General features: G+C 39.0%; 3 protein-coding genes across 9 annotated transcripts; 2 read left to right on the plus strand and 1 right to left on the minus strand.

Moving 5' to 3' along the window:
• Positions 1-3,436: 3,436 nt before the first annotated feature.
• hmgn3 (high mobility group nucleosomal binding domain 3) lies at positions 3,437-40,174 on the minus strand. 6 transcript variants are annotated; one of them, XM_016678929.1, is made up of 7 exons: positions 40,051-40,152; positions 11,581-11,631; positions 11,317-11,346; positions 8,866-8,916; positions 7,883-7,975; positions 7,587-7,686; positions 3,437-4,269 (listed from the first exon to the last, which is right to left on the minus strand). In XM_016678929.1, the coding sequence occupies exons 1-7, from the start codon at positions 40,120-40,122 to the stop codon at positions 4,262-4,264; spliced, it is 405 nt and encodes a 134-aa protein (XP_016534415.1). In that variant the 5' UTR covers positions 40,123-40,152; the 3' UTR covers positions 3,437-4,261. The 6 variants fall into 6 exon arrangements, with proteins under 6 accessions (XP_016534415.1, XP_007566680.1, XP_016534417.1 ...); XM_007566618.2 differs by lacking the exon at positions 40,051-40,152 and adding an exon at positions 15,661-15,908; XM_016678931.1 differs by lacking the exon at positions 40,051-40,152 and adding an exon at positions 15,529-15,631.
• On the plus strand, positions 20,137-30,385 carry enpp5 (ectonucleotide pyrophosphatase/phosphodiesterase 5). The gene is made up of 4 exons (XM_007566617.2): positions 20,137-20,431; positions 22,992-23,894; positions 25,399-25,575; positions 26,852-30,385. The coding sequence occupies exons 2-4, from the start codon at positions 23,015-23,017 to the stop codon at positions 27,268-27,270; spliced, it is 1,476 nt and encodes a 491-aa protein (XP_007566679.1). The 5' UTR covers positions 20,137-20,431; positions 22,992-23,014; the 3' UTR covers positions 27,271-30,385.
• On the plus strand, positions 31,640-46,656 carry LOC103148023 (chloride intracellular channel protein 5-like). Of its 2 annotated transcripts, none has more exons than XM_007566615.2 (6): positions 31,640-32,354; positions 42,188-42,297; positions 42,380-42,505; positions 43,079-43,185; positions 43,439-43,620; positions 45,152-46,656. In XM_007566615.2, exons 1-6 carry the CDS (start codon positions 31,713-31,715, stop codon positions 45,314-45,316), a joined length of 1,332 nt encoding a protein of 443 aa, XP_007566677.1. In that variant the 5' UTR covers positions 31,640-31,712; the 3' UTR covers positions 45,317-46,656. The 2 variants fall into 2 exon arrangements, with proteins under 2 accessions (XP_007566677.1, XP_007566678.1); XM_007566616.2 differs by lacking the exon at positions 31,640-32,354 and adding an exon at positions 37,618-37,986.
• Positions 46,657-50,838: the final 4,182 nt, after the last annotated feature.

Genomic DNA, 50,838 nt, shown 5'->3' on the forward strand with positions numbered 1-50,838 from the left:
ACTTTGGTGAGGAGCTCCAAGTCTCTGAGGTTGGAATGCCGACTTTCCATCACCCTAATCTTTATTTCTCTTCACAGATTCTCTATCAAGGTAGAACTCTATCATATGACTTCAAATCAGAAGAAACGTGTTGTTGAAATAAATAACTATTTTACTGCCGTAGCATTTTATCAACTTTGAAAAATAGAAGGGGGGGGGGAATAATCTGCCATTAATTCAAATACATTTAATCAATAGAGGAAAAAAAAAAACTCTGTTAATAAATAATTGCATTGTACAAAGTCACAAATGGTACTTTTTCTTGAAGCCTTATGAATCCCTTTCACATACATGCCGCTGAAGCATTTTTAATCCATTTCTAACTTAATTTGTCATTTCTAATTAGTAATCTTTACCACCTAACTGAAAATGTCTTCTTAATATCTCTATTAGCAGGACAGTTTTCCAAAACTCTTATTCAAACAAAGTTATATTTGAAATAAAGCATGAAATTATGTTTTTGCAATAAATTATTACTTTATTAGATTTTTGATTTTTTACAACATTAGCAGATGTGCTCGCAATTTTGTCTGTATTATGTCTTGCTGGGTTTTTTGGGGGTTCTTTTTGGTTTGTTTTTTTCTTTTATTTGGAGGGGGGAGCATTGGGCTGCAAATGATGTGCATTTTAAAATCAAAATTATTGTTTCTTTTCTCTCCATAAATACAGAACATTCCATTCAGGTCAATTACTTAATTTTCTCTCATCTAAAGAGGAATCAAATACAATTTGTAAACATGTAACCACACAGCAAAGCAGTTTTACACAGATTAGTAGAACTAAAAAGTTGTCTCATTGAGATTTTTCAAATCTAGATACATTTTATTTAACAAGAGCGAGCTAAAATAAGAAAAAAAAGTAAGAAAGAAAAGAATACCAGTTAAGTTGCTGACCTATGGAGTGACACGGCCACAAGGAGGCAACCTCACCCTGATCCACCCAGCATGTCACAGAGGAATCCGAGGGTATTATTTATTTTACAAACAGGCAGACATCTTAGGAGCAAATAGAAACTGAATGCGCTGTTGTTACCGTATATCGAAAGACCTTGTTAAGACACTAAAACTGCTGTATTTGTTTCTAATGTTCATTGTTTTAGCAATTCTGTAGTTTCCACAGTTTTTACTACAGCTTACTAGAGTGAACAAAATGCTGCAGGGGGTTTAAATCCCATCAGTTTGTCCCTTTGTGATGAGGATTCATAAACACAACACAAATAAAAATGTTTGTATTCTGTCTTCATGTAGATGCTACAATGGAAAACCTTGAATTTGGTCGATCACTACAGGTGTTTGATGTAGATGGAGACTTGTTATTTTTAATTGGAACAAAATGATCACAGACAAAGTGAAATCTTCTTACAGTAGAAAACATCGGCTTCAACACAAAGTACTCGTCTTTGAGTAGCCACTTTCTTGCGAGGACCGGTGACTTCTACCCAAAAGCAAACTTTGCTGCACCGAAAATCTAATTTTAACTGATTTAACAAACTCGGCTGAATACGGCATGCATATTCAAAGAAAAAGAGTCCTGATTTTTACTGACCAGAATTGACTAAATTGCACTTTTTCAAACTGATACACAGAAAATGTCTAAAATTACTTTCAATTAGGCACATCTTTCAAGTTGTGGACGTCCATTTCTAGCAACAACTCTTACTACTTTATTTAACTAAGGTGTTGGATGGCTAGTTGGTAACAGAAAATGTTTTTTTTGGCTCTCAACTCCTTTTGACTTGACGATTTTGACCCATGCGAGGAAATGTTTGGACCCTCCTGGTTTATGGTTTAGAACGACGGGTCAAATGAATAGGCCGTACGGTTTCACTGGTCCCACCACTCCAACAAATGCTGACCTTTCACTTCCTGACACAGCAGTTGTATTTAACACTGCCACGTGCCCGTGGCGACCTCCCACACACACACACACACACACACACACGCAAAGGTGTAAAGATGGACACACACACACATGCAGCGCTTTAAAAAGTACTTCTAAACCTGGACGCATTAAAGCGGCGCTCCGGAATGCTAACCGTTTGTCAAAATAAAGCCAAAAATAAGAAGCTGCAGTTTACTAAGGGAGACTTGTAACAGAAGGTGTTCTGTTTAAGGTGACACCAAAAAAATGGAACTTTTTTGGGGGGTAAAATGTAAAAAAGCCACATTGGAAAACTGCAGCACATTTCCCTAAACCACTGGTCTGCAACCCTAAGAGCCATTTCTGCCCAACAAAACTTATTTTAGAGTCACAAAAGCAACATGACTCTTCAAAACAAGATAGCTTGACTTTGTAATACCTACAATATGAGATGTGTTTGTATCTTTAAATTATAGAACAAAAAATATATATTTTGTTTCAGAGTTAATACATTTCTTTCAAATTTTATAGAAAAAATGCAGTTTGCAACAGACTGATAAAAGAAGAGTGTTTTTTCTTTACACTTAGTGTCGTTCTCTGTGTAAACGTTATGCGTAGATTGGTTACTGACGCCTAGGCCTGCCATATACATCACAATAGCGAAACATGGTGGTAGTAGCATCATGCTGTGGGGAGGGTTTCTTCGGCTTAAATGGAGAAGCTAGTAGTATTGAAGAAGGCTTGAGAAAAAGGTTAGAAAGTTCACTGTCTTTTAGGAAGAGCTATGATGCAATAGTTTAGGTCAGGGGTGTCCAAAGTTTTAGTCATGTGGGTCAAAAGTTAAAATTATTCCAAGAACTCCCCCCCCCAAAAAAGAAAAACATTAAGCAAATAAAAGTATTTCAACTTTTTTGCATAAAACGGATGTTATTCATTACAGATCTGAAACTTGAAAGGGATTCTGAGCGTTTGCTGGATTCAAAGTTTTCAATTTTTGGGGGGCTCAATTGAAACTAATTATTCTAAACTACTTGCCATGTTTAGCCAAGTTTAGTAAATTCAGTGAAAGCCGACTTAGGTGCAGCAAAGTCGACATTTCAGTGAAAGTGTCGGATATAAAAGGCTTAGTTATAAAAACACGAATAATTTGCATTCGACTTTACATTTTCCACTGATGTCGGTAATAATTTTACCCCGATTACAAAGAAAAATCTGTCTATGGACAGATGCCACCAGGATGTCCATAGTTTAGCCTAACACACCAAATACATTGGTGTGTTAGGACGGACCAGTCAAAGTCCACACCTAAATAAACTGTGAACGTATATTGACCTTGTGCGTGCCATGTTTCCTCAGATTTTTTGGGGTTATAAAAACTTTAGAAACCAAAGAATCTTTTCAACATCACAATCATGCTTCGTTTCATTTTGTCACGTAAAACCCCAAATATAACCACGTTGAACTTTGACCCAGAAAACCCCACATTTGTTCTATTTACACTAAAAGAAAGAAAGACGGGGGGAGGGAGGCAAGTATGTGTGATGGACTTTTTCTTTTATTTCAAAATATTCTCTCCTAACAGGATGAAACTCCGCCAAAGCCCAGAGGGTCCGACGCCGACAGAGCCGCCCAGAACAGGAGCACCACTCGTTTATTGCTATGTCACTCTCTGCTTCAGGACAAGGTGTTCAAAAAAAAAGAAAGAAAGAAAGAAAAAATACCCACAAACACTTCCACTCCAACACACACATACAAAAGGAGCTATGTGAAACGGCGTCATGGATTCTAAAAACTAGAAATTTTTTTTTCCCTTTTTTTAAAGCTGCAGATGTTCCTCATGTTGTCTGATCTCCCACTGCTCGGCATTTTTAACCTTTCACCTTACCCCAAAGAGGCTGGGGGACGGCGAGGGAGAGGGGTAGGGATCAGGGCATCTCCTCATGACAGGGCGATAATGGTGACCTTCTTCGCAGAGGAATAACTACAAATAAAAGGCCAAGCTGGTTTAGAGATCATAACAGTCACATTTATGCCCCCAAATCCCCTGGTGTGTTTTTTTTCCCCAGACATCACAAATAACATCTGCAGCTGTCTGATAAAACCACTTCAATGTGCCTTTGAACATCTAAGATGGACGCCGTATTCTAAAGCAACACGGGATGCGAGAGGGAGCGGGAGGATGAGAGTTCTGCTGGTTGTCCATCGCTATCGCTAATCAAAGAGAGAGAGAGAAAAAAAAGATGGCATGGTACAAAAAATCATCGGTAAAAAAAGATGCTTTGCTGCCATGGAGTTGGAGCGGACGAGTCAGTGGACGAGTTGGAATCCTTATGCCTTCTCGTCGGTCGCCTCTTCTGCTGCTTCAGAGACCTGCCGGGAAGAAGGCGGCGAGTTTTAGTCGATACAGTTAAGGTGGATTTCAGAGGAAACTATCCAAACGCCAGGATGTTTTTATTGGCGTATTCTGGTTTGCTCAGACTCAAATGTATGTGTGGGAGGTTTACTGGTATCACATAATGTTGAGGTTTAAATCAGATAATGTGTCAGAGCGATGCTTGTCATGATAGAGCTCGCTGGATGATAATTAATGCGCAACACACAATAGAATGGGAACACATTTGACGTAGCAAACTTTCCCATCCACTGGTGGCTCTGTGTCTTACAAGAGGCGCAAAACTCTGAAAAATTAAACATTTCAAATTCCAATCATCCAGCACTGGGATGGGAGTGGTGGATCCACTGGTGGTGGTGGAAGTCCAAACCTCCGGCTCGGAGAGGAGAACTCTCCATTTTTCTGAAATGTGTGATCAGGGCTGGTTTGCAACCCCTACATTTATGATAACTCTTTGAAGAATTTGGATTAATATGAGTTACAACAACATTTAATTTCTCTGTGGGATCAGTAAAGTATTCTTGAATTTTAATTTGAATTTTATTTACTACAGCCATGAGTACGTCAACATTTAATGAAGATATGCTTTGCGTCGTCTGATTGATTCGCTCCAAACCAGTACATGTAAACACACCTAACTTGCTGGGGTTTTTTGTACAAGATTTAAAAAAAATGCTTAAAATTAAATTTTAGAACTCAATTGGGTTGAAACATAGATGGTAATTGGAGATTTTTCTGCCTGCATGCAGCATAGTTACTGCATTCTGCTGGCAATACCTCATCTAAAGTGTCATGGAAACACTGAGCTGCACAAGACGCCCCCTGGGTAACATGTGGGGTGTTTCTGAATTCATCAAAAAACAAACAAAAAAAAAACCTCTACAACCAAGACTAACCTCTGTAACTGCTACAGGACTTACAGTTAAAGCTAAATGTTTACATACAGCGCATAAAAAGACAAAACTACTCCTTTTCTCACTGTTAAGACTTTAAACCAGAATAATTAGTTCCTTTTGGGAATAATATGGCTACACTACATGATGATGATGTCACTGCTGTTGGAAGCTCTCCGATTACGTTAATTTACAACATCTGAGTTAAATAGAGGAACGCCTGTAGATGTTTTTTTTTGTTTTGTTTTGTTGTTTTTTTGTTACAGGACACAAACACACTGCTTCATTGTGCACCATCATGGAAAATCTGGACCATCCTTCCATACAAATGCCTGGGGATGCGTTCAAAGTTCAAACAATAATTCTGTAGCGTAAACGAGGTGGGAACGTCCCGCCATGCCACCGTTCAGGTCCTGTGTCGCAGGGACGAACGCAACACACACTGGTGTGAAATGTGTGACAGTTTGGTGAAACTGGTAAGAGAATGTGATGATCCACAGTGTAGCGTGTCTTGTACCAACATGGCCAGAAAGGCAATTCAGCGAGGACAAAGCCGTTAGTCCAAAGAGCAACACAGAAAGCTGGGTTATAGATTGCAAACGCATGGACAGAAAGCTTAATTTTGTAGACGTATCTGTGGTCTGACGAAACTAAAATCGAAGTGTTTGCAACACTTTTTTTTTCTTTCATTTGGAGGAAAAAAGAGAGAAATCTTGCAGACTGTAGAGTTTTAATAAAGTTTGCGCATTTGTTTTAATCAATGAAAATATGAGTTAGCTGGTTCTTCCTTCATTTATTAAAAGAATCATAAATCAAAGGAGTAACTTTAGTGAAGTCTCAAACAGCTTTAAAAGTGCCTTATAAATAAATTTGACATTGAGGTCACAAGTGCTCAAATCAAATATAATGAAAAGTAGGTTAGTCTATAGCGGGACATAGTTGTTTTCCTGTCCTAAATAGATACAGGCTGATGCATTACATACAAACCAAAAGATGACATATTTGGTTTCTGTCCTCGACAAACGTGGTAAGTGAATATGTCTTGTGCTTATCACAAGTAGGGACGTTTTGTGTTCCCTAAATATTGGACTGTGTTGTGTGATACCAGTAGTATCACTCTTCACTGTACCATACCATTGCCTTAAGGACGTACAATTAAAGGCGGCCCTTGAAAGGTGCAATACGGGTTTGGTTGTATGATTTGCTTTTACAATGGAAACAGACAAATGAGCAAATCGACCTGTGCAGTAGTTTTCAGTGGAATCGAGACATAAGGCACATTGCTAATAACAGGATACTTCCTTGAAATCGCGTGGAATTAGTATTTGTTGAAGAAAATGGAAACTTGTTTGCAACATGATGTCCTGTTCTGTCCTTTGTGTGGGAAAGTTGTTTTTGTTGTGTGTTTTTTGGTGCTGAATTCTGATACACTGACGGAGCTGTTGTCAGTCGGTTGCTTTGGCGACGGGTCTCCGGGTGGCCGACGCACGGAGCAAGAAAAAAGAAGAATTTGAGTGGTTTTTAGCTGTTCTTCAGCGTTTTTTTCTGCGTTATTCCTTTATTTGCTGTGGCGCACCATACTGTGTTAATAATATCTACATCTCTAGGTTTCATTTTGCTAACAAAATTGTTCTACTATGGCAGCGCAGCTATGCATGGCAGGTAAAAGGATCATCTTTTTGCCTTACAACATTGTGCGCATACGCAAAATTTCCATATGTAAACAATAGCATGCAATGTTTCTATAGTAAGTATGAACCAGATACTTCTACAGAGGTAATACAATGTGCTGAAGTGACCATAATTTTCCCAGCTGTCAGCTGCCTGGCCACCTGCCACATTTCTAATCAAAAGGCAAATGTCAGATCAAACATATATAATTTAAAACCTCAAATTTGCCACCTTCCTGCTGAGCAAGTAATAAATTTTGATCCGGAAAAGTGTGTATCGATTGAACAATCTGTAATATATTTAAAGCTTCTCCCGGCTATGTGATTTACTCCTCCTCATTGTTTTCTAACCAGCACTAAAATATCTCCGGCAGTCAGCCTTAACTTGAAAAGGGGGATCCAATGTGTCTGCTTCCTCTGAGTGACTACTGGAGGGAACGGCTGCCTAAGAACGCAGTGACCCAATCACATTTCACTTCACAGCTTTGTGCAGCAGCAGTAAAAACTCTGTCCTTGGCTCACTTCACTGCAGAACAAGCAACACGTCCTCCCCGTCCGACCCCACCCCCGCCGGCTGAAGTCACATTTCCAAACAAACCAACAAACACAGCACTCCATGGCACACTGGCTAAACGTTAGCTACGTAGAAATGATAAAGTGGTTAGTGACAAAAAAAAAACAAAAAAAAAACAAAATCACACAGAGAGGTGAATTAGGATCACTGCAGCATACCCTTAACTCTGACTGTCTCGCTCTGTCCTTTCACTGACATCAAGGAGGGAGCCATGCTTCTGATGGAGGACACACTCACAGATGGACGAGACACATAGATCTATGTTTGTGTTCATGTGTGTGTGTAAGGAGGAGATACATAATATGATCGTGGTGTGAGTTACTGAGGAAAACACATGTTAAGTAATTCATTGAAAGGATGATGTTTGCATACATTGCCAACATAAAAATCTGTGTTTGGTTTTTCTTTCTATCCCTCAGGGAATAAAGTCTGCTTTATTTTCCTCCCTTCATACCTCGTTGGCCTTGGTCTCCCCGTTCTGGGCCGGACCATCTTCCTTCTTCCCCTTAGCGCCACCCTTCTTGGCCTTTGCTCCTTTTTCATCCTTCTGCCAAGAGACAAAAGACAAGATCTCCAGGTTTAAGGAGCTAATGAGGGGCTAATTCCAGTTTCACGGAAGCGGCAAGGTTTCATTTTAAAGGCCCCCTGGCATCTCAAATAGTTATCATAGACTCTACGAAGACTCCAAATTCATTTGTTAGAGAAGCAAGCCCGCAGCATCACAGGTTCTTTACCTACTTTGTATTGTTAGCAACAGACAAGAGGCACTTTTCCACCATTTGTTTCACACCAAACGCACTTGGAGTGTTTGTTGTTAGAAAGCTTAACTTTGGTCTCATATGACCCAAATAACTAAATCTGGCATGCCTTGTAAATAGCTTGTTGGCATGGAGACAGCATTTAATGCTTGATATGGAGACTTTTAAACCTTTCATTGACATGGACATGATTAGAAGCTTATTATTTATAGCCATTTCCAGACTTTCAAGACCAGAACCTGTTTGTCTTACCTTTGAAGTGGGATTCTGTGTATCTCATCGTACTTACATCCCAGGGAAATAGAAAACCATGGATTACTAATTAAAAGTTATTCAACTCTCTGATCATCTTAAAGTCAAAACAACATAAACTAGGAAAATGTTTCAGTTAATTTTTTACTGGGATTTCTGTTTTTATTGGAAATGTAGCGCCTGTGATTTTGTTAAACGACTCCCCCCCCCCAGTCTCCAACTGAGTCAATATGCCTAAAATAAAAGTTGGATTACTCTCAAATTTTCCAGTTAGTTTATGCACCAGCAATAAAAGAAGAATGTATTTTAATGCCTCTACACATTTTTTACCAGGGATGCCAGTAAATGTGGAGGGAGCATCCAGCAGGGTCGCTGAGGGAACCAAGTACTTCAGGCTTTTTAAAGCGCGGCTGAGTGGGCTCCTCACCTTGACAACGGTCTTCTTGGGCTTCACCTCAGCTTTGGGCGGAGCAGGTTTCTAAAAACAACAGCAACAAAAGTGAGAATTGACTATTTTCACATTTTGTAAGAATGATTTGATTCAGTCTCTTCAATCTAAACCATTTTATGATAGTTATAGTACCCTTAATATAGCAGATGGTAATGAAACTCATGTCTGACGAGAATCTTGATTAAAAGCTAATATACTTGGATTTTGCTATGTTACAAATTTGTGACATTCCTCTGCATCTTCACCTCAAATGACAGATCAGTGACACGATCGCACTGGAAAACGAGCAAATTTATAGCAGATTTTCCTACAGTACCGAGTGTGGACTAGTGCACCCCGAAGCCATGAGCTTTGGTAACACTGCAGTCAAAAAAAGTTAAATCATGTGATTTTTTTCTCCTAAGAATATCCTTCCAGGACAGAAGATGAGCCTTGTAGAGCTTCAACAATGGTTCACTGTGAGGTTAACTCTTTTAAGAGTTGAAATGAAGATACCACCAAGTCGGGAATTGGGCAAAAAACAATGAATGGCGCCGTTTTCGTATTGTGTTTTCTATAATAGCATCAAATTTAACGTGGGAAATATATTTTCTGCAGTATAGATTTCTATAATTTTTCAAAAGGTATATACATATATACTAGTCAAAATATGTAGGTAGTAAATGTGTGAATCAATTAATCTACTACCGTCCAAATTTGACCCTGATAAATGTTTCAATAAATGAAATCCTATTCAAATGTTGTTGATGTTAACAAAAAAAATGTCCTTGTAACAGAAAAGTCTGGACTAGGAATGTAGCTAGCTGGTGAGCTTCTATTTGCCAAAAAAACAACACCAAACTTATCAAACAGAGTTGATGTTGATGCAAAAATGCTTCATAAACAACCTACAGTTGAAAACTGACGTCTACATACACCTTGAATACGCTCTGCTATATACTGTTGAAACTGAATACATTTATTACACAAATTTTTATGTGAAATATTTTGTTTACTTTGTAAAATGTCGCTTATGCCAGACACAACCTGGCAAAATTACAAAGATGTTCACCTGTTAACTGTGACAATTCTAATGATTATGATTGTATTTAAAAAATAAAATAAAATAAAAAAATCATGGTATATTATTACCATCCCATCCTGTTTTGTGTCAAAAAGCAGCTTTGGAAAAGCATACATATTTCTTTTTGTGTGTATACTTTTTAACTTTCAACTGTGACAAGCAAAAACAATGTTTTTAAAGTCATGTTGAAAGTGACTTTGCGGCGGTGATCCTTTTCTATAAACTCTTGGTGAAAAAGAGAAAATCTAGTTATCCCAAAAATATTCAAGTATTATTCATTTAAAGGATCAATATTATCTCTTTTCTAGGAACATAGTAACATTTTATAGCACAGTCAAGTAACTATGTTAACTTCAGTTGTAAAAAAAAATATGCTACATTTACTTTGCAATTTAACGTCTTGAAATTTGGCCACTGTCGCTTTAAGAAACTCCTGTTCTTTCTGAAACTCCACCTTGAAAATGTCGTCACAATCTCCTCTATTGACCTTTTAACAACATTTTTACCAATGTTTCACTGAGAAGTAGCTTCTATTATGATCTCAGCAGATGTGCAGTTACACCAGGTGTTTGCTAATTGCTGCTGGCTAGTCTGAAGGAGCTGAGTGGGGAAGTGACTATGGGAGGGAGAAACTCAGTAGCTTGGAAACTGAAGCTTCAAGAAGGAGCTGCATCTCTAAGGTGGAGCTAAATCTCCACCTTAGAGACGGCTTAATGGTTGCCATGGAAATTAAATGATTTCTCAAACATGCATGAAAGAATCAAAGCACCACTCTAGGCATGTTTTTGATGAGAGAATAACATTGTAACATGATGTAAAGCTTAAAAGAAGTCAATTTTACATAACACTGCCCCTTTAAAGTAATCATGCAAACATGCAAAAACATGCAAAGACTCAACGGATGGATAAAACATGCAAAGTACAAAACACAGAGAGAGAAGTCATTTGTAGGGCACAGCTGAATGACCAGAGTCACTGGCGTAATGTAGAATATCATCATTTGTCAGATCGTTTTGATTTGATTATCAATGTCTAATGTAACCTCGAGCACTCTGATTATTCATCTAAATGAAACTGGTTTTAGTAATTTGGCCTGATTAAAACCAGCCATGCAGCAGACCCGGACCACAGCGGACAGAAACAACAGAAAAAAACAACACATGCATACCAAGCCAGAACTCGGCCCTGAGGGGGGTGGGAGGAGAACGATCATGAAATTTATAAACACCGACTCCGTCGATCAAAGCTGCAAACTGGATTTGGGACTTTAACAACAGCAGTGCTGTATCGAGGGGAGTTTCGAAGAGAGTGGAGATAGGACAGCTACAGAGGTGAAGACAGGCAGGGGGAGAGGGGAAACTTACCGCCGACAATCTCTCTGACCTTCTGGTGGGCTTGAAGGAGCAAGGGATGAGAAAAGAGCAAGAGAGAGAGAGACAGAGAGAAAGAAAAAGAGAGAGAGACATATCAAATACACTCTGTGGGCAGCTACAAATGCCCTAATTATTAACCTGCCCTGTTTTCACATACATATAGATACACCGTCAGTACAGTCAATACAAACTCACGGCATGTCGTAACAAACACAGCACAAAAAAAACAAATTAACCTCCATGTCAAATATTTACCTCTTGCTTTGTGACTTTAGAGGCTTCCTTACCCTCAGCACCCTCTGGGGACTGAAAGAAAAGAAAATAAGAGGGTTAAAAACTAAAGATTTGAGTGATTTACATTGATTGCCTTGAATGATTAAGATGATTCGGTTCAAAAATGTTTATTTTTTTTCCACAAATAAACAATAAAAGAAAGGGTTAAGTGCTCTTTATTTTTGCGATGCTCCTTTGGACTTGGATACTCCTAATAGAGATGTTGTTATTCTTAATTTTATAAAACTGAAGTCAAAAATTAAAACATCCTTTTAATTCCGATTTTTGTATTTTAATAAATTTAAAATGCGCCATTTTTAGGGGTTACTTCGCCCCTAGGAATTCTTACATTACTAGGAAACTATAACCAGTGAAAACAGTTGTAGGATTTATAATCTTTTGCTTATTGTTGAGTTAAAATAAATTACAGGCCTTCTTTGTCGACCCCTGGGGGAAATAACTTCAACTCTAAAGGTTTGCAAAACTAATTAGGATTTATCAATCTGTAATTTTTGCATATCTAATAGAGCCTGGTGTTTGGTAAAGTTCCACCTGAGTGATTTAATTACCACATTTCTCTTCTTTTTATGGGTTGAAAACTGCTTAGAGATGCACTACAGGTTCATGTTGTGCAAATGAGATGCGCCGTGATGATGCTGGAAGCTCTCCGGTGATTTCCATTTTAATAAAAGAGGCCTCTGGCCGACAACAGAGTTCCTTCGTGGAGTAATGGGCTGTAAATAGTGCCGGCCCAAGGCATAAGTGAAACATTCAGCTGCTGAATGCGCACCCCTCCCACCCCCCAAGATCACTTAAGATCACATGGGACCGGCTGACAAGTGTAATATTTGCAAGAGTATATTCAAATTTATGGCAGGACTAGATTATAATTTTGAATCGAGTTAATTGCAGGGTCTTTAATTAATTAATCCCAATTAAATGGATCGTAATCTAAAATTACAAATCTGCAAAATAAGCGGATATGTAATTTCCGCTTATTTCCGATTCAAATAATCAATGACAATGCTGAATTATTGGATAAATTGACATATGTGCTCAACAACAATGATCCATATTGTTTTTAATCTGTTATTTAGGTAATTCAACCATAAGAATGGATTAAAGTGATGTTATACACAATTGGCTTTCAAATGTTTCATTAATGTAATGTGTTTTTTTTTTTTAAATACTTCTTGAAATGTGAGCTGCTGAGATGCTGACATTTATCTGTGCGGTTGCATGGTTAGCATTGAGATGCTACTTATGCTAACTTCTTTTAGCACAAGTGGAACACAACAATAATCTTCTCCAGTGTCCAATCAGATTGTCTTTTAAAGGTTAAATTAAACCCACAGTGGACCCAAAAAGCGCTACTGTCATCTGCTGCTGTTGCTTGAGCGTCAGATTTACGAGCGTACCAGAAACGCACAAATACAAAGGTTCCAGTCAGAACCTTTGTATCCCTGTTCATACAGGTACATCTGGATAAACCACAAATTTTCAAATGTTAATTGGTTAGTTATTCACTTAAAATGGACGAATATCACAAACGACAAAATAAAAGACATGTGACAGCTTACATAATCATAGTTAAGACTGCTGAAGTGACAGCTTTTCATATTCATCAAAAGTTCAGTGGAAGGAAAACATGTAAAAAAAAAAAAAGGGGGGGGGGACAAGTTTGAGGGATAACCAAAGCATTGACAGGATTGTGAAGCTTAAAAAATGGAGGAGTTTATGATAAATTTATAAGACATGAACTGCAGATGAAGTCAGTGGTTCACGTGCCACCAAGCACAAACACATCCAAGCAAGACATGGCCTACAACTGTCACATTTCTTGTACCAGTTCATCTGGAACTGGAAGAAAAAAAACTGGACTTTAGATAAAAGTAAAATTTGTGTTTCATTTTTAAATCAAGATTCCAGTCTGGAGGAAGAGTTGGAGATGAACATAAAGGAATACTATCAAGAGAACGATACAGCAGACCCAACAAGGAAGATTCAAGGATTCCTCAAACATGCATGAAGGAATCAAAGCAATGCACCAGATATAATAGGGCTGCACCAACTGCAGTTTTCTGGTCGATCACTGATTACAGAGCTTTTAAAAAGAATAACTTAACAATTTCAATTTTAGCCGATACCATTTTGTTTGTCTGAAATGTTGCTCAAATATCAAGAAAATTGCTGAATTAGTAAGAATGGGGTGACTGTTGTTAACTGTAAATGTGCAGACATGACCTGGTCGGCCGGTTTGTCAGCCAAACGTCTCTCCAGGGAGAAAAGAAAAGCACAGTGGTTGATTGTCAGACCTTTGCCGAGGTTGATAACATCGGTGGATAAGCTCGGCTTCACAGGTAAAAGTCGGCCAATCTCCCAAAATTAAGGAAATTGGCACAGATAAATCGGCTGACTGATAAATTGGTGCACCCCTGGTATATAATAAACATTACACTGGTAAAATCAGTTGAGATGAATCCATGTTTTCCTCCTTCTTACAGAATATTAGTCAGGAGTTCCAGCCATCCAGTCATTTTGCAATGTTGTGCAAACTGATACTGAAACAAAACATTTGCAATTTCTTGTGTCGCCATAACTGACTAGAAAGAAAGAAAAACCTAATTTTTTAAAGGAATTTTATCCTTAGCTTATTAAACACAGTAAAACAAGTTATAGGCTTTGTGGATATATCGCATAGAGGGAAACTTCTTAGCCCCCTTACATATTCTCCTGTTTTGCATTTTGTCGCAATAAATATTTCCAATCAAAAAAACTAACTTGAATATCAACCAAAGATAACCTGAGCATATAAGAAACAAGTAGAAAATTAGAATGATGATTTAATTAATTACAAAAAAAAAACAACAATCCAACAAAACAGGAAAGAGTGTTGGCCCACTCCTCTTTGCAGAATTTGTTTTCGTTCTATTAAGGTCATGCAAAAACGTCCAGACTTTGTCTAGGCCGCTCCAAAAACCTTTATGTTGGTTTTCTGAGTCACTTGTCGGTAAACTTCTGACGATTATTCTGTTGCCGTTGCTAATCTTTATCTTTTTGAAATTCAAATTGATGACCTGAGACATTTAAGTGTGACAAAAAACAAACAAACAAAACAATTTCACTAGGATGTGCATTGAACAGCACAGGTCTACACCTTTTGGATGCAGGTGTAGGTACACAGCACGGGAGGGTGTGTGGGGGGGGAGGGCAGTTTTACATGCAGTTTGACAATCGCATATTTGCATGTGGGCGACCCCTCCGCCCCTAAATACCCCCCATCGCTCTCCCTCTCCACCCCATTCTCTGTCCTCAGAGGAGATTCTGCGCAGACAATAGTAGATTTCAGGTGATGCAAACGCCAAATTCCACGTACGCACTAACACAATCCAATGGCACTCGACGCGTGCTGCTGTTTAGACAGTAAAGAGGCAACAGCAATTCCCTAATTCTTCCTTCCTTGTCTTTTTTTGCCTGCTCTCTTCCTGAATATGGGATTGCTCATTCGGGTTGGCGCCTACCATTTCTCCAAACTAAATTTAGACCAAGGGGGGTGCGATATGTTTTTTTTCTCTTTCCTTTTGCTTCTGAAAAATATTCTGAAATGAAAAGTCTTCAGCATTTATAGTTAGATTCACGCGCCCATCTATCCATCCATCCATCCATCCATCTTGCGAATCCGTCTGACATTCTCGCCAGTCCGCACCGTCTCGGACAGGGAAGTGGCAAAAATAAAATGACCAACATACAAACGCTGACGTGAGGACAGAAATATGTATGATGCGAAAATAAAAATAAAATAAAATAAAAATAGAAAAAGAAAACACGTCGTAAAAAATACACAACACTAAAAACAAGAAGCGTAGTGGCAAGACGGTTTTTCTGAAACTTTGCCATCACCTCGCCTCGCCTCGCCTCGCCTCGCCTCACCTGCCTGCCTCGACGTCGCCACATTAATCGCGCACCGCTATTTTCGTCCAAAGCGAGAGGCGGTGGTGGTGGTGGTGAGGGGGAGAGAGAGGGGGAAAAGAACTACAGTGAAGTGCGCCGGCCGGAACTCACCTTTCTCTTCGGCATTTCTGCGCGTGAATAATTCTCCAACCAAGCTCGAAGAAGGAGGAGGGCGAGGGGAGGGAGACAAATGAGGTCAAAGCCGAAGGGCAGCGGGAGGTGAATTTGAACTACCTAGGAATACCGGATCAATATCTGAGCCACCTTGGATAATATGTTGATTATATGCACTCCCACAAAACTCTGTGCCTCCCCGATCCCATTGGCTGGAGGGGTCAGAATCCTTGCGCTGTGACGACTCCTGATTGGCCGGGTCGGTCTCTGTGTAAATAACAGGGCGGCGGGCATTGGCCGGGCTTTCCCCAGAAGCTCTCTGCGATTGGCTGCGCGCTCTTTGTGCGCCGATCCCGAGTTTTGAGGGAAAGTGGAGACGGACCAATGGGAGAAGGGGCCCCCTTGCTCTCTGTTTGGGGATCTGGGTGATGTAGAATGGGGGCAAAAAAAGGGGGGGAACAAATAAAACACAAAGGACCAGAACCAGAAACCAACGGGCACAAACGCCATAAACGCGGTCCAGAAAATCTGACGGCCATTGTGTCTTGTAGGGGTTTCCCAGCCTTCTATAAAGAACTAGATGGATCGTAATGTATGGCAGGTTTTTATGTAATTCTGCCAACCACACCTTTCACACAACACTTGGGGGAGGGGGGGTGAAATGGGACAGGTTATGACCTACAAACAGCTGGTGTACAACAATTCTCAAGTACTGATTATGTAACATTTGAAAAAAAGTGGTCATACTCTTAATGGATTGTATGTGACTGAGTATTTAGAGTATAATTGTGAAGTAGAAGGGAAAAAGATGTCTGCTTCCAAGTTTTATCCTAAATCAAAAATTTAAAAGTGACGTGAATTTGTATTGAGCCCTCATTTATCATTCTCCTGAATAAAACTTTCAAGAAGTCACTTAATTAGTGAACGTCTAAGGTTTGTTTGAGAACACTGGAGAATAAACAACATCACCTGATTCGATTTAATCAAATTAGTCTTTTTTTTTAGAACAGGTGATCCGAGTTAAGTATTTATGATATTTAACTCAACCATGTACTTGAAGACGGTTGCTTTTTCCAATTAAAAGCAGTAATAACCAACTCGTTTATCTTGACGTACAAGGTCTACACAAAATACAAAGTAAACACCAACAGTCCCAGAAAGACTAAAGTAATGGAATCAAACAGCTTCCAGTTGAAGAGAAAACAATTATGGCCCACTCGCATCAAATTTGGCCCAAAAATGAATTGGAGACCTTGGATCCTTGGTTCACACGCACCTGTATCACATGTCATCCCTGAAATTTAAAAAGCAGGCTCCCCAGCTGGGAAGAAGCGCACACACCTCCAAGTTGTGCCCTGCCTTTTACTGTGCTACAGTTGCCTTGCAAGTGAAGGGAGCTGAAATTTTGGTCAAACATATACGTTTTAGATTGCACGGCATACAGAAAGCTTCTACATCTGTAACCTTTATTGCTGCTAATGAGCTGATGGTGTTTTTTCTTCAGAAAAACACTAAAACAAAAAACACACAGGAGGAAATCCTCAACAGAACAAACAGAATCTAACAGCTGAATTAAAGTAGATGGCCACATCTGGATTAACAGATATTTTCCCCCAATGAACCATTGTGTCCTAATCAACCTCGATCTGATCATTTTTAAAAATGAAAGCCATCATTTTTTTTTGTATCTTACTAATTTTTAAACCAACAATTAATGTAAATATTTGTAAATTATCTATAAGTTACAAATACCTATTTAACCCAAGCAACACAAACAGATTTGAACAATATGTGCCGAATTCTCCGAATAAACATGTTACACAAAGCATTTTATTTGAAGCCGAATGGTAATAATTTGTATGACAACAGTTTTTCTTTACTATTTCAGATGGTTGAAGTTCAATTGGCATAATTTCAGAATAAAACATTCCTCCGATATATATGATAACATTTAAATGTCCAGAGGAACATTGCAATTAATTTCACTCATGTTCAGCATGGCGACCTTCTCATCTTTGAACAATGAGCATCTGGAACTTCTGCATAAAAACGGCAGCCGGCGTGTTTTTGAAATATTCGGGACATACTGTATATTACACCATTTTCTTTTAAATACACAATGGAGCAGAAAGCACAAAAGCCAGAAAAGCAACCTCCACACTCTTGGGCAGCGTCACAATGTGCAGAGAAACAGAGAGCGCTCTATAGATGGAGCTTTCCTGTCCAAACAAGCCTTTTGATTCTACACAGGCCCAAATACAAAGCTGCTTTAAAAGTCCAGAACACACAGGACCAGATGTGCAGATGGACACTCCGGAGTTCTGATTCAAGCTATCAGCAAGCTAGAAGAAAAAAGAGGAATGAAGAAGATTCATACAATAAACGTATCAGTACGACATGCAGTCAAAAGATTTTATAGGTTACAAAAATGGAAGAACATTTTGTTGTGGATAATTTTTAACTTTTCCTTTTTTATGCTGTCATCTGCATAAAAAAGATGACAGCATGGCAGAAATTAATGCTTTTAAGGCATTTTAATGTGTTTAGATTCTGTGTTATAATCACACAACATAAAATACTCTATAACTTGGATTTCATTCCATGCCCACCTTCTGCATTAAGCGTTAATACAAAAGCAGCTTATTAAAGTCAATAAAGCGTCTTTTCATTTGAAGAAGAATGAAAAAGATTCATACAACAAACATTGTATCAGTACAACATGCATCAAAATGGGCACTATTACTTCAGATGCCTTTAAACTACCTAAATAATGTGCAACCAGCTCCATGTGATTGGTTGAAATTTGACATTATTCTAATGCAGAAAGAAATGATAACCTATTGCTACCGATGCTTTGAGGGGATTTTCTTAAGCAAACGACATCAAAGCTTAACACATAAAGTAGAGAAATGCTTGCATAGAGCCTCAAAATGCAACATACAGATGGTCGATGGATACATGATAAAAAAAATTAAACAAGCTAATAAAAAGAATACAATGTTGTGTAAAATAAATGTACCCTTTCCTAACAGGGTTGTGAATGTCATATCTTTAACGCAATACACCTGCATTATTTATATCGAAAGCAGCATGTATATTTAAAAGATGTTACAATAAATTGCACTGACTTCACTAGTCAGTTCTGTTGTAAAAAAAAAACATACTTTTTGCCCATCTAAGATGTGAAATGTAACTCAAATTAAAGAATTGCTAAGAAGTTCCCATGTCGAGTTTGTCTGGGACAGAAGTAATGAAAGACTTTGCTGTTATATCTTAGTAATTTTTGACCAGTTTAATTTATTGAAATTGAATGTTATTTAAAAAAGAAAAAAGCAAACTTGCAGGTCAACACCGTTTATTTTTTAAACTTAATCCCTTGCCATTTTGTAACTAAATTGTTATCAAGAATTAACTCTTTACACTTAAACCACAGATACAACAGGGACAATAGCTTGGTTTCAAAATGATTGTACTAAAATTATATAATGCTGCTACATAAAGTCCAGCAGTAAACAAAACAGAAGTCAGTTTTACATATATGTAAATATATTTCATTAATGGTGAAAAAAAACAAAAACTATTTGATGTTTTCTCAATGTTTGAATTTTTGTATCAGATTTTTATTTGTAAAAAGTTTGACCTTCAAGTCTTTTGCGTCCACTAACAGTTTATCTTCCAGGATTAGTTTACATGTAGCTCTATTCATCTTTCCATGAACTCTTACCAGCTTCTCTGTCACTGTAGAAGAAAAGCACACCCCCCACCCCCACAGCACCATGCTGCCACCACCATTTCTTTCAGTGTTGCTACTGGATTGCATTTTCAGTAGTGTGTGTAGTGTTGGGGAAAAATATGAAAACATGTCTGATTTTGCCTCAACAATTGTGTGTTACTTTGTGTTTATATGTCCCATGAATTCAAAAAAAAAAGTCATATTAATATTATGATATTATGACATAATATTAAATAAGTCAATCAAGAGGTATACATACAGCACAGCAGTTTAGCTCATATGCATAAATCGGGATCATTAAAATTATGCGTTTGTAAATTTAATTAGGCTAAAAAAGACCTCTGCTGTCAAACAGACTGTAATTTCTTTTTATAGCACAAAGTCTAGTCTACGGTAGAACTTGGCTGACACCTTGTGGATAGTTTTTGTCATAGTTTTCATCCTTGCATCGCTTTTAACCTCAAATCAGGAGGGGAGAAAAACTACTGATTTGGAGCAACATTGTAATGCAGTCTGATGGTAATACTCCCATTTTAGATTTGAATGTCCTGTCATTGAGACGCATTTATCAGGAAATGGCTACTCTTCTTCTGCTGTTCTTCCCCACCTAACCCAAAAAAACAAAACAACAAAAACACCGACAAGTTCAACTGATCCATTTGTTTTGCCAGTTCAGCCTCCCACCCGTCGCTCAGACCTCCCACCACCACATCCCACCCACATTACGTCATGTGGACCGCGCGCTCCCCTTGTCCGCGAGAGAGCTGATCAGCAGCGCCATCACCTCTCGTGCACCTGCAGCCAAGAAGACGTGTGCGCGCAGCCTCCTGCCTTCATATGGTCCGGGTCTGCTTCGGCGACTGTAAATAAACCGGGCAGGGAGAGAGAGAAAAAAAGGTTCACACACAACTAACTGCGAAAGGCTGAGGAGGAGGCGGGACTTCCGCCCCGGGAGCAGAGCAGAACTAAACCGGTCCGGCTGTTTATCTCTTTGTGCAGCCGGAGAGGACCGAGGAAAGGTTGGGTCCTGATAAGGTAAGCGCGCTTGTTTTTTTTTTTAATCATTATTATAATTTACAAATGTGTTTACTTTCTCAACGATCTATCGCCTTCCGATGCTATATTAATGCACACTGGGTTTTGCTGACATTTACCTGGCTATTGTTTTCAATAACCAGCAGAGCTTCATAGAGGTTAGCTCTGCTGCAGAAATGTATCAAAACTTTACAGTCTATAAATCCCGCGTCGTTAACTGTCTGTGCAGGGTAATTAAATCGGATATATTTCCAAATGACACCATTTCTGCTGATGCGTTTATATGCCAACCTGCTGCTGCTGTAAGGTCAATCTGGGCATATGAATTTACATCAACAACTATGTTTTTAGCAACAATTACACACCGGTTACACACAAGTTTGGTATAAATAATTTTTAAAACATGTCAATTCCTAAAGTAAAATGCTTTTCTTTTCATTTCGAAGTAGTGGAATATAATAGATGAGGACACACTGCTCAGAATATAACATATTAAGTACTTTCAGGTGCATCAATTCAATGCCTTGCAAAAGCATTCATAACTCTTTAACATCCTTGCATTTTTGTCACAGTGCAACCACAAATTCTAATATTTTTGTTGGACAGGGAGCATCTGTGAATGGTTAGTTTCACGGGTTGCCTCAGTTCTCATTTGGATTTTGGTCTGGAATTTGAGTCGTTTTAAGACATTAATATGCTTTGACTGGTTGCTTTGTGACTTTGGCTGAATGCTTAGGGTCATTGTCCTGGTGGAAGGACTCAACTTGCAGTTTTCCATTAGAAACGGTTCGATTTTGGTCTCAGTTGACCAAAGTACGTGCAAAAAGTCCCCGGGCTGGGATTCGAACCCAGGAACTTCTCGCTGCTAAGCAACAGTTCTAGGTAAAATCAAAATAACATACATTGAGTTTTGTAGTTTCAATGCTACAGACTTTGTGCTCTGTTTATAAAGAACAGGCCTATGAAAAAGTGGTTATTATGCATTTCTATAGGGAGGGAAGTGAATTTCATTATATACATACTCAGTTGTTAAGAGCTATTTTTAGTATCCCACTGTTTCTTGAAGCACATCTTGGGATATCTATGTGGGCTGGAGGGAGATTGTTAATGAGCTTTGCAGTCAGCCTTTTTTTTATGTGGGGATTAAAATACACAAATCTTCTACAGTTGACTCCTTCTGAAATATAAACCACCAGCGCATATTAGAAAGGTTGGCATATAATCGAACGCTGTTGGTGCATCACTTTCTCTTTTAGCAGCACTCAGAGAGCAGCTGCTGCTCTCATTGTTTCAACTGAGCCCAACCAGATCACATGTTTAAAATATAGCATATTTTTGCTGACCGCTATGTTGAGCAGACATGAATCTATCCAGCTATTATTATCATGATCTCAATAATTAACAATATCAGAGTTGCATCTTTTTCCTAAAAGTCTACGTCCCTCATTTGTATATACGCAGTATCATCCAACATTACAGGAATGCACCAGTTTCATCATAGAACTACACTGTAGTTGAGCAGAATGCATTTACTGCTTCGGTGATAAAATGCCCTCCATTTTCAAAGAGTGTGTATATTTCAGATTCAAAGACATAAAATGGATAGAGGTGTTTGTGGTGTTTTAAGACGGCTAAAAATATCTCAATGCTCTCCGACTGACTCGTCCTTTGTGGATATTATGAGAAGAATGCCTTTCAAAAGAGAGTTAGGAGTGGGCGCTAAATTAATTTTATTTATTAATTGATTTTTTTTTTTAGATTTGATTTTTGGAAAATTAGGATTGTTTTCATCAATGCACTCCTTGGGCTTCCATAGTTTGTAGTGATGTCAGCACGTTTCACAAGAATGTTTTACAGCTTTTACTTATTTGGGCATTGATTTTAGGTCAATATGCTACGACAAAATATAAGGGTCAGGCTAAGACTTTTTTTTTTTCCTTTTTAATTACAAAAAGTCATAATATTACAAGACTACAGGCGTAATATTAGGAAAATGTAGCAATTTTATGAGAAGTCAAACATTGTCATTTTAATAATCACATCATAAAAAAACAGTCTGTTTTTACCCATCGTTTTTTAAAACCAATAAAATGGCATACTGTACAGATCTGGACATAGCTGACTGGTTGGGTGGATTTTCACTTTTATTGTAATTTTTAGGAAATTACAATAACCAGGAAACTGAATACAGTTTCCTGGCCAATCATAGATTACCAATCTTTGAAAAGTCTGACCTACTGATTCGGATTTTGTCCGATACTGATTTTATCTGAAATGTCACAGAGTTGGTAACAGTGGGTTGACTATTGTTAATTGCAAACATCCAGACAACCTGATGGCCCAGTCCGTCTGTCAAACCTCTTACAGCAGAGTAAAAGAGGACAGTGGTTGACTGAATATCAGCTTCACATGTAAACATCGGCCAATAACTGATTTCCCAAAATTAAGAAAAACTGAGCTGATTCATTTATTGGTGCACCTCTAGTCATTTTACATGTTGTATGCATAATTCTTCCAGATAAATGTTTGCTTGAGCAGGTTTAGTGTTTGTGTTTTGCAGGTTGGGTCATTACAAGCCACACTATGCTGAGCTACTTGACGTCAGGAGGCTGCAGACTTCCTTTCTACCTCTTCGCCATGGTTCTCCCCTTGGTTTCTCCTCACACCCTTAAACGCAATCAACATCAGGAGCACAGCCACAAGGAACGACCCAAGCTACTCCTCGTGTCCTTCGATGGCTTCCGCTGGGATTACATCTACCGCGTCCCGACTCCCAACTTCCGCAGCATCATGGACGAGGGCGTGAAGGTCGAGTTTGTGGAGAACATTTACATCACCAAAACCTACCCGAACCACTACAGCATGGTGACGGGGTTGTACGCCGAGACACACGGCGTCGTGGCCAACGAAATGTACGACCCGGCTCTGAACCTGTCCTTCTCCATGGAGACAGACAGTGTTTACGACTCAAGGTGGTGGGAGCAGGCCGTGCCTCTCTGGGTGACGGTTCAGAAGGACGGAGGGCGGAGCGGAGCGGCCATGTGGCCAGGATCTGACGTGCTGATTCACGGCGTGTTCCCCACTCGTTACCTCCAGTACAACGCCTCAGTTTCCTTTGAAGCCAGGGTGCGGCGGATTATCGAGTGGTTCTCCGCGCCTGAGGGGGAAGCCGTGGATTTTGGAATTCTGTACTGGGAGGAGCCGGACGAAAGTGGCCACAACCTGGGACCTCAGAGCCCGCTCATGGACGCGATCATCGCCGGGATCGATGAGAAGCTCGGGTTCCTCCTGGATGAGTTGAAGAAGGCCGGGCTGTATGAGAAAGTGAACCTCGTTGTGACCAGTGACCACGGGATGGCCCAGCTTTCCCCCGAGAAGATCATAGAACTGGACCAGTATGTGGACAGAGATTTGTACACCTGGGTGGATAAGAGTCCAGTGGTGGGAATCCTGCCCAAAGAAGGTAACGATACATTAAATGGTGCATGAAATAATCGTCTGGTGACTGGAGTTGGGCGTTTTTCTTTGCCTTCTTCCTGGTTAGAAAGTTCAAAATCTGTTCTTTTTCTAATCAGTGAAAGTGCCATCACAAATAGCTACCTGGTCCCATGACCAATGTGTCAAACATCTTAATAGTAAAAACTCCGCCTGTTGCAATAGCAACTTCAGATATACCTGCTGGATGGGTGTATCACGATACAAGCGTTTCATATCAGTTGATATCAATAATTATTGTTTTTTTTTTCTTTTAAATATCAGTGAAATTATTGAATGTTCTATCAGATACATTGATCACGTGTCTTATCACGATATATATTGTTATTGATTTATTGACCAACCCTACCCCAAGCTTTTTTAAATATTGTAATAACTGTTTTGTGATGGATGTGTGTGTCTTTTTCACTTGATGATTTGTTTAATTTATTATTTTTAAATAATATGGACTACTTTTTGTCTGGAAATAAAGATGTCTACATCTCTTGAACCATTGCAATTTTCAGTGGTTAGGGCCTCAAAGTTAGTCATTCTCAGCATCAGTGAGGTGTTTAAAGAGGAAGAAATCAGGGATTAAAGAAGCTTTGGAAACAGAAAATGCATAATGCAAGGCGTGTAGAGACATGTTTCAGGTCAATTTAAATTGTGAGAGAGCAATACTTGCAGCAGATAACAGGAAAGTTGAATAACAATACAACTACATAGCTTAATTTTATCCTTTTGACCTTTCAGTGTGTTAAACAGCTGTTTAGTAATGCTAACTCTTCTAATCGCTAATATAAGATTTAGAAGCCAGTGTGCCACTTTTCTCCCCGTCTCACACCAGCTATATCACATTATCTTTTCTCACAATATAAAACGCTCATGTCTTCATTAATGCTGGATTGTGCAGTTAGTAACACTGTTGCCTTGCAACACAAAGTTGCTGTGTTTGAATCCCGACCTTGGAGTGTTTCTTTATGTTCTTCCCGTTCATGGTTGGGGTTTCTTCATGTATTTCCACAGTCGAAAAGCATGACTGGATGGATGTCTGCTCACAGTAGAAAGACTACGAGAATATATTGAATATAAATCTTGTATCTTTTCTTGTTTTAAAGAGTAATCAGAATTGGCTAACTTAAATAGTGGCAGGTCAGTGTTTTTTTTAACAAAACCAAACAAAAAACTAAAGTTTGGAAATTGGACAAAAGCTGATTGCTACATTTGTTTTCTAGGAAAAGGCTAACAGAATGACTCAGACCGTGAGACAATAAAACCAATTAGTTTTTTATCAGCAGGAGTGCAGAGATGCTTATAGTTCCTGACCCATTTCTTTAGTGTCTATATCATATAAAATACGAGTTATGAGCATTAATGAAAAAGTCATAAACATATCTGCATATTTAATATTTTTTCACCGTATTGTAACAAATGCTTACGTGTCATTGCGTTGGAAATAAAACTTGACCCTTTGCCTGTGGTCTGCCTCGTAGGGAAGCTCGACGAGGTGTACGCGATGCTGGCGGACGCCAACCCCAACATGGTGGCGTACAGGAAGGACAACATTCCCGAACACTTCCATTATCAGCACAATGTCCGGATCATGCCCATCCTCCTGGAGGCCAAGGAGGGCTGGACCATCATGCAGAACAGGACCGGACTCTTCATGTGTACGTCTGAAAATGCTGCCAGGTTATTCTGGTTATTCTGCACATTTTTTTTTCTTTCTTTTTTTCTTTTCTTTTCTTTTTTTTTTAAATCTAGCTTTAAACAGCAGCTGTTTGCCTGCTCTAATTATAGCTTCACAGGTGATGTATTTCTGTCCCTGATCCAGAAGCTAGCACAAGTTATACCGAATGTAATTAACGAAGAGGGGCCAGATTCATGTTCTCATGGGACCGGAGAAAAGAACAGGGCGGTGGGGGTTGGAGTTCTGTGAGTTTTAACGCTGTGCCTTCCAGCGCTTTTCCTAATTCAATAAAAAGAAAAGAAAAAAAGAAAAAAGCTCCTTCTGTTCAGATTAGAAATGTCAGAACATATGTCTCAGACGCAGTACCACACTAGCTAATTACACTGCCTGCCTCTGCCACAGCTGAAAGCCTGTTAATCAGTGAAATGTCCATGTGGAAACTGCACCTTACAGGAGAACATGCTGACTCTTTCTTTGGAGGACAAAACAACAGCCGTGCCATCTAACAGTGCTCTCAGTGTATTGTGCATTATGTATTAATGGACAGAGTATTGGCATTAAAATTAAAGTCATGACTAAGGAATTACTGCATCTTTGTAGGCGTCGTTCTCATCAGCAGCGTCTTAAATTTAGCTCCATTACCGACTTAAAGTCTGCTTTAATGATTTGGTTGAGCTGTGTTAAAGGAATAGCTCAGAATGATTGAAGTAAGATTTTACTAAAAGATCATAAAAAGTAAATATGCTATATAATTTAGTATAAATTAAGATTAGTATAAATTAAGATTAGTTTGTTCCAGAGACTAAAGGTTCACAAACCAAACTAAAACTAAAGAAGTGGATTATTCTGCAATCAGTCATCTGATCTCCACCGGAACAGAGAATAACAACGTTTCCAAATTGGTACCATAAACAGGGGTTGTTATTTTTTATTTTTTTATGCAACAGGTTCCAGATGTCAGTCTCTGGTTTGTTTAAAGCCACACGAAAAATAATAATGTGTTATTTTTGGACATTTTCACTTGTCCACTTATGTTAAACTTATAAAAAATAAATGCTTCACCTAATTTGGAACATAGATAACTTTTACACATTAATAGTTCTGCCTAACTTTAATGGTTCTTTTAGATTTGTTACCGATAGCTTTGGAATCTATTATTACCTGATGGGTCTTAACACAGGAAAAAACTGGAAATATGTAGATGAACAGAAGTAACTGTTACAACTTTCACACCGACTTGTCTTTTTCCTCCTCAGTTGGAAACCACGGCTACAACAACACCTTACGCGACATGCAGCCAGTGTTTGTAGCCAGGGGTCCAGCCTTTCGCCAGAACTATATCAAGGCCTCCATGCGATCTGTTGACCTTTACCCTCTCATGTGCCACATCCTGGCCGTCCAGCCTCTGCCAAACAACGGCTCGCTCCTAAACGTCCAGGACCTGCTGTCCTCGGAGCCGACTACTTCAGCGCCCGCTTCGGCCCACTCCACCCCTCCCCCTAAAGTCAGCAGGTACTCGTACGCCCCGGTTGTGGGTTCGTTCATCGGCGTGGTGATGGTCCTCGGATTCCTAGTGGTCTACGTCATATTGGTGACGCTAAAACAGCGGCCTGCGCTCAAACACAGAAGTTGGGAGATGTCGCAGCCCTTACTGCAAGAGGACTTACACCTGTAGCTGAGGAAGTTTGAAAGGATTGGAGATGGAAAAGAAGAGGGGCGGTCGCTCCCCAAGGTACCCCCCTCGGCCCAGAAGCGTTCTCTAAATGTTTCCCTAACGCCAACAGATGTGGTTTGTGCAAGCGAAACGTTTATAGGGTTTGCTTCTGGTGCAGGTTTAATAAAAAATAAAATAAAATAAATAATGTAACCATGCTTTGATGTGAATTTAACTTGAGATCATGTAACAACTTCAGTGTCACTTTCTGCATAGAGATTTAGGACTAAGAGTGGATTTTTAATCTGTGGTTCTGAGAAGCTGGAACTTTTGGTGGCAAAAACTATGACTTGGGATAATGCAGAGGCATCAGTATGCTCAGATTGATAATCTACCAAAGGTGTTTTATAGTTGATGGTGAAAGTCAGTTCATGTTTGCTTGGACATCTATCCTTGTAGAAAAAAAAAGAAGTTATTTTTCTGTGACAAAAATAAGGATTTAAGTTATTCAAAAACATACATTTGACTAAATCAAAGAAAAATTTGCAAAAGTAGAAATACCTGCTTTTGCATTGACGTGGTCTTTGCTCACACTTATTGGTATACTTGGTAAAAATGTGTGAAATTTTTTTTCTAAGTAATTTTGTATTACAGTAGCAATTTTCTCTCAGAATACCTTCAAAAAATCTGAAATTTCTAAAAAACAAATTTAGTTGGACAAAATTTCAATGACAAAAAACATTCCATTCACTGAAGTTAGATGAGTGCTGATCTTTGTAAGTCATTAAATGACACAGATTTGCTCATTTTTTTGTCCTACCAGGAGATTTCTAAACTCTACTGTGATCTCTACTGGAGCTGTGTGCTTTGGTTAGATTTGACTTTTAATATTAAAATCTTAACTCTTGACTGCTCATTAGGTCAAATTACATTCAAATTTTAAGTTGTGCTTTAGTGAGACTGCGCTATCTTAATGCTTTTACGCACATTTACCAGGAGTACCATTGAAGGTGGAGAGTCTTGTAAAGGCTAGTAGTGTATATAAGGAGATTAAATATTATCCAACATGAACAATACTGATCTATGATCCAGATTATACTTATATGCATATGTAGATACACTGGCAACTATGGAAAACCTTTGGTTGTTAGGATCTAAACAAATTACGCTATTTTTTAAATTTTTTTTATCTTTTGACTTCTTTCTTAGTTCCTATTCTATTTTAAATTATTTGGGGTCTGCATGAGAGTCCACTGTTTGGAACCAGCTTTTATGATCCTATGTCCAACAAGAGATGCTGAGAGCAACAGGTGTGGAAATCAGATAACTGGGTATGCCTTCAGACAATCTTTGCCTTTTAAACGTTCATAGTTTTTACACGGAAAAAGTCCACCAGTGAAGTGTGTGGAGAATTTTTGCCGTCTCTCGTCTGCTTTCCTAATAGCAGAAAGAGGTGGAAACGTGTCGGAGATTAAAAATAGCTGTTCAACATGCTACTTTTGAGCTATTCTTAGGCGGTAAGCAAGTTTTGATTTGACATTTTCAAATCTATGCAAATCAGATTTGTATGTCATGAAGTAAAGGAGGACCAAAGTCTACTTAAGAGTTTTCCACCACTTGTTCTGCTTGTGGTTTGAGCACCGGAGAAGATGTTACTTTATACTGGAAATGCTGTGATTCTGCTCAAGTATTAAAAAAAAAATTGCTGTAGCTTCAGGAGACTGGTCATGGTCACTGTTCATTTTGAATGCTACCTGGAAAATTCACTCAGTGTGTCAAGCTACTTCATGTGTAGGGCATTCACGTCACACTACCTTGCTCTTTCATAGTCAGCTACCATTTGCCTTTAAACTAAACAGAGTACACCTCTCTCGAGCATTCATTCTGTCTTCTGGTCTGTTACGCCCTCTTCACACCAGATTAAGGCAGCCCTAGTCTCCTGGATTTCTATTGCAGTTGGAAGTTTACAACAAATTTACCTTAGGAAATGTGGAAAACCTCATTTTAGAGTGAAATGTCTCTACTATGCTATATGATGGAGTACATCCGCTTTCTCTACTGCATTTTTGACCATCCTATCAAAATGCTACCACTAATGACAAAAGTTTTGCAGCCTGAATAATTTTGCAACCTTCCTGCAAACTGCCCATGTGCACAATTTGGGGGTGTGCGCGCCTTATCTGACACCATCGGATCTGTTCATGAAGGCATTCAGAGCAGAAGGTCTTTTGTGGCCCAGTCACAGTCCGGTGTGAAGGGGGCTTTACTTGTTGACTGTCTCGGGAGGGCATTCTTTCTCTTTCATAGATGAATGTGTATTTCGCTACTTACTGTGTCGTAATTCAGTGTTGTAACCATGGCCATATTGTCGGTGAAATGTGAAGTGCAATTGCAAACTGTCTGTACTGTGTCTTAGGAATTCTAGGGTTTATTGTCAATTTGGTTGAGAATAATTTTTCGGAACGACTCGCAAGACACGATCCCCTGATTTGCACTACAGGATCGAAACAAGGTATTGGATGCTTCTTAGGACGTGTAGCCTCTAATTTGCACTTCTAGTTCATAGTAGCCATTTCAATTAACAAAAAGGAAAAACTGACTCTTGTTTGAAAGCTTTTTAATTTGTATAGTTACAGAAAAGATTAGAAGACTTGAATCCAAATCAGTTGTGTGTATATTTTTGCTGCACCTTATAGATATATATAAACAAAAAGATTGGTTTAATTTTCTCTGTTTGCTTTTCGAATGGCTTAACCGTGCCCAAAAACAACAGACATCACTGTGATATAAATATAGATATACTTTTTACAAAATTTAAATTAATAAATTAAAAGCATTTATATGGGAACTACCTACTTTCTCATCCTTTTAATGTTTTAATAAACAAAAGTATTGTCTAATAACTTTCCCAGACCCACTGATATGGAAGTGAAGTATTATTGTATTTCGAAATTATTCAAGATCAGCAGTATTATATTTCAAAAATGATTCATTTGTACTTGCTGAAAACAAAGGAGTTTATTATTATCGCCTTGGATTTGGATACAGTGAATATTTAATATGAGTGACAGATTCTATCTTTGCCATGTTGATGCAGTTAAGAGTCTTCTGAAAATAAAGTGGCTCATAAAAACCTGAACCTTTGTCTTTTTGCTTTTTGGTGGTCTTCAGGTTTATCTGTGTCCACATTGTTTATGGGAATATGACACTGGTTCCAATCCCCTTCAAGATATTTTAACTAGATAACTACTTTTCAGTGTCTTTAGGTAAAATTCCCAGTTTTTCATTCAACTAAGTCTTTATTTCCAAATATTTGAGATACATTTGACTGAATTTTCATGCTTTCAGACAGCCTAACAAACTGCTATTTTGTGTTTCCATGTACCTATGTTGCGCAAACTGATGATTTCTTTCTGGACCAGTAAAATTTTCTTACAACTTCCGATGTGATCCTCAAAGGGATGCGCTTTCAGGTGACAACTTTTCACGGTAGATTACAGCAGAACCCGTGATTTGTAAATCCTGTAGTGTATTTTAGGTCTATCCAGATACGTGGCATTATTAAGAAAGGTTTTTATAAGCTCTTCCAAATAAAAACATGAATTGTATGACAAGCTTATTTTGCAGGGAGTTATTTCTTGATCGACACTGCCACATTTCACATTGATGTTAGATTAACTTCAGTGGAAAGATGATGGTGTTTAATCCCAAGTCCAGTTAATGGTCAGTTTTAGTTGGATAAGAGATTTTATGGTTGTTCTTGAACATCCTAACCCCATTTCTTTTGGTAACAATTTCATCAGCGGTAACATTTCAGAAAAAAACTCAAAAATTTTGAGATTAATATCAGAAATTTTCTAAAAAAAAAAAAAAAGGGAATTTCTGAGTTTGAAGCATTGCTGATTTTCACCAAATAACCTGGAAATTTAGAGAATAATCTAGAACTTTTTGATTAAAAAAATATTCAATTTCTGAGTTTGAAAAGTCAAAAATATCAGCAAAGAATCAGAAATCTGGAGAATAATCTCAGAAATTTCCAAGTTTCAAAAGTTGAACGTTTTAAACTTTTTAAACTCATTTTAATGTATGTTCTAAAAAAAGATTGCGATTAATCTAAAAATTTCTGTACTACAAAATTTTTGTCGTAGTACAGACATTTCCTAGAAATTGATTGATCAAAAGATTTCTGAGTGCTTTGGTGGAAATGTAGTCTTAAATTCTTTTTATCAACAATGGCCCGTCATAGTACAGATATATTTTGTAACAGTTATGCAGAAATACTTGCTGCACCTGAATGTCCTTGAGGGCACAGCCCCCAGTGATTGCATTATTCACTCGCCGGATCAAAGGTCCTTTATGGCTTAGTAGCTGGAGTTTGCCCAGACACCAGTCAGTGAGAGGCAGGCGGACTGTGAACACTGCACAACTTTCCCTCCACGCCTAAACACCAAAATCCAAGCGTCATGGATCACGTCTACGATCACGTCTACGATCAAGTTGAGCACCGTGGCGGAGCTGACAGCCCCGACCAACAACCCAGGTATGAGAACCTAGGTGAGGGAATGAACCATCTGTACAGCGAGGTGCAGGTCCACGCCCCGGAGGGGGGCGAGCGCAGCTCCCCGGAATACATGGAGATCAAGGACGGTGGCAAACGCAGCAACTCGTCGTCGTCCTCCTCCTCCTCGTCCTCTTCCTCGTCCTCCAGCGACGACGAGGGAGACGGGGGAGACCTGACGGATGAGCAACATGTTGTGGCGACGATGGACCTGCCGCCCGAGCCAGAAGTGGAACGGGTGAACGGAGAGGAGCATGACAGCTCCCGGCGCTCATCAACCTCCTCTCACGCCTCCTCTTCCTCATCCTCCTCCTCGTCCTCCTCCCACCACGGGGACCCCTGCGATGACCCTCCAATCGACAGCAACATTCAGGATGAGGATAATGCCCTGGACGGGTTGCTGATGTCTTACACCCATCCCAACACCATCCCAGAGACGAAGGAGTCTGTGGACTACAGCCTTAAAACTCTGGAGAATGTCAGTCTGGATGGCAGCAGTGCGGCCTCGGCTGACCCCAATGAGCCCAAGGTCTCCCTCTTTGTCAAGGTAAGAATTTGATTTTATAAACTTTAAAAACAAGGTTGAGTCAGGTCACTAACTCCAAGCTATGTCGAAGGAGGGCGTGAAGTGCATTCTTTTACTTTAAGTAACTCTTGCCAGAGGCGACCCTAAGTTGTGTGAGGCCCTGGGCAAAAATCTGATTGGGGACCCGCTTCTGGTTAAGCTCATTGTCTAACAGCCACCAGAGGAAGACTGACGTCTCCTTTATATGAGCCACACAGTCAAAGTTCATTTGTAAAGTTATTTTACAAATGACATAAACGGCTTTGCATGTATTAAAACCTGTTTTTTATTAGTTTTATTCTCTGTGGGTCTGTTTCAATACATAAAACTTAAGCTTTGTCTACACTGAACTTCAGAAAAACATTGTCATCTGTGACTTAACTAAAATACAATTAACAAAGGCATCACTCAGTCTTGGGACTTTGTGAGACATGGTAATATAAAGCTTTGTTTGTTGGCTTTTTGTCATCAGCATAAGCTGATGCCTTGTTTTTGGCCGAGGAACTTTAGCATTTAGCTTTGAGGTACTCTGTAATTTCAGTTATAAAATTTCAGGAACAGTTTTCTAAGTCTTGAAATAATTTTCTTTAAGCAAGATACTGTAAAATTGTTCTGATATTTACTGACATACAACAGAAACTAATGGAGGTTGTCTGTTACTTGTGGCCGTCAATTTGAAAGGTACCATAGATTGAAAGCATGGAAAAATGAGGCAGTGTAAAAATTGGGCAGTTAGTATTCACCATAACATTATTTTATTTATGCACTGATTTACTGTAAACATTTTGAATGGCGTTTTTAAAATGATCAGATATGTCAGCCCATGCAGCCTCATATTCTGCTTACACTTATGTTCAATAGAATATAAACAGGTTTTAAATTAATTGTAACAAGAACTGCACCTTCCATAAAAGTAAATGCTCCTGATATGGGTATTAAATTTTTTAAACAGCCAAAGTTTAACTTCATAATATACATTTTACAATTCGATGACTATATAGCCCTAAATTTACAAGTTTTCATTGATGGTGTTGACATTAACATGGCCAAAGGTCTTTCAATAAAGGCATGTATTGCATATTTCTCTAAATCATCACAAGCTTGACATTGCATAAAGTAATGAAATGCATTGCTAGCAGTGAATGCCTACAAAGTAGTAGGAAGCTTATTTTTAGCTACACTTTTATACACGGTTTTAGTGTGAGAGCCTGACTAATAAAAGCTTACAGCAAAACATAATATAATTAAAACTATTTATCAGATTGAACGTGCAGGGATACTTATAGAACATGTTATGTAAGCTGTGGCTTTTCTGAGGCAGAACCTTTTAAGTCGTGTAATACTTAACTCATTCACAGTAAAAGACCACAGTAACCAAAGGTGAACTCTAGGCCAGCTCAGATCCTCCTGTGTCTTCGTTGATTTACTGATAGCTGTGGAGTGGAGCCATCAGCTACTGCAGGACTGAAAACTTCCCATCAATAGGAAATATTAAAGTCACTCTTTATGCCAGAATGGGTTTTGGCAACAGTAAGCAAAAGTATTCGCACGTCTTGAACGTATTTATTATGGGCTTCCACCTCAAGCTTTGATGTATTTTGTTGGGATTGCAGATGGTCGAATGCTGAATGAAAATGATTGTTTTCAAAGTGTCTTAAATAAAATAAATGTTGGAAGAATGTCACGTAAATGGGGATTCGGCCCCCTTGAATCAAGTCCTTTGCACATGTAAATACAGAAATCTTTGCCCATTGTTCCTTCCAAAACAACTCAGTCTCATTCAGATTGAATGGAGAGCATCTGTGACCATGAGTGTTTAAGTCTTGGTACAGATTCTCAGCTGGACTTAACTCTGGACTTATACTGGGTCATGACTGACTTCAAGCAACTTCTCTGCTGAAGAAGCGCATCCCCACAGGGTCATGCTGAATACCTCCATGTTTCACTGTGGAAATTACATAAAGTTGCAATAAAATGGAAGTTTATAGTTGCAACCTGGATAAATGTGAAAAACTTGAAGGGTAAACACTTTTCTATCAATTTAGCAAATATTTCGGGTTGTGTTTTTGTGTGCATACCAGATATATCGCCAATACTTTAAAAGGACTATCTGACCTTGGCTGGTCTACAAACCATTTCTTGATAAGATTCCCATTCATATGCACAAACACAACGGGACACGCACTGACCTAGAGGTGTGCAGGGTTCAGCTTCATACTGACGTACCCTTCGTTTCATTGGGGAAGGTCTAACTTCCGGTGTGAACACCGACAGAAGGCGAACATGCATCCCTAAACCAAGTCTTTCACAGTTTTAATCCACCTGGTGGAACGTTGTGTAAAATTGACTCTAATCTTGGTTTATAGTCTGTTTGCTATTCACTGCCTATAAAAAGAAAAACACCTCATAAAAATGTAAACTGTTTCAGATAAAATTTTAAAACACCCCAAAAAGCATGCTGAAAGTTCACTTTGATAAGCCGAGTTAAAAGCAAGTCGAGATGGATATACCTTTAGCTCATACACAGCGCTGTCGAGCACATTTACAGTGACAGCTGATAAAGGCACAAACTGACATCAGGTCAGAACTACAAGTTATCTCAGAATCATGATAAACGGTGACCATAGTTCACCGTGGTAACGACCCACCTATCCGAGTTTATCAACACCGAACGTTTAGAATACGAGCTCGATAAAAGCGCCAAGTTTTGGCTAGTAAATGTTATATGTTGGTGTTGTTATATCACAATTATAATAATCACCGACCAATAAATCGTCATGGAGACTGACGAGGTCCACTGTCCGTTGCCCTCCCGTCTGAGAAACTCCAAGATGCGTGTGTGGATTTTCCAGCGGTTTAATCATCAACGGCTGCTATAAATTAACCCCAGCTCCGCTATAAAACTAGGGAGGATAGTTAGGACATCGCCTGTTTTTTGTTTTTTTTTGCTGACAACGTTGCGTGACTCATCCCCTTCAACGGAGCTTATAAGAGTTATCTGAGAGACATTTCCGCAGCAGCCGTTGTGTTTTTAAACGCAGTAATTTCTCTTGGTAATAGTGAGAAGACGATTCTCCAGCGGACACATCCGGGCTTTGACGCATTCATGGTGTGTCGTTTTACGAGGTTTCTGTAAACTTGAAAGAACAATGCTACTAGTCGTGGAGGGGTTAAATCAAGAGAGAACATTAAACAGCCTCCTTCACCTTGGCTCCGGAAAGACACAAACACCTGTTACTGTTTGATTCTGCTGGTGAATGATTAGCCCAACAAGTGAGGCTTTGAGCTTCCCTTTGTCTAAGAACATGCATAACGACACAGAGTCTAAGAAAAGATTTCAGTATAAACTCATCACTTTAGATTCAAGTGTTAGCTTAGTGAAAAGTATTTTCTTCCCTACATGTATATTCCCTTTTGCTGTTTTTTTAAAGTCAAGCTTATTTTTTCCAGACCATCCAACTAATTTTAATATTAGACATAGATAATAGTAATACCAAAATGGTAAGACTACAGCAATGACCTAAGAGAAGCAAAAATGTCTGCAGTCAGTCTGAGAAAGATGGTAATTTCCAAAAAACTATTTAATGGAGTTGCCACTCTTCAGCCACAGTTCAGAAAAAGACAGAGATATGGTGCTATGGAAAACTTTCTGGAAGACAGTCTTTTTTTTATTATTTTTTATTTTTTTTCCAAGAAGATCCAGCATAACTTAAATTCCAAAATTTTAACAAATGTTTGGAACAATTGCCTTTAAAAATATGAGACCAAAGTAGAGATGCCAAACAAGCATGGTGGAGGGTTGAACATTCTGGCTTATTTTTCAGCCAAATGATGTTTTAGTCACTGAGCTTTTTTTAAACTGTTCTTCAGTCAAATATTCAGTCCAACAGTCAAAACTTTGACAAATTAGGATCGTAGAACAGGACAATGATCCCAAACCCATAAACAGATCTACTGCAGAGTCGCTGAAAAACAGAACCAAGGTTTTGCAAAGTCCCAGTCAAAGTCCAGACCTCACCCTGATTAAAATGCTGTCCACGGATGAATCCCTGAAAGTAAAGACGTGAGGCTATGATGAAGGGTTAAAGAATACAACAGTTTCTGGCTACTGCTCTTGTTCTCCAACATACTGAAATATTGATGCTTTCAGAGACATAATTTTACAACTCTGAAAAGTCACAATAGGTTTTATTATATGCCAACATCTAGGTCACTAGTCAATTCTTGGAAGGACGATTATTATTATTATTATTTTTTTTTTTTTACCAAAACTGTAAATCTATGTTCAGCAAACATTGTTTGGTAGTTGTCAGTTTGCATGCAGTGACCTTAAAATCCCATTAGATCTGCTGAAAAGAACATCTACCTAAATGCTGCTATCAACTAAGGCTTAATTTGGATAATAGAAAAACCTTTTCCAATAATTTTGTATCATGTTCACCATATATAAGTTTTCATTTGGGGACCTTTTAATATTTCCCTTCTGAAATGAGTCATTTTCAGAGTCTCAGACCTTCCTCTTCCTATAAACTGGGTGGTACTGCGTGCATTTGTGTCAGCCAGGAGAGGGAGCTGTGCTATAAATAGAGGGTTCAGATTCTACTTCCTTCACATCTGTCTTTCGTTTTATGCTTTCCAAGGTGACGGGAATGTTTTCTTCCAGCTCGGATAGATCTGTCAGAACCTTGTAAGCCAGACACGTTGCAGCCCAGTTCCTTTTGCAGCGCCATACGGTTTGTATGCAAATTATTCCTACTTCCCGCCTTCAGAGACCAAATCAGACATCAGTGAGCCACTGAGGAGTTGTCTCCGCTGCTGCTGGTGATCACATAAAACCTGCCGGAGCAGACGCATGTGGACCATGAATTAAATATGAATGCTGCCGCTCCTGTGCTCGAGGAATAAAAATAAATAAATAAAAATAACCAACAGAGTGACAGGCATGAAAATTCAAAGTGGCATAAGTATGACTGTATTTTTTGGGGGGGGGAAATCATTTTGCCTGAATATGTAGAAATCAACACAGGCTTTTTTTTCCATCTTGTTATTTTTTTTTTTTTTTGACAAATGAAAGCCATCAGACTAAATAACCCTGTGGAAATATAAAAAAAAATATGAGGTTTTTAAACAGATGGATTCTGAAAATAGGAGATAAGATGTGCTTTATTTGTGAGGGTTTTGCCGGTGAGGATGGAAGAGAGAGATGGGGCTCCACCCCCTGGTATGGTAAGGCCTGACACCTGTTCAGCACTCTGTGTCGATGAGCCGTGCCTCTGCTCTTCATCTGAATCTAAATCAGGGCGCGGGGCTTTACACCCAGCACCTGGACTGTCACGACGATTAGGGAAATTTACTTTCAGAGGGACCAAACTGAGGTGGAGGGCCTCGGATTAAAGAGCTGCTCAGGTTGAGAGAAGAAAAAGAAAAATAGAAGAAGAGAGAGTGAGATCACGGCTGGAGTAAAGGAATCCTTCCAGAGAGGATGTCTTCTATGGAGGATGTAAACCTCAAATGACGAGACAAACTTAAAAGGACGGAAAAACAAAACAAAGAGCAAGACAGCATGTCCACAAACAGCCAAGACAGAGAACCTGACATAGAACTTTTTGTGAAGGTAAGACAGAGAAACGGGGTCGGGGATTTTCTGACGTTTTGATGAAGTTTGGGTGAGCACAGCAGCAGAGTTTCAGCCGTTAACGCCGCGACCCCGGTGTGATACGGAAAGCTGAGGTAACCCAATAGTGGAGGTAGAGTTTCAGCAGCAGCAGGATTACCGTGACAGCGTTTCTGAAGCTGCTGATGCTGGGAGGCTCGTGCTGGCCTCTGCACTGGTTCCCAATACCGAAGGAGAACTTTGGCTTCAGGGGGAAATGTGTTATATAAGTAGCTTCTCTAAAGCATTACAAAATGTTAATGTTGTATGTAGTGGTATTGGAAATAGAAGAAGTCAGTTTATCATTCGGCTCTTCGTCTTTTTAGACAATAATCGTCTGAAAATGGAGAAAATATTTCACCAATTATATCATTGATTTGTTTCAGTAAACTAAATATGTTTATAGAAATCCAAACTTCGCAACTTGTGTAATTTTTGTCCTGCACTAGCTTACCTTAAACAACTACGGTCCATAATTTCTGATCTGCTAGAGGATAATGGAAAATCTTACATATAAATCTGTTTAGAGAAAAGAGTTTCCAAAGCAGCTGTCATTCTAATATTAGTCGGTTCATCATGTGCCCTCTGAGAGGTGACCCAGATGGACAGGGGGCTGTCCTGGGATGTCCTGGTTATAAATCTGAAAACTGAGACACAAGCACCCCTGGAGTCGCAGGTTCTGTATTTTTTGATAACTAGAGAGGGACCTGGAAAAAATGGACTGTGAAAATTCAATCACAGTCAAAGCCCTTATTCGTTATGTTGATTTAATGAAAAAGGGTTAGGTTGTGTTTCTAACCAAAAGAAGAAGAATGTTAGTAGTGTTTAAAGAACACCAAGGGAGCATTTGTAGACTACTATCAACATAACATAGTATGTATTGACTAATGCCTATTGAGGGACAGTAAACGTACCAGTGAATGAATGAGGAGCACTTTGCTGCCACCTAGTGGTCAGGTTTAGGTCTAATTTAATGAATTTTCTGTTCTATGTTATTTTTAACAGGTTCTACTGAATTTATAATCTGTTTAACAGGAAAAACACAAAATGATCTATTTTTATGTAATTGCAATTCAATTCAGGCATAAGGTCAAAAAATATTAAACCAAGTTTAATGATCACATATTCTCAAAAACTGTTTAAAAGAAGCATCGTTTAACTTTTATGATAATTATGACAAAGGCAATGGATATATCATTATCATAATTAGGATTTATTTAGAACAATCACAGATAATAAGCAGAAAACAGACTTGTTGAAGTGTGCTACATTCACATTAAGTCTTCCATGAACAGGACAGAAAGAGAAACCCATAAACCCTTTTTAATAACATTAGTATATTTTATTTTTTGATTATTTGAAAATATTGGATAAAAGTCAAATAATATTTTATTGGCTGTATAAAATTGTATGCAGGCCTGTCGATGTTGAATTTATGACCAATTCTTTGGTCAACATAACATAGCTAGCATTAGCATGCTAAATACTCAACAGGTAAAATGCTAATAAAATTGCTAGCATAGAATCCCCTTTTTTAGTGTAAATGCAACTCAACGGGACAAACTTATATTTGCATTATTAAACAGAAACATTTTACCATTTTACTTTTATTCATGTGGAAGAGCCTCTGTAAAGTCAGAGTGTTGCACGGTTGTAAAACGATAAGACTCTTTTTCTACAACCAACCAAACTGGGTCATGACTCAATGTTGGATTAAAACTAGCATCTGGGTTAAATCCATCACTCAGCAGTTGTTTTGCATGCAATGACTAAATAAAGTGCAGGAATTCATGATTGTCATGTTGGAAACATTTGGAGGAATTAGGGTCTACTGTGCTAAATTCATAAAACCTTCACTGAAGTTCTGTTTTCAAAAAAGCTGCTGCATTTATTAGCTTCAAATAAGCTGACAACTCACTGGCTTCACGCGTTCCTCGGACTACCAGGTCTTCCCACATGGCGGTTATTTTCCGCCACTTTCTAGATGTTGATTGACTATTATCTGCTGTATGTGTATTGTGTTACCTCCATGCAAGCGAGCCCAGCCGTAACAATACACACAGGCAGCCCTGAGAGCATCAATGGATTGTTGAACATCCAGTTGACTCAGCTGCTTTTAGCCTGGGGCTTCAGTTTTCTGGTCTCAGTGCTGTGTAGACATAAGCACATGTAGGTATGTAAACACTGCACACGCCTCATTCTTCTGATGCACAGTGGCTTGCTGAAGTTTTCCTTCATTTTCTTTCCGCAAACTTGTATTTTATGGAGATCTTATCCAATAAACAAACACAATGGAGCACATTGTGACTCGTTGCAAAACAGAAAGGTCAGGTCAGGACAAATATCAAAAACATTTATAGTTCAGTTAGATGGATTCAGGTGTAGAATAATTGTGAGGTGTGATTTTCACTCTTAAATTAAAAAAATTGTATAAAAGTCATACAAACAAATACAATAAGGTTTGATTATTCTTTCCTTTATGAGTCTGTCATAGCTGGAGATACGTTTTCAAAAAATATACAGGAAATATTCTGCTGTTTTGATTTTGATGTCTTCTGTTTAACAAGGTGAAGGTATAATAATCTTAACCTACACTTTTTTCGGTAGGTTAAGATTATTGTGTTCTTGCCATTGACAGGAAATTAAATATTATCTAGTTTTGTCTTGTGTTTCTTACAGTATTTTCCTTTTTTGACTTGTGTGTGGAAAAGTAGAAAAATAAACTGCAGGATTCATTTTCCAAGGTGCTGTAACACATCATGCTCTTTTCGGTTAAAAACAAAGGTTCAAGGAACTTTAATTACCAGATCATTAATGCGCTGAATGATGGAGACTGGCTTCAAACACTAACCCAAGGGTCATTGCTCCTATTCTCTGGGTGGTGGCGGCTCAGATCCTGCTCCACGCGCCCCAGCGGCCGGTGAACCTGGAGATGCAATCGATATGTTCAATTCAACCGATCCACTGGATCAGGTGTCAGTGATGGTGCTCTGCATGCCGACACAGGATATCTCAGCATGTACACACATGGAAAATGAAGAGGAAATGCTTCCATGTTGCTCTCAAAAAGACAACACACGACAGCCTCTGTCCTCATTTGACTGATTAAGAAATATAAGATAAACATCTACAAAAAGTTTGTCATGGTTTTGTCTGATAGCTGGAGTACATCGTGATATTTTGCAGGTTTTTATGCATTTTACATCTAATCTCTAGAACATTACAATGAAAAGACCTCATATTAACCGACATACATTTACAATATGATTAATTCTATATGAGCAGTATAAATGTAGATAGCTTGTCATAGTACTATTCCCCTCATGGAAATGCTGCCAATCCGGGTCATTCTATTTCATTAATCTTCTGTATGAAGCTCACACAACCTCTTCTACCCTCAAATTTTCTATGGGATTGAGATCAGAACTTTGTGATGGTCCCTCCAAAACATTGAGTTTAAATTCTTTAAACAGTATTTTAAAGAATTGAGTTTAAATCCATTGAGTTTAAATTCTTTAAACAGTATTTTAAAGAATTGAGTTTAAATCCATTGAGTTTAAATTCTGCCACCTCCTTGTACCCAAGTTTTAACCACCTGGCTGATGCCTTGAGATGATATTTTAATATTTACACACAATGTTCTTCCCCTAACATCTTTTTTGTGTAGTGCACCAACACGATGCTGCCACCCCTGTGCTTCACAGTTGGGATGGTGTTCTTGGTTTTGCAAGTTTCTCCCTTTTTGCTTCAAATCTATTCATAATCATCAAGACCACAAAAAAGAGGTCTCCAAGAATCAAGTCCATTTCCCTGTGTCCATTTGCAATCTTTAATATTTTTTTCCATGTTTCTGTTTGTGTTCTTCTTTCTGACTGACTGGCCTTTGGACCCAAGACAGTACAGAACTTGTTTCACGTTAGATAATGACACTTTTACCAACTTACATCTTCACAAGGTATTCTACTTAAGTTCTGGAGTAGAAGCTGTATGTAGTTCATGTTGGTACGTACATATTCCAGTAGACTATTGTGAGAGGCTTGTGGGTCAGAATAAAAAATGTTTGACCCAAGTCACAACGTGTTGAAGCCATTGTAATTAGCTAATAACATAGAAACTTCAAATGTAATCCACTGGCCTGACTGACCATTGTGTCTGTGTGCAGGCAGGAAGTGATGGAGAAAGCATCGGCAACTGTCCTTTTTCCCAGCGTCTCTTCATGATCCTCTGGCTCAAAGGAGTGGTCTTCAATGTCACAACTGTTGACCTCAAGAGGTGAAGAAAGAGCTACTCGCTTCGCACTTTGTGCTACTATCGGTTTTTATGTGACGGCTTGTTGTCCCTGTGTCCTCTGCAGAAAGCCAGAAGATCTGCAGAAGCTGGCTCCGGGGACGCACCCCCCTTTCCTAACCTTCGACGGTGAAGTCAGGACCGACATCAACAAGATCGAGGAGTTTCTTGAGGAAGTTCTCTGCCCTCCAAAGTAATTCACATGGAAAGCTTTACAACACCATGTGTGTTTTATCAGACTGCACACCGCCTGCTTTTGGTTAGATTTATGACAACTTCGTGTTGTTTTTGAAGGAGCAGGAAGCCGTTTAGTCGAGTAAGGGATGGCTAGCTTTGATGAAAGCTGACATTTTCTGATAAAACTGTTATTTCGGGGGTTCTGTTGATGTTTATATGCCATAGATACCATTAAATCCAGTGACTAGAAATCTCAACTATCCATATTCAAAGCTCTATCCCACATGTTTAATGATATTTAACCAAAAGCTAAGATGGGTTTATTGGGTTCTATTAATGTCTCTTAAAATGTCTTCAAAGTCAGACTGAGAACGCCAGATTACCTAATTCTTCTTTTATTGCCTGTAAAGTTTTTTTTTTATGTTTTAAATGGACCCTAGTGTGCAAACGCCAAACGAGGTGGGATGCCAGTTCAGTGCGGTTCTGTAACGTGTTTTAAATTCGGTGCTAAGCTCCAGTCCAGGTGTTAATTCCATCCAGATGCTTTGGTCTGACTGTACCTTCCGGCCCACTCCCCATGCCCGTTCAGGTATCCCAAACTGGCTGCCAGGCACAGAGAGTCTAATACAGCTGGAAACGACATCTTTGCCAAGTTCTCAGCCTTCATCAAGAACACCAAAGCCGAGGCCAATGCCGGTAGGGAGATCATTCTCTGCCATATACCTGTACATATGCTTTTACATCTGCAGCTTTACACAGTTAAAACAGCAGTTTTTATTATGTTTCGCCACTAGAGCGCAGCAAAGCTCAACTTTTCAGGCTTTAACTTAGATCCTCTCATTTACTTTGCTGCCATCTAGTGGGGATTTTTGAACACACAAGTCACAACACATAAGTCACAACTTATCAGCGTGCGTGATGATGAGTGTTTTTGATTTGTGCATTTCAGCTCTAGAGAAAGGTCTAACCAAAGCCCTGAAGAAGCTTGATGATTACCTCACGAGCCCCCTGCCTGAAGAGATTGACGCAAACAGCATGGAGGAAGAAAAGGCCTCCAAACGGCTGTTCCTGGATGGGAATGAACTCACCCTGGCAGACTGCAACCTGCTGCCCAAGCTGCATATAGTGAAGGTAGGTTAAGGTTTCTAAATGACCTGGAACTGGGGCAGATAATGGGAACAGTCGCTGCGTGTACAGCTAGTTTTCAGTACAGTAGTGTGTACATTTTTAAGCCACTATTCTTGTTATGAATTTAAATTTGAACATATATAAACACACTTCACACTTAACAAATAAATCTTTTATTGGAGTAGTGTGATCTGACATTAACGATGTAAAAAAAATTGCATTTTTATTCTCAGTTTAGAGTGTAGTTTCATAAGATTGGAGGATGTGAAGGTTTATTTATGGCAACTAATCTCTTTGGAATACTGGCCACTTTATTAGAGACAAGTACACTACAGGATAAAATTGTGGAAGTCAAGTAAGTTCCACAGATTTCGGCATGTCTTTAAAAGTTGCCTTTCGATATACCTCTATGTTACTAGAAAACCGGTGCAAAAATGCTTACAGAAGAAAAGAAGGGTTTAGTTGTATTGCCTGTTGCACGGCCAAGTCATAACTTATAATACAAAAATATAATATAAAAATTATAACTTTTTCAGTGTTAAAAAAAAAGTACAAAACATGCTTTTTGTATTTCTGCCATTCTGTCGTTATAGGTTGAAGAGCTTACTTTGCCAAAAGCAAAGTTTAAACAGGAAAAAAAAAACAAAAAAAACAACACACCAGATAACACTAAGAATGTATTATAAGTTTATTTTTTATGTTATAGCCATGTTAACTTTGTACCTCAACAAGTCAGGTTCATCCTTGGATAAATTTAACAAATGTCTGAATACATCACCCTCATCTGTTTGAACAATTAAATACAAATATCATCACTAGAAGAATGTTTAGCCACCATACTGTTTGGGAAGGAGATGGGTTCACAGACATGAGTGTGTTTTAGTGTGAAATGTGCAAATGAACTGTAAGACAAAAGCAATGGACTGACAAAAAAATGCTAACTGAAGTTTGTCATAGTGAAATGAGTCCTGTATCAACACGCGCTGTAAGCCCACTCAGTGAGGAAGAAGCCATTGTTCCATAAGTAGCATAAAATAACAGTTTGCATATCACTTGAGGACAAAAACCTTAAAAAGATATCTCCTGTGGCCTAATGAAACTAAAATTGAAGTTGACTGTTGTTACACTTGAAGAATAAGAGGGAAACTAAACAGAAGGCATTATGAGAAGAGAACATTATTCCAAAAAGAAAAAAAAAAATTAGGCTCGCATCTCATACCAAGGCTTGCACACATTACGGCCTTGATGTTAGTCGCAAAGGCAATTTAGAGGTAGAGATAAAAAGGTGTGTGTAAGCAACAAATCTGCAAACCTGGGCCAAAATGTCAGCAACTGATCTTGTGGAAGGATACCCAAAATGTTTGATCAAGTCAGTTTAAAGCACTGTTTAAATTATGTCTTTTAATGTTGTTTATGTGAATATTTGATGTCAACTGAACATACTAAATTAAGATGTGATTTCTTAATATAACCTTAAGAAGGTTAGGGACTAAAGAAATGGCTAGCTACTAACAACGCTTTGCTTTTGTCCTAGATCGTCGCGAAGAAGTACCGCAACTACGAGATCCCATCAGAAATGACAGGCGTGTGGCGGTATCTGGAAAACGCCGACTCGCGCGAAGAGTTCACCAACACCTGCGCTGCAGACGCCGAGATCGAGAACGCCTACAGGGACGTGGCGAGGAGACTGGCCAAATAGCTCACCAACCCCCATCCTGAGCACCAACGCAATAAACTAGCAACACACACAACATCCATAAGCAAAGAGAAAAACAAAATTTACAGTACTCAGCATATTCTTCGTGCGACACTCTGCAGAAACATAAGATCTTTGTCTTTTTCAACTCCAGATGTGATGGATTGCAATAATTCAGCGCTCCCTGTACTTAAACGGTATTTCAATCACATCGGCAGACATGGAAAAACAGAAGCGGAGCAGAAGATAAATCGAACCCTATTTAGCTTGACCCAAAGCCAGCTTTTAGTCGGCTCTGCTGTGAAACTTCTGACAAAACTCTTTTCACTCAAACGTGATTGTGTCTGTCCTTATACGTTCCTCGTAAGACAAAGCCCTCTTTCATACGTCCTCCACAGCACGGCCAAAACATTTTACTAGCTGCCGATGTCAAGGTTGTTGGCTTTATTTATTCCCGAGCCCACAGAAGTCTAGCCTGACTCCTGTGTTTATTATCGAGCTCCGGCTCCCGGGGAGAGACACCTTGTTTCATCTGTGATGGATGATTAACGCCCAAAGCTTTCTGAACGCAACAGCTCCAATTCTCAGTTTTCAATCGTCCGTCATTCCTTTTTTTTTTTCCCTTCAGTGCTGCTTCATTAATTCTTGGGGTTTGTTTTTATTTTTAGCTTATGAGTGTCTTGAGATTCCCATCCTACTCTTGAAAGATTTAATGACATTTAATGAACAAACTTGCCCACATCAGGGCTTTTAGAGAATAAAATTTTAAATTTTATGCCTTTTGTTGAATAAAAAAAAAAATAATGAAAAAAATCTGAAACACAAGCCATTGTGATTGATGGACTCATTGGGATTAAATGCATTGCAGCAAGGAGTTAAAGCCTGTAGTTTTTCTCCCCACTTGTTAAAAATCCACTTCAGGTATTGATTTTGTCTCGAGTTACCTCATGATACTATAAATGGAGGTACTATTTATTCAGCGGCCCAATCAGGTCTGATTAGGTAGAGCCATTAGTGGCGCGATGAAAACCATCTTCCAGACCAGTTCCGTACTGGTCAGCAGCCCTGCCCTGCAGCTCCACACTCTGATGAGTCCATCAACATCCACTGCTTAAAAAGTTCAGGTTTAGGAGTCTCAGTGTCCACATAGAGGAGAGAGGAAACTTGTCTTGGGGGCTTGCTGTTTTTGGCTTGCTGTAACGTTTGTGACTATAGCGAGACTTCCTCGAAGAGCCATAAGGCTTTTGTATGGTTTGGACAAACACATGATGTGAAACCGGAGCTTGATGACTGAGAGAGTTGCTCACAGCGAAGCTCTGCAAATAAATCAATATTTTCACAGATCTGCTTCTGCCTTTTCTTTTCTTTTCTTTTCCTTTCTTGCATGGCGATCGCGAGGTTGTCACCAGGACGAGAGGGTCTCCTGGGGCGATTGCAAACGTGCTGCAAAGGGTTAAGCGCGCCCGACCGACTGAGCTGATCAAATCCAGCGGTGCAGGTTTGTTTCTCTATCCATAACAGAGAGAGAGTGATGACCGCTGACAGGCTTAAATAGAGGCTTCCATGCCAGGGATCAAACGCCATCCTTCTTCTCCACTCTCTCATTAAGACGGAAAAGCCGAGCGCCGCCATCCGATCCGTCTCCATTTTTCCTCAAAGGAGTCTAAAACTTGAAAGATCTGCGCCTGTCGGATTTACAATGGTGGGCGAGCGGTGTTTACCGAGACGCCGGCGTGCCAGAAACAACAGTCAAAGAAAATAAATGGAGCCTGCCGAGTGTTTCCACAGGGGTAAGGAAATATGGAGCAAGACTTGTGCCTTGCTGTTTGGTAATTAGTACCTAAACATCGCTGTCCTTGGATCCCATCGCTCACATTCAACATTTCTCCAGGCTGGATAATATACAGTGGAGCATTAACGTCAAACACGTCTGGTCGTTGGGGCCTGGCAAGCCACATTAATCTGTTATTACACTCCCAAGTGGATCGACCAGTTGCTGGCCTTGGCTTGGCCACCGTATGGGCTGACAGGGAGTCACACACTGCACTTTTATGGCTACATTTAGTAAACCTTTTCAACTCGGGCATAAATTGTGTAAACGGACTCCCTCTTTGAGACCTCTGCTGATTAAAACAAACTGGCGTGCCTGACATTTGAAGACCCACCAGAAACAACCCTGTGATCCAATTAAAGGCCAGACTTATAGTTGCAGAAGTACAGCTGCTTAACCCGCTAGAAGAGCAAGTTGGATCTCAGAGCTGGTTGTTTCAGCTATTGCACCTAGAGCAGATGTTTCTTACACCCATTTCAATGGGGTTTACATGCACTAAAAATATTGTCGTGCTATCCAGAAAATTTGTTTTTCTTTTTAAAGTTGATTGAAATGATCTCTTATCTACACTGCCTTCTAAAAGTATTCTCACCCCCTTGAAATGTTTCACATTTTCTCTTGTTACAACCACTTTATTATTATGAATATTATTAACCTTTATTTCACCAAGAAAATCCCATTGACATTAAAAATCGCTTTTACAAGAAAATACTTTCCAAGCACACAAAGTTTACAGAGCATTTAAAGCAAAACTGTACAAGCTAGCATCGGCACAAATAAATTAGTTAAAAGACTCCTCAATTGAAACATAGGGCAAGAACAGCCTTAGAAACATTTAGTGACAAACAGCAACTTTGGATTCATGCATTTCCACAACTGGTTCCAAGAAGATGGAGCAGAAAACTGAAAATATTTATTTCCAAGTTCTGTTCGGACTTTAGGCACCTGAAAGTTGGAGTAAGTTCTCACAAAGAGGAGAATATCCTCCGGTGGACTTTCTGTTTATGTAGGCCAACAAATACCAAGAAAGAAGGTACAGTACGGCCTTAAACAAATAAAAAATAAGCCACAAACTTCTGTTGGATTTTAGGTGATAAAGCAGAGCTAGGCCTTACAACTTTGGTTTTGCATAACTATGGTTAAAAGTTGCCACCAATACCTCCTCTGAAGGTTGATGTGATCGAGGCATCAGAAAGTAGTGCGTCATTTTTCATACATTTGTACTCCTGCTTGTTTCATTTCAGCCAACTGGTTCCAAGATCACTTAATTAGTAAACTACGGCCACCCGTAGTTCAACATTCTCATTCTCTTAACAAGACCGTTACACAACAATAGTGTCTTCAATCAGAGGCTTCTTCAGCTTGGCTGTAACACAGTCTGCTACAGGAGACTCTTCCTGTCAACAGCCATCAGCATCTATAACAACTCTTTGAAGGAAATTACATGATATGAGATCCGATATTTGATGTTCCTAGCTACAAAAGGCATGAGTCTGGACCATGTTCATCTTTTGTTAGGATAGAGACCCTAATTACATAACCAGAAATCCAATAGAATGGTTTAATCAAAGCAGATGTTACGACTGCCCAGTCAAAGTCCAGACCAACCACTAAGCACTAACCCTTTAATTAATCTGGCAGATTTAGGTTTATGGTAATCTTTTCATTTTGCCAACATGTTTCTTCTGACATAATTTTACAGGTTTGGACCAACCTCAATCTGACAGATAATCTGTAGTGAGATAATGATTAGGGTAATGGTATGGAGACTTTCAAACCCCACCAGAGATTTGAATCATCATAAATACAAGTGGAGACATGACATAGTCGGTCAGTAACCATAAACAAGAGTGTCATTGATAAAATCCCATTACATTTTTTTTTGATTACTGATTATTAAGAAGCGTTAAGCTCATTTTGGCTTCCATTTTTGGAACCACCTTTCGATTCCGACAGGAGGCGAGTCTCTCCATCCACATACACACTTTTGTTGTCATTCCCCCACGTTTACTTTGTGCACCGATAGCGGTGCACAAAGTAAAAGTAGCTGATAACTGAAACTCATACAGAACTCAATATGGTACCCTATTCTTCACAGAACCCAATAACATAACACAATATAACATCATTAACATCACCAGCTTACCTGCAACTCAAAATAGCGTAGTTTAGTGTGGTAAACAGGGCTCACGGCCATCTTAGAAACAGTCTTCTCTTTCTGTCTGATAACGCGATATTTCCCTGAGAGCGCCGTTTCTCCCTTGACCTCTTCATCATTGATGAAGCGACACTGACCCCTACTGGCGAATTACTGATATAGTTGCCAAAACAATGACAGGTGATGAATAACGGCATAATCTGGTTTATAACCAAAATGAACTAATCTTTGTGCTCTAAATCCAAAAAAACACAGTTAGTAAAGAACATATAAGTCACAAAACAATATAAATTTACATAAAGTATTATGTTAATGTGGCCGATGTGCCACATTAGCGAAAAATTTCTGCGTTGAATGAAAAATAACTTTAAGTATAATAAACCAATAATATTGAGCTTAACAGTTAATCTAACTGAGAATTCCTGTTGAGATACTCTGTAAATTTTGCAGTCATACACCACAAAAGTTTTCAGCTGTAAGGGTGGCAAAATGCACACCACACTTCCCAGATTTCTGTCCGTAAAAATCTTTGAAAACTATTTATTCTTTTTTGCTCCACTTCACAATTATGCACTAATATTGTGATTTTGTGATTTTGACTTTCTCATTAAAACTACAATAAAATAGCTGAAGGTGTGAATACTTTTGCAAGGCACTATACAATGCAACACATATGCATCTGTCAATTGAGTTCAGTTCAACAAAATTCAGTTCAGCTCAAATCAGTTCATTTCACTCAATTTTAGTGTGCTTCAATTCAGTTCAGTCCATTAAACTGAATTTCTTTCACTCAATTCAATGCAATTGTGTTTGCTTCTATTCAAATGACTGAGCTTTTTTTTTAAAGGAATACTTTTCATTGATACTTTTTATTATGTCAGTTAATATGAATGTCATTTACAAAAATCATTTTCTCTTTTGGAGGGGTGAAGGATTAAAAATAATATATACTTTTTTATTTCAAAAATGTGTTAATTTATAATAATAATAATAATAATAATAATAATAATAATAATAATAATTAGTTCAGAATTATGAAATAAAACCCCAGGTTAAGAAAAAAGAAGTACACAACGAGACTATTAAAGACAGCACAGAGTCAACTCAGTTTTTCCTTTCTCTAGTTTCCGGATTCATTCCCCCGGCCGGTCTCCTGTTATTCTGTGTTCTCCTTTAGTAAGACAGTCTGTCCTCTGACATCCCCCATCAGCCACCACCAGCTCCCTGGGATCAGCCTCAACCTGCGCGTGGGAGGAGGAAGAGTCTAATCAGGTCGCAGGATGTTTAAAAAGAAAAACACGGGCTGCACAAGACACGTCATCGTCTCCTCCAGTGAGACAGAGAGCATCTCGGAGAGTATCGGGTTCTCGGTAGGTCCTCCACCCCCTCCGCCACCCTCCATCTTCAGACGTTTGAGTGGCTTTGTGGTGAAGCTTGATGGGGATTATTGATCTGCCCGGCGCGCGCCTGCGGTTTCGGCTAAAGACTGACGACTTCACCAGAGCGGATTTTTTTTTTTTTTTTTTTTTTTTTTTT

Source organism: Poecilia formosa, unplaced genomic scaffold (assembly GCF_000485575.1).
Source record: "Poecilia formosa unplaced genomic scaffold, Poecilia_formosa-5.1.2 Scaffold195, whole genome shotgun sequence".
NCBI classification, from domain to species: Eukaryota; Metazoa; Chordata; class Actinopteri; order Cyprinodontiformes; family Poeciliidae; genus Poecilia; species Poecilia formosa.

Excerpts from the sequence above, each read along its gene's own strand:
- enpp5 (XM_007566617.2), top strand. The coding sequence starts at position 23,015 with ATGCTGAGCTACTTGACGTCAGGAGGCTGCAGACTTCCTTTCTACCTC. Across the intron at positions 23,895-25,398 it reads GGGAATCCTGCCCAAAGAAG|GGAAGCTCGACGAGGTGTAC; the intron begins GTAACGATACAT and ends TCTGCCTCGTAG. Across the intron at positions 25,576-26,851 it reads CAGGACCGGACTCTTCATGT|TTGGAAACCACGGCTACAAC; the intron begins GTACGTCTGAAA and ends TTTCCTCCTCAG.
- LOC103148023 (XM_007566615.2), top strand. The coding sequence starts at position 31,713 with ATGGATCACGTCTACGATCACGTCTACGATCAAGTTGAGCACCGTGGC. Across the intron at positions 43,186-43,438 it reads CAAAGCCGAGGCCAATGCCG|CTCTAGAGAAAGGTCTAACC; the intron begins GTAGGGAGATCA and ends TGTGCATTTCAG. Across the intron at positions 43,621-45,151 it reads CCAAGCTGCATATAGTGAAG|ATCGTCGCGAAGAAGTACCG; the intron begins GTAGGTTAAGGT and ends CTTTTGTCCTAG.
- hmgn3 (XM_016678929.1), bottom strand. The coding sequence starts at position 40,122 with ATGTTCAACAATCCATTGATGCTCTCAGGGCTGCCTGTGTGTATTGTT. Across the intron at positions 11,347-11,580 it reads CTAAAGTCACAAAGCAAGAG|CCCACCAGAAGGTCAGAGAG; the intron begins GTAAATATTTGA and ends TGCTCCTTCAAG. Across the intron at positions 7,687-7,882 it reads GGGAGACCAAGGCCAACGAG|ATCTATGTGTCTCGTCCATC; the intron begins GTATGAAGGGAG and ends ACACAAACATAG.